Source organism: Procambarus clarkii, chromosome 5 (assembly GCF_040958095.1).
Source record: "Procambarus clarkii isolate CNS0578487 chromosome 5, FALCON_Pclarkii_2.0, whole genome shotgun sequence".
Classification (NCBI taxonomy): Eukaryota; Metazoa; Arthropoda; class Malacostraca; order Decapoda; family Cambaridae; genus Procambarus; species Procambarus clarkii.
The window spans coordinates 33,093,483-33,154,653 of record NC_091154.1 but is presented as its reverse complement, the minus strand read 5'-3'; the positions used below and the strand labels follow the sequence as shown (position 1 = coordinate 33,154,653).

Here is a 61,171-nt window from a genome sequence, read left to right as displayed (position 1 = left end):
CCTCTCAATATTTACCTCCACAACTCTTCCTCTCACTCCCTTTCCCTCCCTCTCACTCCCTCTCACTTCTCTCACCCTCTCACCCTCTCACTCAGCCGGTCGGCCGAGCGGACAGCACGCTGGACTTGTGATCCTGTGGTCCTGGGTTCGATCCCAGGCGCCGGCGAGAAACAATGGGCAGAGTTTCTTTCACCCTATGCCCCTGTTACCTAGTAGTAAATAGGTACCTGGGTGTTAGTCAGCTGTCACGGGCTGCTTCCTGGGGGTGGAGGCCTGGTCGAGGACCGGGCCGCGGGGACACTAAAGCCCCGAAATCATCTCCAGATAACCTCCAGATAACCCTCTTCTCTCACCCACTACTCTCCCCTCTACTTTTCTTATCCTCCCCTTCTCTCCTCTCCTGTTTCTAACTTCTCTCATTTGCCCAAAACCCTCCAACATACTCCTCTGCCCCCCTCTCTCCCTCTCACTACTCTTCCCCCCCCCCACTCTCCCTCTCCCACAGCACTTGCCCCCTCTCTTCCACTCCCCCCCCTCAACTCGTTCAATACTCGTCAACAGGCAATAGCACCGTAATTACGATAATATTTCATATTCTGAGCATTTACTATGTTGCCCCCTCTCACCTTCCCTCCACACACCCCCCCCCCTTTTGGAGGAGGGAACCTTCCCTCCCCATGGAAGGGAGGGGGGGAAGCCTTCCCTCCACACCCCCCCCCCTTTGGAGGAGGGAACCTTCCCTCCCCATGGAAGGGAGGGGGGGAAGCCTTCCCTCCACACCCCCCCCCCTTTGGAGGAGGGAACCTTCCCTCCCCATGGAAGGGAGGGGGGGGGGAAGCCTTCCCCCAGCCCTACACCCCTTAGAAGGGGGGGGAGGGGTGTTGATATTGTAGTTTTTGAGATATATACAAGAGTTGTTACATTCTTGTACAGCCACTAGTACGCGTAGCGTTTCGGGCAGGTCCCTGGAATACGATCCCCGCCGCGAAGAATCGTTGTTACAACCAAGTACACATTTTATTGTTGAGTTAAACAGAGGCTACAGTTAAGGATTTGCGCCCAGTAAATCCTCCCCGGCCAGGATACGAACCCATGACATAGCGCTCGCGGAACGCCAGGCGAGTGTCTTACCACTACACCACGGAGACTGTGCACCACAGAGACTTTTCTAGCTGTGTACTTACCTATCAGAACTTACCTAATAGTATTTACCCATCAATGTCTATCTATCAGTGACATATGATTATTCCCCCCTCCCTTGCCCCATTTCCCCCCCCCCCCCATGCTTTCCCTTTAAATGTAGCGTGGATCAGTGATGGTTGGGGAAGGAGGGAGGGAGGGGAAATGGGGGGGGGGGTGGGGGAGGTAACAGCTGGTGGTATATTAATGCTTCCTCTACCCCCCACCCACCCCTCCCTCACCCCTCCTTTTCCCCTACCCCCTCTCCCCCTTCCCGTCTCCTCGTCCTTTGGTATTTACTCACTTCACACAGTTTGTAGGACTACGGGCTCACCATAGCCCGTGCTACATGGACACTTCGTTCTGAGTAGCTTAGTTTAGTTTGGTTCATTTATTATGGACCCCATACCCATCTTGTGGGTGGTAGTGGAAAGGGTTACAGAGGCGCTAAGCAAGTTACAATCTTGATGAAAGGATGATAAGGAGTCACTTATCATCCTTGTTCTGAGTAGCTAAATCTAAAACGACAGTTTGTAGGACTGGGGGAGTTTAGCTCCTGGACCCCCATCGCTTCCAGCTGTAAGTACACATACCTGTATTTACTCGCCTTTCGATGTACTCGTCGATGTGTACTCTTCAATATGTACTCTACGGTATGTACGCTCTGTTGTTGTTGTTGTTGTTGTTTTAGGTTCAGTTACTGGGAACCAAAAGTTGCAAGTAGCACGGGCTATGGTGAGCCCCATAGTGGACTTACCTGGCACGGGAGCGAGGCTGTGACTGCCCAATGGGTATGTATACTCTACGATACGTACTCTTAGCTATTTTTTTTTTAATTTTGCCCCGAGGGGCGAGTTTATTGGGCAGCGCCACTCATCCTGTGAGTGGACACACCGCCATAGTGACAGTATTGGGCAGCGCCACTCATCCTGTGAGTGGACACACCGCCATAGTGACAGTATTGGGCAGCACCACTCATCCTGTGAGTGGACACACCGCCATAGTGACAGTATTGGGCAGCGCCACTCATCCTGTGAGTGGACACACCGCCATAGTGACAGTATTGGGCAGCGCCACTCATCCTGTGAGTGGACACACCACCATAGTGACAGTATTGGGCAGCGTCACTCATCCTGTGAGTGGACACACGGCCATAGTGACAGTATTGGGCAGCGCCACTCATCCTGTGAGTGGACACACCACCATAGTGACAGTATTGGGCAGCGCCACCCATCCTGTGAGGGGACACACCGCCATAGTGAGAGTATTGGGCAGCGCCACCCATCCTGTGAGGGGACACACCGCCATAGTGAGAGCATTTGGCAGCGCCACTCATCTTGTGAGTGGACACACCGCCATAGTGACAGTATTGGGCAGCGCCACTCATCCTGTGAGTGGTCACACCGCCATAGCAGCATGGACAACACTCCCCAATAGGAAGAAAACCCGCTGGGTTGTTCATCCTGTTCTTAGCTATGTACTCTTCGATATGTACTTACCAGTAGAAGTAGTACACATGGAGACATATAGTGGTATACTCCACCCCCCCACACTTTAGTGCTAGGTGTAGTGTGAGGGGGGCGGGGTGTCGGAAAATCCGACACCATTTTATTTCATACAGACAGATAAGAGCTGTATTACCAACAAGTTACCCATAGAAAACGTAACTTGTAGTGGAATTACCGTCTATAGAAAACGGGATATCATCACCACATACTATTATATTCTCCACCTATTATGGTGGGAATTATTCTTAAATACATTAGTCTTTGGACTTTACCATCATAAAAACATCTTATATAAATTAACTTAATTATCAGTATTAAAGTAGAGTAAATGTGACCCTTCTATCACTTTCTGAAATGTGGACAATGTAAGCCAGGCGTCAGAGTGGGGAAGGAGGGCGGCCATTGTTGTGTCACCTCCGAGACGTGTGGAGCGAGTTCGGCTCCTATCATTCTGGACAATGTCGGCCAGTGACGTCAATAGAATGGAGTGTTAGATGCAGCCATTTATATTGAGACCAGAGGCTCACACGGGAGCAAATTCGGCTCCTGTTAATTTACTTGGACGTAGTGTTATGGAAACCAAAGGTACCATCTCCAACACGATGTCTACAATCAAGTTAAGTGTCTATCCGAAACCCGTTTATCATTCATTTATGGCCATTAATGTCAGGATATAGGGTGACCCGGTTAGATCGCGAAATCGCCTCAAACTAAAGGTAATTAAGCCAGGTCTTTAATGTTCCATGTACTGTTTTCTCTGATATACTTGTCATATATAGGTTTCTGGCTTCACAGCTAGCGCACTTTTGACAGGTCAAGACGAGGAAGGATTTGTGCACCAGTTACTGGGTGATATGGAAGCTACCTCAAAGAGGATAATTTGGTGTCTACACCCTAGTTATACCTGGTGGACTAACCTGCTGTACTATAAGATAAGGAACCTCTTCAATGTTTAATAGTATGTAGTCTATTTCTGTAGTTTGATTGGCTGCATATATATATAATAACCCCCCTAATGTGTAGAGGATCGATTTGTGAGATTATGAGATTATTGCAGAAATACAGTCCACTTATCATTATACAAATTGCTATCGAAGTATATAAATTAACGTAAATATAAATTCATATAAATTAAATAAATATAAATCTCACAGGTCGGTTCCCACATTATTTGGTCATCTTCGAACCGGATGACGGATTATTTGATCCTTTGAACCCACATTTGGTCATCTTAGTACCGGATGAGCCAGTTAACCAGTGGATTCATTAAATATACTAGTGCAGTGTTATTTAAACAAGGCCAGCCAGTCATAGACGGAAGCGTAGCCTCGAGGGAGCTCAGGAGCCTCCCTCAGCCGAGTTCAGCCTTAGTCAGCGGTTTCATGCACACCCACAGATATTTGGTGGCGTGTTATTTCGTGAAATGACAGCGCTAATATTGAAGCCAGCCAATTAGTGACTGTGTCGCGAGATTGTTCACGGATTTCGTGGTGTTACATTTCGCGAGAGATTATCTACGAATTTTGTGGAGTTTATTTCGCGAGGTCACTAATAATATTTAATACTTCTTGATAATATTAGAAGTTTCATAGAGGCTAATTAAGAGGCTATTATCAATAATTGTGTATATTATTTCTCCAAATAGAGAATTATTTAATATATATTGCACTAGTGTTCACAATATAATATTTACTAATTGCCAACCCACAACAGGGTAGGATATGACTAGTTGAACTATTATTGTTCATCCTAGTCCCATTATTACTATAGTCAGTTGTACTATATTGATCAACCTAACACCATTAATGAATGGTCCAGACCCTATTTTGGGTGTAATTTTTATCAACTCGAGTTGAGTTGTGTATATAATAATTTACTTATGATCATTACACCTTTGAGTGATTAATTAGTGTCTCTACCATCCTAGGGTGATATAGAAGAGCTAACCTAAAGGTACTTCCGGTGACACTGGTTTATCACTCAAATCATTAGTGTGTATGATTGTGTATATATAATGTGTATTAATTTTAAGTGCTAACCTCTAGTAGAGGTAGGATTATTGCCTAGTGAGTTCAGAATTTACCCTAGGCTATCATTAGTGTTTGTTCAGTATTATGAGCAGCCCAAGTACAAGTCCCACAAGGCTTCACCAACGAGACAGTATGGATAATGCAGGGAGAATGAAAAGAACCCTTGCAGGTCTTAAAGGCCACTTAACAAGACAGATCAAGAAATGTGAAGATTTGTCACAACAATCAACAGTTGATTATGCTGACCTGGAAAGCTATTATCAAGCAGCTGCAGGTAAATTTGAGCAAATCAAATGTCAAATAGCAACATATGTGGCTGAACTTGCCAACACTAATTTATCAGAAACAGAAATAGACGACATTATGGTTGATCTTGCGAATTATGAAGATCACACTCAGGCCACGTTACAGCCTTATGTCAAATTAATTGCCCAGAACAAGGCAACAGCAACAACAACAACAGTTGCATCTAATACGAGTCAAGCAGAAGCTCGACTCCCTCCAATTAATTTACCCACTTTCTCAGGAAAAGATGAGGAAGATTGGGACGAATTTTGGAACAAATTCGTTGACCTTGTAGACTCAAAACAATCTTTACCAAAGAGTAGTAAATTCTCTTATTTGCAAGGCCAATTATCAGGTGAGGCTAAAACAGTAGTATCCCATCTGAGATTAACTAATGACGGCTATGATCTGGCAGTAAAACTCCTCAAGGATAATTATGCTGACCCAGAAGTAAGAACATCACATTTAGTTCATGAGCTGTTGCATTTACCCCCACCGGAGGCTTCAGCTGATTCACTCCAAGTCTTCAAGCTGGAGGTAGAATCATTGATCAATGCCCTCAGCCTGACAGCAGATACAAACGGGGCTGAGTGGGTCTTGAAAATAATTGTCCAGGAGAAAATACCTAGGGACATATTGAGACAAATGAGTGCTCATTACAATAAAAGCATCTTATCCATGAGTGAAATATCTGAAGGTTTAAAGTCAGTAGTTCATCAATTACGAACACATGACAAATTAAAACCACCAAGTAAACCCTCAGAAACCAATAATAGTAAACCACAGAGTACCAAAGGTACTCCAAATCAATCTAGACAATATAATTCAACACCAAAGTGGAACAGTAGCAGTGTGGGCGTATATGCAGTGGGACCCTCCAAGCCTATAGTTACTGTGTCACCCAAGAACGTGACACCAAAGGGTACTGGAAGCTATGGAACATGTTTGTTCTGCAATGAGAAACATTCAATGTACCACTGCTCTAATTTTCCTGATAGTGACGCCCGTGTTGAGCGACTCAAGGATTTGCAACATTGCACGAGGTGCCTCAGGAAACATAACATCAAGGATTGTGATACCCAATTACACACCTGTAATAGGTGTAACAAAGGTCAGCACCATGCAGCATTGTGCAGAGACACCAAAACAACGTCTCCAAACCCCAAGGTGGAAGATAGCATTCCCACCACAGTACAGTACTGCAAGGTGCAACAAACAAAGAGTGTCCAATCGGCAAAGTCTAAAGGTAATACGACTTTGCCTACTGCCCAAATTACCATCCTGAATAAGAGGGCCAAGGTCCATACCCGTGGGTTGTTTGACCAAGGATCCCAGAGAACATATATCACTAAAAAGCTGGCAGATGAATTACAATTAAGGCCTGTAGCCCAGATGTCATTCAACATCTCAGGGTTTGTAACAGATGCAGGACCTCAAGTCTACCAGGTGGTACAACCATCAGTACGTTTAGGCAGGTACGTCTGTCGAGTACAAGCCATTGTGGTGGACAAAATACCAGTAGACCTACAAGTTCAAGGTCTGAGAGCAACAGCCAAATTCCTGAGAAATAGAGGAATAAAATTGGCAGATAATATTAAGTCTGATCACCTCACTGACTTCGGTCTCCTTGTTGGGACAGACTATTGCCATCGATTCATCGGTAGCCCTACTAAATATCAGGGTATAACCATGTTAAACTCTGCAGGAGGTAAATTACTCTCAGGCCCAGTATCAAGCCTGAGGAGACCTATGCCTGCAGATAAACAATACCAGTAGAAATCTAAATTTGTCAGCTGATTATATTTCTCCAGTAGCATTATACTAAGGAGATGACAGCTGACTATAGTAACAGAGGTTGATGTTAGTATCATCATTTAAAGCTGAAGATGAGTTCATGAGGCCTCAGTGGCAAATCAGTGAACAGTAGCCTAAAACAGCTACAAGTCACTGCGACCAATGTCACTGAACCCACTGCAGTCTCAGAACCATACTTTACTTTAATGATGAGCTATTCAATCTTCTGAATCAATTAACTAAATTAAACCCCAATAAATTTGATGACTGATTTGATACATTTATTATTTAATCAAGATGTATTCCATGGGCCTCAGTGTTTATATATCAGTGACCAGTTACCTGAAGAAACTTCAAGTTATATCTGATGTCACTGATCTCACTGCAGTCCCTGAATCATACTTGACTGTAGTACTTGATCACATCCAGTCTTCTGGGTTAAATAATATGTAATAAGGCTTGAATATTAGCCTTTCAAGAGTTGACAGGGAAATGAAATCGCATTAGACTTCTAACCCCTGCAACTCTAGTACGGGACATCCGTCCTGTACGAACAGACACACAAATGTGTGATTACTAACTACTAACATCAAATTAATCTAATAATTCGAAGGAGGAGTATCGGTGTTCGTCTGTTCTAAAGAGGACTTCGACCCGTGAGCAGCCCCTGGGGAATTATGTCGGAAAATCCGACACCATTTTATTTCATACAGACAGATAAGAGCTGTATTACCAACAAGTTACCCATAGAAAACGTAACTTGTAGTGGAATTACCGTCTATAGAAAACGGGATATCATCACCACATACTATTATATTCTCCACCTATTATGGTGGGAATTATTCTTAAATACATTAGTCTTTGGACTTTACCATCATAAAAACATCTTATATAAATTAACTTAATTATCAGTATTAAAGTAGAGTAAATGTGACCCTTCTATCACTTTCTGAAATGTGGACAATGTAAGCCAGGCGTCAGAGTGGGGAAGGAGGGCGGCCATTGTTGTGTCACCTCCGAGACGTGTGGAGCGAGTTCGGCTCCTATCATTCTGGACAATGTCGGCCAGTGACGTCAATAGAATGGAGTGTTAGATGCAGCCATTTATATTGAGACCAGAGGCTCACACGGGAGCAAATTCGGCTCCTGTTAATTTACTTGGACGTAGTGTTATGGAAACCAAAGGTACCATCTCCAACACGATGTCTACAATCAAGTTAAGTGTCTATCCGAAACCCGTTTATCATTCATTTATGGCCATTAATGTCAGGATATAGGGTGACCCGGTTAGATCGCGAAATCGCCTCAAACTAAAGGTAATTAAGCCAGGTCTTTAATGTTCCATGTACTGTTTTCTCTGATATACTTGTCATATATAGGTTTCTGGCTTCACAGCTAGCGCACTTTTGACAGGTCAAGACGAGGAAGGATTTGTGCACCAGTTACTGGGTGATATGGAAGCTACCTCAAAGAGGATAATTTGGTGTCTACACCCTAGTTATACCTGGTGGACTAACCTGCTGTACTATAAGAGAAGGAACCTCATCAATGTATGTAGCTATTACTGTAATTTGATTGGCTGCATATGTGTAATAAAAACCCCCCCTAATGTGTAGAGGATCGATTTGTGAGATTAAGAGATTATTGCAGAAATACAGTCCACTTAACATTATACAAATTGCTATCGAAGTATATAAATTAACGTAAATATAAATTCATATAAATTAAATAAATATAAATCTCACAGGTCGGTTCCCACACGGGGAGTACTTTAGGGGGGGGGGAATGTTTTTATGATGGCGGAGGTTGCATGAAGGAGGTGGGGGTGATAGGGGGGAGATGGGGGAAGGGGGAGGGGTGTTACATGTGGTGACATTACCCCCTTCCCTTCCCCCACTTACCCAGCCCCCCCCCCCCCCCCCATCCTTTGGTATTGATCCATCAGCCGGGAATTAAACAATACCTGTCAGACCAGCAATACCCATTCGGGTTACCTGCTTCCCATTCCTTCCCTTCCCTTCCCTTCCCTTCCCTTCCTCCTTTCCCTCTCTCTCATTCGTGATACCCCTTCCTATCCTTCCCACCCCATTTACCTTACCTCAAGTCTGTTCCTCTTCCTCCTTCCCTAACGTTTTGCCTCTTCCCTTCCAACCCTCTTCTTGTCCCCTTTCCTTCCCTAAGCCATCGCCTCCCCCCCCCATCCCTTCCATCTCAAGTCTTCTCCCAACCCCCTTAAACTTTTTCCTGCCCCCCCCCCATCCCCATCCCTTCAAATTTCTACTGATATCGTCCTTTCCATCTTGCATCCCCACTCCTCCCCCCCCCTCACTCCCAACCCCCACTTGCGCGGGACCAAAGAGCCGAAGCTCAACCCCAGCAAGCACAACTAGGCCAGTACACTCCCCCCCCTCCATACTCTTTCCTCACTTTCCACCCCACCTCTCCCTTCAAACATACCCCTTCCCCCCCTCCCTTCCCACCTAACTCCCCCCTCACCCCCCTCACCACCTCACCCATCACGCAGGTCGTGAATAACTCATAGGACCGCCCTGACGTCCCCCCCCCCCCTTCACCCTCAAGACGTAGCTAACAAAGGGTTTCGTCTGGAAACTACTGACAAACACCCGCTGATGAAATGTCTCCAGGCCTATGTGGTGTGCCTGTAGGCCTAGATTGGCGCCAAGACTGAGGGTGGAGCTTCTGCTGCTGCTGCTGCTGCTGCTGCTGGTAGTGGTGCTGCTGCTTGTGCTGCTGCTGGTGGTGGTGCTGCTGCTGCTGCTGCTACTGCTGCTGGTAGTGGTGCTGGTGCTGCTGCTGCTGCTGCTGGTAGTGGTGGTGCTGCTACTGCTGCTGGTGGTGGTGGTGGTGCTGCTGCTGGTGGTGGTGGTGCTGCTGCTGCTGGTGGTGGTGGTGCTGCTGGTGGTGGTGGTGCTGCTGCTGCTACTGCTGCTGGTAGTGGTGGTGCTGCTACTGCTGCTGGTAGTGGTGCTGCTACTGCTGGTGGTGGTGCTGCTGCTGCTACTGCTGCTGGTAGTGGTGGTGCTGCTGCTGCTGCTGCTGCTGGTAGTGGTGGTGCTGCTGCTGCTGCTGGTAGTGGTGGTGCTGCTGCTGCTGCTGGTAGTGGTGCTGCTGCTTCTGCTGCTGCTGCTGGTAGTGGTGGTGCTGCTTCTGCTGCTGCTGCTGGTAGTGGTGCTGGTGCTGCTGCTGCTGCTGGTAGTGGTGCTGCTGCTTCTGCTGCTGCTGCTGGTAGTGGTGGTGCTGCTTCTGCTGCTGCTGCTGGTAGTGGTGCTGGTGCTGCTGCTTCTGCTGCTGCTGCTGGTAGTGGTGCTGCTGCTTCTGCTGCTGCTGCTGGTAGTGGTGCTGCTGCTTCTGCTACTGCTGCTGGTAGTGGTGGTGCTGCTGCTGCTACTGCTGCTGGTAGTGGTGGTGCTGCTTCTGCTGCTGCTGCTGGTAGTGGTGCTGGTGCTGCTGCTTCTGCTGCTGCTGCTGGTAGTGGTGCTGGTGCTACTGCTGCTGCTGCTGGTAGTGGTGCTGGTGCTGCTGGTAGTGGTGCTGGTGCTGCTGCTTCTGCTGCTGCTGCTGGTAGTGGTGCTGCTGCTGCTGCTGGTAGTGGTGCTGCTGCTGCTGGTAGTGGTGCTGCTGCTGCTGCTGGTAGTGGTGCTGCTGCTGCTGCTGCTGCTGCTGCTGCTGCTGGTGCTGCTGCTGCTGCTACTGCTGCTGGTAGTGGTGGTGGTGCTGCTGCTGGTGGTGGTGGTGCTGCTGCTGCTGCTGCTGCTGCTGCTGATTGTGTTAATAAGAGCAATAATCAGCAGAGTGTCATGACAATTACTTTGGCTCAGGTCACGCGCTTCTGATTTTTTATTGTCTTAATGGATGGGCGGGGGGGATGGGCGGAGGGATGGGTGGAGGGATGGGTGGAGGGATGGGTGGGAGAGATGGCCGTAATGAAGCAAGGAAGGAGAGACAGAGCGCGTTGTGATAGATCAATAACCTCCACCCCTGTCTATCAGCAAGGAAACCAAAGGCATCATTCTGCAAGACAGCGGCGCTGGTGTGAGAGAGAGAGAGAGAGAGAGAGAGAGAGAGAGAGAGAGAGAGAGAGAGAGAGAGAGAGAGAGAGAGAGAGAGAGAGAGAAAGAGAGAGAGAGAGAGAATGAGAATCCTACCGAGAAAAAATAATCCAGTCACCGTTCTTGGTTATCTTGTCCCCGGGGGAGAAAGTGATAACACAACTAACGAGCATGGGGTTCTCTGGTTTATATATCGCCTATCGTTATCACGTATAGTCCTTATCACAGATGTCGCTGGCATTTTCTGTTATCATGGGGTAATAACATGGGGTATTTTCTGTTATCAGCCCGCCCACCGCGAGCTGCTGTGGGCGGCTGTGGTTGGGAGACATCTAGCGGAGCTGTGCTAACCTGCAGGTCCTTGTCAATCAGTCACTCAGGGGGAATGAGGTGTAGATCATTGTGTTCAGACCAGTCACATTATCGTCATATATCACGGTAATCCCCTGGATTTTCTCTCTGTGCTCCACCTTCCAGACTTGCTCTAACTCTTACCAAACAATTGAACTATCATCATGTTTGAAGTCCTCATCGAATCTGGCCTTAATGTCATGGATGGAGGTGGCTTCCATGACTTCTTATTTCCTTACATTTCTTCGAGTCATTTGGGGGGGTTAAAGTTTCCAATTATTTCCTCTCTCACAATTTTCTAGTAACTTCCTTTTCCCATATGGTGTCGATACCTCCTGTTCTCCTTCCTCGCTTTTACAGCTTCATAATCTTACACTTGCTACGATTGAATTCTAGCAACCATTCGACACCACAGGAACTGTGGCTTGAAACCTGACGGCAACTGTATGTATGTACGTGTATACAGGATATGTGGAAGCGGGTCAGAATTGCATTTCACCTTTGTAAACGCATATTAATGACATTATGTAAAAAATACACATTGAACACTGTTTATGTAGGACAGACGTAAATGCGAGTATTTATGAATTTATGTATGTAATTTTTTTTTTTTTATCTTTATTTAGCTTTTTATAAGCACTGCAATCACCCTCTGTGGTTGATTGTTCAATAAAACACTGAACTATATGATTAACAGATCTCTCACTCTGTCCATAGAGGACAGAAGAAAATGTATATAATCTGGTTAGCATTGTAAATGTCTGGCCACGTCTGTGGCAGAAAATGATAATAATAAAAAAAACTGTCGCCCCCTCCAATGTATCCATGATACAGTAAACATGTCCACGAGTAAACAAAGCCTCCAGGGGAGGACCCGTCCACAAGACGTGCCCCCAGGGTAAGGCTTCCCGGGATTCCTTGCCCCTGGCTAAGGAAACTTGCAATTTATAAACATTTAAACATATGTATTTAACACGTTGCCGACGTGTATCCCCTGCCTGACCTTGGTGAGGCGCTTGTCATTAAACACTCACAGGCACGTATGTGTGTTTGTGTGTTTGTGTGTGTGTGTGTGTGTGTGTGTGTGTGTGTGTGTGTGTGTGTGTGTGTGTGTGTGTGTGTGTGTGTGTGTGTGTCATGTGTTGTCATGTGTTGAGTGTTGCCATGTGTCGTGTGTTGTCATGTGTGGTGTGTGTTGCGTATATTAAGTTATTGTGAACGAGTTCACAATAACTATTTCAGTTAGTCAAGTCTGTGAGTGGTGTTTCATCAACACTATAGGTTTGTTGCTACGCATGCAACACCCCGCCCCCCCCCCCCCCCCCCACATCACCATTAGTGTCCTGCAAGCAGTAGCTTCATTGTTACGTTCAATCCTGCAACGTAGATAGTCACATCCTATGTCACCGGTTGATTGCACAATTGCACGTAATCTCTTTGTTATTTAAGACGAGTATTGCAATGTTATTGCTCATTTGTTTCCCCAAGATAACGTCCATATGTTGCAAATTGTGATATCTTGTTCTTCCTTCCGTAATAGTTGATAATAGATACAATTTGATATCTTGTTCTGGAGAACAGACGGGAGGGAGGGAGGGAATTATCAGGAGAAATCGTCAAGCCATTACGGCTATATAGCACTGGGAAGGGGTCAGGTTAAGGATTAGGAATGGGGGGGGGGGGAAGGAATGGTGCCCAACCACTTGTCGGGGATTGAACACCGACCGGCATGAAGCGAGACCGTCGCGCTACCATCCAGCCCAAGTGGTTGGCGAGCACAGAAGGGAATGTGTGTAGTGAACGAGACAGAGGGAAGCTCAGATAAGAAAACTTGACGGTCCTGCCTGTTGGTACACACACACACACACACACACACACACACACACACACACACACACACACACACACACACACACACACACACACACACATCCTCATACCCCCAAGGAGAACAAAATCACGGCAAGTGAAGCCTAACAATCTTTTCCTTGCTCCTCCTCCTCTCCTTCCTGCCCCCCCCCATCCTTCCCTCCCCCTCCCACCAGTGATTCCCTCCCAACCCTCCACCCAACATTACCCTCCCCCCCCCACCACCCATCCTCCAGATGCTGAAGCCTCACAGTGGTGCTAAAATCTCTCAAATTCAAAAATGTTTATTCAGGTAAAGAACATACATACAGGGTGTGATACATACAGGGTGTGATACATACAGGGTGTGATACATACAGGGTGTGATACATACAGGGTGTGATACATACAGGGTGTGATACATACAGGGTGTGATACATACAGGGTGTGATACATACAGGGTGTGATACATACAGGGTGTGATACATACAGGGTGTGATACATACAGGGTGTGATACATACAGGGTGTGATACATACAGGGTGTGATACATACAGGGTGTGATACATACAGGGTGTGATACATACAGGGTGTGATACATACAGGGTGTGATACATACAGGGTGTGATACATACAGGGTGTGATACATACAGGGTGTGATACATACAGGGTGTGATACATACAGGGTGTGATACATACAGGGTGTGATACATACAGGGTGTGATACATACAGGGTGTGATACATACAGGGTGTGATACATACAGGGTGTGATACATACAGGGTGTGATACATACAGGGTGTGATACATACAGGGTGTGATACATACAGGGTGTGATACATACAGGGTGTGATACATACAGGGTGTGATACATACAGGGTGTGATACATACAGGGTGTGATACATACAGGGTGTGATACATACAGGGTGTGATACATACAGGGTGTGATACATACAGGGTGTGATACATACAGGGTGTGATACATACAGGGTGTGATACATACAGGGTGTGATACATACAGGGTGTGATACATACAGGGTGTGATACATACAGGGTGTGATACATACAGGGTGTGATACATACAGGGTGTGATACATACAGGGTGTGATACATACAGGGTGTGATACATACAGGGTGTGATACATACAGGGTGTGATACAAATAGTGATGAATTTATAGATAGAGCTATAGTACATACAATGCCTAAAGTCACTTGATGACCAGACCACACACTAGAAGTTGAAGGGACGACGACGTTTCGGTCCGTCCTGGACCATTCTCAAGTCGATGGTCCAGGACGGACCGAAACGTCGTCGTCCCTTCACCTTCTAGTGTGTCTTAGCCCGTGCTACTTTGAAGATTTTGTTCCAAGTAGCGATGATTAGGCGGGGGTGCATAGGAGGCTAGAGGGGGCCCCAAGAGGTCTTTGGAAAACATTGTTCAGGGTGTGGACAAGGTGATGTTGATTATCAATTATTTTTTTGTATCTTTATTAAATAATATACAATACATAAATCATATATGCATCAATTTTACAAGGCAATACTACATTACATATACAGTAGTATCCTTCTCAGTAAACAAGTGTTTCATATCATCACAGAGCATGAACTTTAAACCCATAAATGTTATACGTTTTGTTCCTTAAATGATTTACAATTTTAGAGATTATATTTACATTCATTTACAGGGGAAATTATTACTTTAATATATATTTTATATAATTCACAGTAAGCCAATTTTCCATATCATCACCGAGCATGAGTTGTAAACCCCAAATGTTATACTTGATAATGCCTCGCAAGAACTTCAATATTCTGTCTACTGAGTAACCTTCCTGCCTGCCTATCCACACACAGTAACCCTCCTGCCTGCCTATCCACACACAGTAACCTTCCTGCCTGCCTATCCACACACAGTAACCTTCCTGCCTGCCTATCCACACACAGTAACCTTCCTGCCTGCCTATCCACACACAGTAACCTTCCTGCCTGCCTATCCACACACAGTAACCCTCCTGCCTGCCTATCCACACACAGTAACCTTCCTGCCTGCCTATCCACACACAGTAACCCTCCTGCCTACAACTCTACTGTGAAGCACCAGCCGGGTGCAGGCAGCCCCGCTGACTACATCAGTCGACATCCTGCCAACAGTTTCACCATCACCGAGCATCAGCAAGTTGCTGAGGTATATGTGCACTCAGTAACCTGTGATGCAGTTGACCAGACCACACACTAGAAGTTGAAGGGACGACGACGTTTCGGTCCGTACGGTCCATACGGACCGAAACGTCGTCGTCCCTTCAACTTCTAGTGTATGGTCTGGTCACAACCCGTTCTCGCAAATTTAATAAGTCAATATTGACTTATTAAATATGTGCATAGGTGACATACTTAACATAATAGATACCCTTAAAAAGATTCATAGAAAACACCGACCTTACCTAACCTTGTTAGTATCTTAAGATAAGCATCTTATTGCTTCGTAATTACAATTATTACCTAACCTATAATAGGTATAGGTTAAGTAATAATAACCTAACCTATAATAGGTATAGGTTAAGTAATAATTGTAATTACGAAGCAATAAGATGCTTATCTTAAGATACTAACAAAGTTAGGTAAGGTCGGTGTTTTCTATGAATCTTTTTAAGGGTATCTATTATGTTTAGTATATCACCTATGCACATAGTTAATAAGTCAATATTGACTTTACGAATTTGCGAGAACGGGTTGCTGGTCAACATACTTCAGCTATGTTATTGTGACTCATCGCCTGTGATGCAGTCCTTAAGGCTCTCTCGCTCTTGATGAAATCTGTACTGCGATCCTAGAAGACCTAATTATGGTACTTTCTGATTATCAACGAACTGGTAGATCGACTTGAGAATGGTCCAGGACGGACCGAAACGTCGTCGTCCCTTCACTTTCTAGTGTGGGGTCAACGTCGTCGTCCCTTCACTTAGGTAAACCGCAGCAATGACTGCACCTACTTTGTATTCCTTTGTAACATTAGAACATAAGGATCTTATTATGCTTGCACGTGCATTATACACTTCTTCCCACCTTTTGAACCTCTCAGTTACAGCCCCGCTCCTGTGCCAGGTAAGTCCACTACGGGCTCACCATAGCCCGTGCTACTTGCCCCGCTCCTGTGCCAGGTAAGTTACGGGCTCACCATAGCCCGTGCTACTTGCCCCGCTCCTGTGCCAGGTAAGTCCACTACGGGCTCACCATAGCCCGTGCTACTTGCCCCGCTCCTGTGCCAGGTAAGTTACGGGCTCACCATAGCCCGTGCTACTTGGAACTTTTGTTCCCAGTAGCTGAATCTAAAACAACAACAACAACCTTTTGAAGTGTGAGGGTTAATTCATTTGCTCCCCCCTCGCCTCTCATTAGTCTAAAGCTTCGTTTATCTCTGAAATTCTATCCCCAATACTCTGCAACTTCATATCATTATTATCTCAGTACTTTATTAGTATTTCTTGGGTCTTGAGCTAATAGCCTAAGGCTAATAGCTTAGACTAATAGCCTAAGCTATTCTAATCTTGGGATTATTCTCATGGCTTCATTTTGTAGAACCTTCTCCAAGTTGTTTAGTCTGCCTTTACCAACACAAGACAAGACAGTCAAGACAAGACAAGACAAGTCAAGACAAGACACAAGACAAGACAAGCATAATCAATAAGAGATCTCACAGTATGCCGTGTGATTACTTTTGGAATGTGAAATATAGAATATAATTAATAATTGTGTACTGTATGGGTTTGTGAGCCCCTTCAGGGACTACTGGTTTCAATTCTTTTACCATGTCGTAGCTCAGTCGATTAAGGCAGCGTCTGGGATGCTTCTCGGACGTAGGTTCGAATCCTCGTCACGGCCCTTGTGGATTTGTTCCCCTTGAGGGACCTTATATAGACCAGGATAGAGATAGCCTAAGCTATTCTATCCTATTGAGATGTACTTCCTTTACTCAATTAACTTACTTGAACTATAGCCCGTGCTACAGAGACATGTAGTTCTGAGTAGCTAAATCTTATACAACAACAATGAACTTGAACTTGAACCGCAAGAATGCTGTGAACTCGTAATGAAAGCGCAAGATGAGTAGAAAGGCTGTTTGACCTAAGCGGAAACGCTACGTTTGACCTGTGTGTGGAAAGGTTATTTGACCTTTGTGACAGCGATTCGTCAGTGACGTCGTGCTGTGTTTACAAAGGTAGTTACCATGACAACATCTCTTATCTCGCTGGAACCAGATGCTGCGTCGACTGACCGCGTGTAATCTGAGCTCTGTGTTACACGCTTCTAGATAAACACCGGAACGCTTGACTTGTGTTTATTTATTAACACTATTTATAGTTATATTTATTTATTTATTTAGTAACACCTGACACTCCCCAGCCTGAGTTGTTGTTGTTTTAGATTCAGCTACTCGGAACAAGTTGCAAGTAGCACGGGCTATGGTGAGCCCGTAACTTACCTGGCACAGGAGCGGGGCAAGTAGCACGGGCTATGGTGAGCCCGTAGTGGACTTACCTGGCACAGGAGCGGGGCAAGTAGCACGGCCTATGGTGAGCCCGTAGTGGACTTACCTGGCACAGGAGCGGGGCAAGTAGCACGGCCTATGGTGAGCCCGTAGTGGACTTACCTGGCACAGGAGCGGGGCAAGTAGCACGGCCTATGGTGAGCCCGTAGTGGACTTACCTGGCACAGGAGCGGGGCAAGTAGCACGGCCTATGGTGAGCCCGTAACTTACCTGGCACAGGAGCGGGGAAAGTAGCACGGCCTATGGTGAGCCCGTAGTGGACTTACCTGGCACAGGAGCGGGGCAAGTAGCACGGCCTATGGTGAGCCCGTAACTTACCTGGCACAGGAGCGGGGCAAGTAGCACGGCCTATGGTGAGCCCGTAACTTACCTGGCACAGGAGCGGAGTGCCGTCTGTGAGTAGTAGTGACGTAAGAGGGAATATATACTATTCTGAGGTGTTAAGAGAGCCCTCTGCAGCCAGCTCCAGCTGGCCTGGTGATCCACCAGCTTGTTGTTTCACTCTCTGAGTCCATCTTTAGTTGTCTTTAGATGTTTTTACTGTGTGTGTACTCGTTTATTTGTGTATGAAAGATCGAGCTTTAGCTCTTGGATACTGGCATTCCAGCCAACAGTTGACTCCCGACCTATTTTCGTCTATCACATTTATATAGATTTCTCTCTCTCTCTCTCTCTCTCTCTCTCTCTCTCTCTCTCTCTCTCTCTCTCTCTCTCTCTCACATCCCCAGTATACAGTCCGTGATAGCTGTCTAACTCCCAGGTATCTATTTACTGCTAAGTGAATAGAGGCATCAGGTGCCTCGACCGAGAATCGAACCCGTGCCGCTGTTCACTTGGCTGAGAGAACTCTGTATGTACTCACGTAGTTGTGCTTGCGGGGGGGGGGGTTGCGCTTAGGATGGCCTCAAGTTTCTCTTGGCTCCGTGTATTGTCGAGTGCCCACCAGAGTGCCCACCAGAGTGCCCACCAGAGTGCCCAAATGAGCCACAGAGATACTAGAAATAATTTTTTTTAGTGGAATGCATTAGGCAGTGATGTGGTGGAGGCCGACTCCATACACGGTTTCAAGTGTAAATATGATAGAGCCCAGTAGGCTCAGGAACCTGTACACCAGTTGATTGACAGAAACGTGTGTGTGTGTGTGTGTGTGTGTGTGTGTGTGTGTGTGTGTGTGTGTGTGTGTGTGTGCGTGTGTGTGTACTCACCTAGTTGTGTTTGTGGGGGTTGAGCTCTGGCTCTTTGGTCCCGCCTCTCAACCGTCAATCAACTGGTGTACAGATTCCTGAGCCTATTGGGCTCTATCATATGTATACTTGAAACTGTGTGTGGAGTCAGTCTCTACCACATCACTGCCTAATGCATTCCATATGTCAACCACTCTGACACTAAAAAAGTTCTTTCTAATATCTCTGTGGCTCATTTGTGTGTGTGTGTGTGTGTGTGTGTGTGTGTGTGTGTGTGTGTGTGTGTGTGTGTGTGTGTGTGTGTGTGACAAAGTCGACAATACACGGTTAATGAAGGTTAAAAGACGTCAGGCAAGAGAAACTTGAAGCCATCTTCGCCAAGGCCGCCCGGGTGGGGCCGCCCGGCCCAGCACAGGCAAGTGGAGGAGCAGCGATGCCCGGCCCACCACCACACAACACCAGTCATAACAACAAAAGCAACACCAAGAGTAATAACAGCAGCAGCTTAGCATCAACAAAATCAGTAACAAAAGCAGCAGTAAAACCAACAACAGCAGCAGCAGCAGGAATAGAGGGAGTCCCGAGTAAGAGGGACATAACAGTAACTCAGTCCTCATCACTGATAACTTTTGTCGTTGGCTCGTTATCACATCACAAGCTGGGGAGCAGCGCCTCTAGTGGCCTCCGTCTGCACCTCACCAGGAGTGTAGCCCTCTTGTGGCCTCCGTCCGCACCTCACCAGGAGTGTAGCCCTCTTGTGGCCTCCGTCCGCACCTCACTAGGAGTGTAGCCCTCTTGTGGCCTCCGTCCGCACCTCACCAGGAGTGTAGCGCCTCTAGTGGCCTCCGTCCGCACCTCACCAGGAGTGTAGCCCTCTTGTGGCCTCCGTCCGCACCTCACCAGGAGTGTAGCCCTCTTGTGGCCTCCGTCCGCACCTCACCAGGAGTGTAGCCCTCTTGTGGCCTCCGTCCGCACCTCACCAGGAGTGTAGCCCTCTTGTGGCCTCCGTCCGCACCTCACTAGGAGTGTAGCCCTCTTGTGGCCTCCGTCCGCACCTCACTAGGAGTGTAGCCCTCTTGTGGCCTCCGTCCGCACCTCACTAGGAGTGTAGCCCTCTTGTGGCCTCCGTCCGCACCTCACTAGGAGTGTAGCCCTCTTGTGGCCTCCGTCCGCACCTCACTAGGAGTGTAGCCCTCTTGTGGCCTCCGTCCGCACCTCACCAGGAGTGTAGCCCTCTTGTGGCCTCCGTCCGCACCTCACCAGGAGTGTAGCCCTCTTGTGGCCTCCGTCCGCACCTCACTAGGAGTGTAGCCCTCTTGTGGCCTCCGTCCGCACCTCACTAGGAGTGTAGCCCTCTTGTGGCCTCCGTCCGCACCTCACTAGGAGTGTAGCCCTCTTGTGGCCTCCGTCCGCACCTCACTAGGAGTGTAGCCCTCTTGTGGCCTCCGTCCGCACCTCACTAGGAGTGTAGCGCCTCTAGTGGCTTCGTCCGCACCCCACCAAGAGTGTAGCGCCTCTAGTGGCCTCCGTCCGCACCTCACCAGGAGTGTAGCCCTCTTGTGGCCTCCGTCCGCACCTCACTAGGAGTGTAGCCCTCTTGTGGCCTCCGTCCGCACCTCACTAGGAGTGTAGCGCCTCTAGTGGATTCGTCCGCACCTCACTAGGAGTGTAGCCCTCTTGTGGCCTCCGTCCGCACCTCACTAGGAGTGTAACGCCTCTAGTGGCCTCCGTCTCACCTCACTAGGAGTGTAACGCCTCTAGTGGCCTCCGTCCGCACCTCACTAGGAGTGTAGCGCCTCTAGTGGCCTCCGTCCGCACCTCACTAGGAGTGTAGCGCCTCTAGTGGCCTCCGTCCGCACCTCACTAGGAGTGTAACGCCTCTAGTGGCCTCCGTCCGCACCTCACTAGGAGTGTAGCGCCTCTAGTGGCCTCCGTCCGTACCTCACCAGGAGTGTAGCGTCTCTAGTGGCCTCCGTCCGCACCTCACTAGGAGTGTAGAGCCTCTTGTGGCCTCCGTCCGCACCTCACTAGGAGTGTAACGCCTCTAGTGGCCTCCGTCCGCACCTCACTAGGAGTGTAGCGCCTCTAGTGGTCTCCGTCCGCACCTCACCAGGAGTGTAGCGCCTCTAGTGGCCTCCGTCCGCACCTCACCAGGAGTGTAGAGCCTCTACTGGCCTCCGTCCGCACCTCACCCGTATTGGGAAGAGTTCACTCCCTCTTGAGAAAGACATAATAGACTAGTTGAAGCCTCGTACCTTCACTTGACTCGTCAATTTGACGTTCAGAGAAGCTTTAGAAAACTTGACTAGTAACTGCGGGCTAAATATAGCGCGGGAACGCCCTTATGTATCTTACTCAAGTCGAAACCCCTCGTTACCGTGCGTGTATTTGAAGTGTAAGAGCTTTGTTTCAAAAGTGTCGTGCGGCGCCTGCATGTCCCACAGGAGGTTTCTGCTGCCCTCAGCTGATCTGATTGTTATTTCAGCGCGAAGGAGGAGTTTACTGACCAGCATCACTGGCCCTGGGAGTGAACACTCCCTCCCTCCCACTCCCAGTAGAAAGAAGACCCGCTATGCAGTTCAAATATGTAATGGCTTGTTCATCCGGTTACTTTTTTTTCCCCACAGCACCGCATAGCCACAGCTCAGCACCGGCTGCTTAATAACTTTCCTAACACCATTAAATAATATATTTCACTCTTTATTTTATACGTGTCTAAACAGCATAATATTCTGGCCAGTCACATCCAACACGCTTAGCACCACCTAAGTGAAGAAGATAGATGCGCCTCACACTCATCTCCACACAGTCTAAACTGTTGGTACACTTCAGGGGGGGGGGGGGGGGGGAGTGCCTTGTGAGGAACGAACAGCCGCTCAACCTACCAACTACACTTTCGTTGCTCACACTCAAGTAACACTTGATATCACCACACAATCACCCTGTCTAAACGCAACATCTCCGTTAGGATGTAAGACAACCAAGCCCTTCGGTGGCAACAGTCAATCAACCAAGGCTGGTGTCTGTTCACAGCAAGAGTTGTACCACCTGAGTACCGTTGGGTAAGACGGCGACTACCTGAGTACCGTTATCTTGAGGTTATCTTGAGAGGATTTCGGGGCTTAGCGTCCTCGCGGCCTGGTCCTCGACCAGGCCTCATTTTTGTTACACACACCCCGTTAAGCGGCCCGTAGCAGCTGTCTAACTCCCAGATACCTATTTAGTGCTAGGTAACAGGGGCATCAGAGTGAAAGAAACATTTTGCCCATTTGTCTCCGCCTCCACCGGGGATCGAACCCGGAACCTCAGGATGTAATGATCTGGGGCTCAGATCATTGGTTCTCCCTTCTCCCCTCTTTTCCCTCCCCTTCTCCCCTCCTTTCCTTCTCCCTCTCCCCTCCTTCCTTCTCCCCTCCCCTTGGCCGTCATTCGTCTCCTCCTCTTCCCCCCCCCCTGTCGCCCATTTGTCAGGGTCAAGAGGTTGACCTGAGGGTAGGGTGGTCGTGGATACCTTGGCTTCTCCCACTCAATTCCCCACTCAGATATTTCCCTCTCCACCCCCTCTCATCCCTCTCTGTCCCTCTCAGCAGCGGCCTTCCCCATACCAGGCAGAGTCAAATGTCCCTACTCCTATCTTAGAGGAGACAGGCTTGAACATAAATTATCAGTTTTGTAAACATTGCTCGCAGGTGCCTGGGCTCCATAGACGCGCCTTGTCCCTCTTCTCTTTAGCTGGGGAGAGCTGACTCAATCTTCAGAAATTCATGTAGCTTTCCACGACAGATCAGTGAAGGTGATTGGCCTGAGATAAGGGCCAAGTCCTTATTGGCCCTAGAGAGCCAGACCTCAGGCCTACGTGTTAAATGGTTGGCCAGGGCCAAAATAATGGGTGGAGCCCTGGGGCTGTAGTAGATGGTGGGAGGAGTAATCCTTCCCAGCAATAAGTTGGAAAAACTAAATTTCATCAGTGTGTCTTGGGAGTGTATTAGGAACAGGGCCGCACGCCCGTATCCTCGGGACTGAGGGCAGCCATCAACATCTTGGCCGTGGTGCGGGTATTTAAGGTATAGTGCACTTGAGTTTTGTGTCCTCGGTAAATATCCATTGTGCCTCTAGGGAAATAGAATAGGTGATGTGTTCAAATTGTCTTAATTTACATGTTTTCATAAAATAAATTGTATAGCTTGTCCAGTGGTATTCACTTAACTCCCCCTTGATATATTTTGCTACTTTGTCATTTTTAGGTGTTGTATTGGAAGCCCCCATGTTCTCCTGACAATTAATCGATACTAAAGTTGCCCTTGGATTCTAATAAGTAACGTAAATTACACAAACTAATTTTCCAAAATTTATTTCTGAAATTCATATCCCACCGCTGCCACCATTGTAACGACCGCTTCCCTCTGTCGTAATGACCGCGGCCTCTATTGTAATGGGTCAAGAGGTTGACCTGAGGGTAGGGTGGTCGTGGATACCTTGGCTTCTCCCACTCAATTCCCCACTCAGATATTTCCCTCTCCACCCCCTCTCATCCCTCTCTGTCCCTCTCAGCAGCGGCCTTCCCCATACCAGGCAGAGTCAAATGTCCCTACTCCTATCTTAGAGGAGACAGGCTTGAACATAAATTATCAGTTTTGTAAACATTGCTCGCAGGTGCCTGGGCTCCATAGACGCGCCTTGTCCCTCTTCTCTTTAGCTGGGGAGAGCTGACTCAATCTTCAGAAATTCATGTAGCTTTCCACGACAGATCAGTGAAGGTGATTGGCCTGAGATAAGGGCCAAGTCCTTATTGGCCCTAGAGAGCCAGACCTCAGGCCTACGTGTTAAATGGTTGGCCAGGGCCAAAATAATGGGTGGAGCCCTGGGGCTGTAGTAGATGGTGGGAGGAGTAATCCTTCCCAGCAATAAGTTGGAAAAACTAAATTTCATCAGTGTGTCTTGGGAGTGTATTAGGAACAGGGCCGCACGCCCGTATCCTCGGGACTGAGGGCAGCCATCAACATCTTGGCCGTGGTGCGGGTATTTAAGGTATAGTGCACTTGAGTTTTGTGTCCTCGGTAAATATCCATTGTGCCTCTAGGGAAATAGAATAGGTGATGTGTTCAAATTGTCTTAATTTACATGTTTTCATAAAATAAATTGTATAGCTTGTCCAGTGGTATTCACTTAACTCCCCCTTGATATATTTTGCTACTTTGTCATTTTTAGGTGTTGTATTGGAAGCCCCCATGTTCTCCTGACAATTAATCGATACTAAAGTTGCCCTTGGATTCTAATAAGTAACGTAAATTACACAAACTAATTTTCCAAAATTTATTTCTGAAATTCATATCCCACCGCTGCCACCATTGTAACGACCGCTTCCCTCTGTCGTAATGACCGCGGCCTCTATTGTAATGGGTCAAGAGGTTGACCTGAGGGTAGGGTGGTCGTGGATACCTTGGCTTCTCCCACTCAATTCCCCACTCAGATATTTCCCTCTCCACCCCCTCTCATCCCTCTCTGTCCCTCTCAGCAGCGGCCTTCCCATACCAGGCAGAGTCAAATGTCCCTACTCCTATCTTAGAGGAGACAGGCTTGAACATAAATTATCAGTTTTGTAAACATTGCTCGCAGGTGCCTGGGCTCCATAGACGCGCCTTGTCCCTCTTCTCTTTAGCTGGGGAGAGCTGACTCAATCTTCAGAAATTCATGTAGCTTTCCACGACAGATCAGTGAAGGTGATTGGCCTGAGATAAGGGCCAAGTCCTTATTGGCCCTAGAGAGCCAGACCTCAGGCCTACGTGTTAAATGGTTGGCCAGGGCCAAAATAATGGGTGGAGCCCTGGGGCTGTAGTAGATGGTGGGAGGAGTAATCCTTCCCAGCAATAAGTTGGAAAAACTAAATTTCATCAGTGTGTCTTGGGAGTGTATTAGGAACAGGGCCGCACGCCCGTATCCTCGGGACTGAGGGCAGCCATCAACATCTTGGCCGTGGTGCGGGTATTTAAGGTATAGTGCACTTGAGTTTTGTGTCCTCGGTAAATATCCATTGTGCCTCTAGGGAAATAGAATAGGTGATGTGTTCAAATTGTCTTAATTTACATGTTTTCATAAAATAAATTGTATAGCTTGTCCAGTGGTATTCACTTAACTCCCCCTTGATATATTTTGCTACTTTGTCATTTTTAGGTGTTGTATTGGAAGCCCCCATGTTCTCCTGACAATTAATCGATACTAAAGTTGCCCTTGGATTCTAATAAGTAACGTAAATTACACAAACTAATTTTCCAAAATTTATTTCTGAAATTCATATTACCCGGAGTCCCATGGTTACTGATTCCTTGCCTTCCTGGGGGATCGGTGATTGACACATTCAGGTATGGTTGGTCAGGAAGGTGGTGGCAGTGTAAATGTGTTTTGTTATTGGTTTTTTCTAATAACCCTTGTCCTTGGTGTATCTTCCTCATTTAATATTCCTCTTACATACGTGGCAGTCCAGTGAGGGGTCATACTGGACTGTAACAGTGTTAAGCTGGGGTATTGAGTGAAGAGAGACAGAGATTTACAACAGAGAGCGTATATTACGATCACGAGAGATAACAAGATAACAGGATTAATACTGGGGAACATTGGGTTATTACAATAGAGGCCGCGGTCATTACGACAGAGGGAAGCGGTCGTTACAAGGACTACGAAAGCGCTGTCCACCCAGCTGGGTAAGACGGTGACTACCTGAGTACACTTGGGTAAAACAGCAGGTAAGAGGTAAGGGACAGAAAGACAATCGTTGTAGATATAAATCCTCTTACCTCTCTCTCTCTCTCTCTCTGTTTCCCTATTTCCCCCTTCTACCTCTACCTCCCTCCCTCCTCTCTCTCTCTCTCTCTCTCCTTCCTTCTTTCCATTCTACCTATACCTCCCTCCTCTCTCTCTCTCCATTCACCCTTTAATCCCCCATTTTATTCGCCCTCCCATTAGCACTGCAGGTATAAACACAAATTAAAACTTTTTACTATTTAAATAGTAAACAATTTACCAATAATAAATACCATTTACTAGTGTATATTGAGTATAAGAGATTATTATTATTATCTCTGTTACACCAGGTATAGAAGGTTGTGCAAGCACAAATGCACTGTTACCTGTTGCTTGAGTCAATGATCTTTTACAGTTTGTGTTGAAATGTTAAACATCCATGGAGGGAGGGTGAGAGAGAGAGAGAGAGAGAGAGAGAGAGAGAGAGAGAGAGAGAGAGAGAGAGAGAGAGAGAGAGAGAGAGAGAGAGAGAGAGAGAGAAAGGGTGAGTGAAGCCCTACAGTAATAATCCAGTAAGGTAGCCTAGCCTGCTGTGTTGAAGCAGGTTAGGCTACTCTCTCTCTCTCTCTCTCTCTCTCTCTCTCTCTCTCTCTCTCTCTCTCTCTCTCTCTCTTTCTCCTTCCTTTCTTTACACAGGATGGGTACAAGAGTTCCCTGTAACCAATGTTCCCCAAAACGTACAGGAGTTTTTGAATCATGTCAACAAACTGAGATGTTTCTCATCCCATAACTCATGGGGTAAGCTTATATACCCTTCTAGTTTCCCCTGGAAGACGATCCCACGCATGCAGGTAACAATCAGGTACTGCTGGGTAAACAGGAGCAAACAGTTACAGACTGGTCCCCAGTAAACACTCCCTGGGGTCAGGACAGCGAACCCAGACTAAAGCACTCCTCTCTGTATCTCTTGGTACCAGCTGCGTGGACATGTTCCCGGTGCTCTGTGCGGGGTTGTGTAGAGAGCTAACACTCGGGGGAGGAGCCAAAACAATACGAAATATATATGCGAAATATGAAAATATATAATATTTAAATATATAAATATATTATATACGAAAATATAAAATAGATTCAACCTGATATTTGCCACATTAAGGAAGGTGGTACATTCTGAACATCAATTTAATATGTTGACCAAACCACACACTAGAAAGTGAAGGGACGATGACGTTTCGGTCCGTCCTGGACTATTCTCAGGTCAAAAATCGAATTGAGAATGGTCCAGGACGGACCGAAACGTTGTCGTCCCTTCACTTTCTAGTGTGTGGTTTGGTCAACATATTTCAGCCACGTTATTGTGACTCCTCGCCTGGCAGTTCTTCATGCTGACTATGGGTTAGACTGACTCAGAGAAAGCTGAGTAATGCATGATGAATTCTGGTATCGCAATAATATGAGTGAACCAGGCATAAATGCTAGGTAGCAACTCACTCTGATATCAGCCATTGTTTATTTACGTACAACCTACACTATTCCCTCACCACAAGATGTTATCCTTATCGGTTATCAACCAACATCAGTCATACAGGGCCGTGTGATCAGTAGTCTGCACTGGCAGACTCTGGGTGCATTATGAGGATATCCTCAAGAACACGAGAGTTAATAAAGTAATTTGGCAAGCTCCAGGTATCTCACACCTGCAGATCTGAAGGGTCTATTGACTAGATATTCCATAATGTAAATCTCAAAAGAATAAAATATTTAGAATATCTTGTATGGATACAAATTGAACTGGTGTCTTCAGTCTTCTATTTCAGTCTTCAGAAGACTATTGGTCTTCTGTAGTGTATTTTTATCCTATTGTAACACGTTAATAATAATAATAATAATAATAATAATAATAATAATAATAATAATAAATGTATTAACGAGGACGAGGTCAGCATGAGTGTGTAGCCGCCCGTGAAGGTTGTTTGCGGGGCCCCCGCTACCACAGCCTCCCACCACCACCACAGCCTCCCCCACCACCACAGCCTCCCCCACCACCACAGCCTCCCCCACCACCACAGCCTCCCCCACCACCACAGCCTCCACTACCACCACAGCCTCCACTACCACCACAGCCTCCACTACCACCACAGCCTCCACTACCACCACAGCCTCCCCCACCACCACAGCCTCCCCCACCACCACAGCCTCCCCCACCACCACAGCCTCCCCCACCACCACAGCCTCCACTACCACCACAGCCTCCACTACCACCACAGCCTCCACTACCACCACAGCCTCCCCCACCACCACAGCCTCCCCCACCACCACAGCCTCCCCCACCACCACAGCCTCCCCCACCACCACAGCCTCCACTACCACCACAGCCTCCACTACCACCACAGCCTCCCCCACCACCACAGCCTCCCCCGCTACCACAGCCTCCCCCACCACCACAGCCTCCCCCACCACCACAGCCTCCCCCACCACCACAGCCTCCCCCACCACCACAGCCTCCCCCACCACCACAGCCTCCACTACCACCACAGCCTCCACCACCACCACAGCCTCCACTACCACCACAGCCTCCACTACCACCACAGCCTCCACTACCACCACAGCCTCCACTACCACCACAGCCTCCCCCACCACCACAGCCTCCACCACCACCACAGCCTCCACTACCACCACAGCCTCCACCACCACCACAGCCTCCCCCACCACCACAGCCTCCACTACCACCACAGCCTCCACCACCACCACAGCCTCCACTACCACCACAGCCTCCACTACCACCACAGCCTCCACTACCACCACAGCCTCCACCACCACCACAGCCTCCACTACCACCACAGCCTCCACTACCACCACAGCCTCCCCCCACCACCACAGCCTCCACTACCACCACAGCCTCCACCACCACCACAGCCTCCACTACCACCACAGCCTCCACTACCACCACAGCCTCCACTACCACCACAGCCTCCACCACCACCACAGCCTCCACTACCACCACAGCCTCCACTACCACCACAGCCTCCACCACCACCACAGCCTCCACTACCACCACAGCCTCCACCACCACCACAGCCTCCACTACCACCACAGCCTCCACCACCACCACAGCCTCCACTACCACCACAGCCTCCACCACCACCACAGCCTCCACTACCACCACAGCCTCCACTACCACCACAGCATCCCCCACCACCACAGCCTCCCCCACCACCACAGCCTCCCCCACCACAGCCTCCCCCCACCACCACAGCCTCCACTACCACCACAGCCTCCCCCACCACCACAGCCTCCACTACCACCACAGCCTCCCCCCACCACCACAGCCTCCACTACCACCACAGCCTCCCCCACCACCACAGCCTCCACTACCACCACAGCCTCCCCCACCACCACAGCCTCCACTACCACCACAGCCTCCACCACCACCACAGCCTCCACTACCACCACAGCCTCCACTACCACCACAGCATCCCCCACCACCACAGCCTCCCCCACCACCACAGCATCCCCCACCACCACAGCCTCCCCCACCACAGCCTCCCCCCACCACCACAGCCTCCACTACCACCACAGCCTCCCCCACCACCACAGCCTCCACTACCACCACAGCCTCCCCCCACCACCACAGCCTCCACTACCACCACAGCCTCCCCCACCACCACAGCCTCCTCTACCACCACAGCCTCCCCCCACCACCACAGCCTCCACTACCACCACAGCCTCCCCCCACCACCACAGCCTCCACTACCACTACAGCCTCCACTACCACCACAGCCTCCCCTACCACCACAGCCTCCCCCCACCACCACAGCCTCCCCCCACCACCACAGCCTCCAATACCACCACAGCCTCCACTACCACCACAGCCTCCCCCACCACCACAGCCTCCCCCCACCACCACAGTTTCCCCCCACCACCACAGCCTCCACTACCACCACAGCCTCCACTACCACCACAGCCTCCACTACCACCACAGCCTCCACTACCACCACAGCCTCCACTACCACCACAGCCTCCACTACCACCACAGCCTCCCCCCACCACCACAGCCTCCACTACCACCACAGCCTCCCCCCACCACCACAGCCTCCACTACCACCACAGCCTCCACTACCACCACAGCCTCCACTACCACCACAGCCTCCCCCCACCACCACAGCCTCCACTACCACCACAGCCTCCACTACCACCACAGCCTCCACTACCACCACAGCCTCCACCACCACCACAGCCTCCCCCACCACCACTGCCTCCCCACCACCACAGCCTCCACTACCACCACAGCCTCCCCCACCACCACTGCGTCCCCCACCACCACAGCCTCCACTACCACAGCCTCCCCCACCACCACTGCGTCCCCCACCACCACAGCCTCCACTACCACCACAGCCTCCCCCACCACCACTGCGTCCCCCACCACCACAGCCTCCACCACCACCACAGCCTCCACTACCACCACAGCCTCCACTACCACCACAGCCTCCACTACCACCACAGCCTCCACTACCACCACAGCCCCCACTACCACCACAGCCTCCACTACCACCACAGCCTCCACTACCACCACAGCCTCCACTACCACCACAGCCCCCACTACCACCACAGCCTCCACTACCACCACAGCCTCCACTACCACCACAGCCCCCACTACCACCACAGCCTCCACTACCACCACAGCCTCCACTACCACCACAGCCTCCCCCCACCACCACAGCCTCCACTACCACCACAGCCTCCACTACCACCACAGCCTCCACTACCACCACAGCCTCCACTACCACCACAGCCTCCACTACCACCACAGCCTCCACTACCACCACAGCCCCCACTACCACCACAGCCTCCACTACCACCACAGCCTCCCCCCCACCACCACAGCCTCCCCCCACCACCACAGCCTCCACTACCACCACAGCCTCCACTACCACCACAGCCTCCACTACCACCACAGCCTCCACTACCACCACAGCCTCCACTACCACCACAGCCTCCACTACCACCACAGCCTCCCCCCACCACCACAGCCTCCACTACCACCACAGCCTCCACTACCACCACAGCCTCCCCCTTACCACCACAGCCTCCACTACCACCACAGCCTCCCCCCACCACCACAGCCTCCACTACCACCACAGCCTCCACTACCACCACAGCCTCCACTACCACCACAGCCTCCACTACCACCACAGCCTCCCCCCCACCACCACAGCCTCCACTACCACCACAGCCTCCCCCCACCACCACAGCCTCCACTACCACCACAGCCTCCACTACCACCACAGCCTCCACTACCACCACAGCCTCCCCCCCACCACCACAGCCTCCACCACCACCACAGCCTCCCCCACCACCACTACAGCCTCCCCCACCACCACAGCCTCCACCACCACCACAGTCTCCACCACCATCACAGCCTCCCCCACCACCACAGCCTCCCCCACCACCACAGCCTCCCCCACCACCACAGCCTCCACCACCACCACAGTCTCCACCACCATCACAGCCTCCCCCATCACCACAGCCTCCCCCACCACCACAGCCTCCCCCACCACCACAGCCTCCACCAACCTTGCGGTTACCTGGCAATGATTTCGGGGCTCAACATCCCCGCGGCCCGGTCCTCGACCAGGCCTCCTGGTTGCTGGACTGGTCAACCAGGCTGTTGGACGCAGCTACTCGCAGCATGACGTATGACTCACAGCCGGGTTGATCAGGTATCCTTTGGAGGTGCTTATCCAGTTCTCTCTTGAACACTGTGAGGGGTCGGCCAGTTATGCCCCTTATGTGTAGCGGAAGCGTGTTGAACAGTCTCGGGCCTCTGATGTTGATAGTTCTCTCTCAGAGTACCAGTTGCACCTCTGCTCTTCAACGGGGGTATTCTGCACATCCTGCCATGCCTACTGGTCTCATGTGGTGTTATTTCTGTGTGGGGGTTTGGAACCAGTCTTCTAATATCTTCCACGTGTAGATTATTATGTATCTCTCTCGCCTGCGCTCAGGAGAAAACAGATTTACAGAGGATCCTCGGTTGGATCCTATGGATAAAACACAAGGAAGAAGCCATGGGTGATATAACTTTAAATGGGAGTACAAACGATGGAGAGGAACATGTGATGAAAGGGTTTAGAAGTTGGAAATGTAGTAAGTTAAGATAGGAGGCCTGGTCGACGACCGGGCCGCGGGGACACTAAGCCCCGGAAGCACCTCAAGGTAGGAGGCGAGTCTCCCTTGCCTTAACCATTCCTCCTTCACCTTGCTCCATCCCTCCCTCACCTACCCCCATCCTCCACAGCCCAACTCCCTCAACCACTCCCTCAACTTTGCCCAACCTGTAAGGCAGGCTTCTGCCACCTGGGGGCGGAAGTGTCAGTGACAGCAAGAACACATAACCAAGAGACCAGCTGGACATAACCAAGAGACCAGCTGGACATAACCAAGAGACCAGCTGGACATAACCAAGAGACCAGCTGGACATAACCAAGAGACCAGCTGGACATAACCAAGAGACCAGCTGGACATAACCAAGAGACCAGCTGGACATAACCAAGAGACCAGCTGGACATAACCAAGAGACCAGCTGGACATAACCAAGAGACCAGCTGGACATAACCAAGAGACCAGCTGGACATAACCAAGAGACCAGCTGGACATAACCAAGAGACCAGCTGGACATAACCAAGAGACCAGCTGGACATAACCAAGAGACCAGCTGGACATAACCAAGAGACCAGCTGGACATAACCAAGAGACCAGCTGGACATAACCAAGAGACCAGCTGGACATAACCAAGAGACCAGCTGGACATAACCAAGAGACCAGCTGGACATAACCAAGAGACCAGCTGGACACATAACCAAGAGACCAGCTGGACATAACCAAGAGACCAGCTGGACATAACCAAGAGACCAGCTGGACATAACCAAGAGACCAGCTGGACATAACCAAGAGACCAGCTGGACATAACCAAGAGACCAGCTGGACATAACCAAGAGACCAGCTGGACACATAACGAGTAGACAAAAAACAAAGCAAAGTGTAAAGAGGGATTGATAGGCAAGGTAAGGCAAGACGGGTGGAGGGAAGGGCAAGGAGGGGAGGGAAGGGCAAGGAGGGGAGGGCGATCCAGCTCTAGATTGGCCATTGTCGGTGAGGGAGGGAGGGGAGGGGTCTGGACGGGGCGTCCCCCCCCCCCATGACAGCAGAGGGCCGGGGGTGCTACCCATGGCGATGGAATGGTATTGTTGTAGGTAAGAATGGGGGTAGCGGTGTGGATTATTATGGGGGAGGGCAGTGAAGGACGTGTGGGAGGGCACTGCCCACGAGTGTAGTCGGGCACTGCCCACGTGTGTGGTCGGGCACTGCCCACGTGTGTGGGAGGGCAGTGTCCACGTGTGTGGGAGGGCAGTGTCCACGTGTGTGGGAGGGCACTGCCCACGTGTGTGGGAGGGCACTGCCCACGTGTGTGGTCGGGCACTGCCCACGTGTGTGGTCGGGCACTGCCCACGTGTGTGGTCGGGCACTGCCCACGTGTGTGGTCGGGCACTGCCCACGTGTGTGGGTGTATCATCACTCTCAGTGAAGCCAATACAACTGGAACTGTTGAAGCAACAACCACAGCGTTATAGACAATTAGGCTACTGTATTTGTACAACTATACAACCTGACGTATGCTGAAGAGACCTCACTAGTCTCCACGGGTTCTACACTCCCAGCCGGAGAATACATAAAATACATTACAGGACACTGGGAGGAAAAAATAGACGTCTGAATGATACATAAATACACATACTGTATTAAATGATACTGGTATACATAGATGACACTGATGTATGTAGGTATACATCAATACAGGCAACTTAATACGGGGCAAAATGAGCTTTATTTTTGTGTATCATACAGGTGACTCTCATGTTTGGCACTGTCATGGTACACAGTGCCTCCTCCTCCTCCTCCTCCTCTCTCTCTCTCTCTCTCTCTCTCTCTCTCTCTCTCTCTTAAAGCAGAGCTCTGGTTAGGGTCACCAGCAACATGCCGCCTCACAACATGGAGCCTCACAACATGCGGCCGCACAACATGGAGCCTCACAACATGCGGCCTCACAACATGGAGCCTCACAACATGCGGCCTCACAACATGGAGCCTCACAACATGCGGCCTCACAACATGGAGCCTCACAACATGCGGCCTCACAACATGCGGCCTCACAACATGGAGCCTCACATCATGCGGCCTCACAACATGGAGCCTCACAACATGCGGCCTCACAACATGCGGCCTCACAACATGCCGCCTCACAACATGGAGCCTCACAACATGCAGCCTCACAACATGGAGCCTCACAACATGGAGCCTCACAACATGCAGCCTCACAACATGGAGCCTCACAACATGGAGCCTCACAACATGCAGCCTCACAACATGGAGCCTCACAACATGGAGCCTCACAACATGCAGCCTCACAACATGGAGCCTCACAACATGGAGCCTCACAACATGCAGCCTCACAACATGGAGCCTCACAACATGGAGCCTCACAACATGCAGCCTCACAACATGGAGCCTCACAACATGCGGCCTCACAACATGGAGCCTCACAACATGCCGCCTCACAACATGGAGCCTCACAACATGGAGCCTCACAACATGGAGCCTCACAACATGGAGCCTCACAACATGGAGCCTCACAACATGCCGCCTCACAACATGCAGATTATAACACAGAGTAACCATTATTCAAGACAATTATATCACAAAGTAATTATACCAAAATAATCATTACTCAAAAGTGATCAACGCCCGAGAGTAATTAGCGAATTGACGCGCAAAATAATCAGTATTCAAAGTAATAATTTTCTAAGTAAAGATAACACAAAATAATAATTACACTGGAAGGTAAAGAAGCAATTACCTTGACCACCGGCACAGCCTCCCAGCGAGGGGGTAATTACCACTGCCACACGCGAATTGAGGCCCCTAATTACTCCACTTAATTCCCGTGAATTATAATTGCTTGGAAATAGACTTAAAAAATGTATAACGAATGTGAGCGAGAGTCTGCTGAGAGGACAGTTGTCCTGTCTGCGGCGGGGGGGGGGGGTGTTGTCTGCAGGGGGGGCAGGTGTGTTGTCTGCAGGAGGGAGCAGGTGTGTTGTCTGTGTGGGGGAGCAGGTGTCTGTGATACAGACTATATATTTTGTATATGTGTGGGGGATGAGGGAGTTCTGGTCAATATATCATCTTGGAATAATAAACACTGTGGGGTGTGGTATCCCTCCCTGGAGGACGCTGGAGCATCCTGCACACGTTGCAGGAGCAAGGCAAGCAATGACGTTCAACATGGCTCTCAGTACGTTGTGCTGTGGTCTCCTGGCCGGCCACCACCCGCTCACTACTGGAGCCATGCACACACGGGACAGGTTAGACCTGTTTACTGTTAGGCAAAGCTTGCAGATACCACACAACTAGGTAGCAGACTTACAATACCAGAATAGCGACAGAAACTACAGGGAAAACATTTAGGGAGTGACCAGATGCCAGTGCAACCCGTCCTCCTAAGCCTTCCCAACGTCAAGAAACGGTCGTATTAAAATTGCACATATCCTAACCTACCTAGAAGACCCAAAACGGAAAACGGAACAATTTTGCGAGCCTCTAACATTTTCTAGTACGATAATTATTGCCCTTAGGTAGAGTATACGTCAAAATGCGACGTTCTATTAGCAGGACGGGTTGTCAGTGATCTCCAGCAGAATAAGTACTCGATTGAGGCTGTAAATGTCAGCAGAGTATTATGCTTCATTTGGAAATTGTAATCTTCTAAATTATCCTGGTCAGCTCCCACTACCCTTACTTGACCACGTTTGAGGTATAGATTTAATGTCTAACTGATAATTTAGGTGTGATTAGGTCCAGGTGTCTGCCCAAGTTTCAGGGCCATTGAAAAATGCAACAGGCCAGGTAGACAGGTAGTCTATGCCAGGTAGCGGATAATGAGAAGGAAATGAGATGTAATAATAATAATAATTTATTTAGGAAAGTACATACATAGTTGCAGAGTTACAGTACAAACATTCTGTTTGATTTAAAGATAGAGGTAGTACATACAATGCCTAAAGCCACTAGTACGCATGTTTCGGGCAACGCTATGTATTTTAAATAGTACTTTCTCTCTTTCTATGTACTAGAGAAGAACTTAACATTATGCCTGCAGCTGAACAAATATACGTAGGTGAAGAGGACAAATTTACTAGTTTATTTATTATTAGGAAGGAAGTAATTTAACAAATATAAAAATAGCAGCCCAACAAAGTCACAGAAACAGACGAAGCATTTGCCAGGGTTACTAAAGTATGTAAAGAAGAGCTCAGTGAACCTTTGTTTTGCTGTCAGTGAAAAAGATAAGGAGTGTAAATTATGTAGTAAGCCTCAGGAACACTCGTGGGTTCAGTAGAACCCTAAGTTACAATCCTTTTGACCATGTCGTGGCCTAGTTATCTGGGACGTGCTTGGGAATACCCAACGCATAGGTTCGAATCCTTATCACGGCTGCTACGGATTTTCTCATTGACACATCACGTTAGTGTGATTTCTCTCTGTGTATATAGTATGCCGCACGCCCACACCTTAGATCACTATGTATTAGAGTGTAAATTGCTTGATAACTATAGAAATACAAAAATCAGTAGAGTACCACATCAAATTGTTTGGACGTGAGTTAACGATATAATAGACATAATTCTTAAGAGAAACAAACACTTTACCCCAAGAGTTAATACTAAAATAGTTTGAAATAAGTTCTATGAGATGCCTATTGGAATGTGAAATGTACAATATGATCTGTGTACTGTATGAATGTGAGCTCCTCAAATCCTTTTGAGGAGAAAAGCAAGTTCCTCAATCCTTTTGATATGTATCTTATCGTCTCAATAAACTTACTTGAACTTGGTACAACCAGAAATTTATTTAATGCTTCAAATTATTCCATTCCAGACCGCAGATACAGACGAGGATGGCAGCCACGAGAGGCGACTAGTATATGAGGCTCAGTGATATCTGAGCAGCTCGGCGAGGTCTGTGGCAGATATGCGGCCCGCCGCCAGGACCAGCCTAACCTGACGACATGATGGCAACGATTTTCCAGATGAGCCTCTGTAACTGAGATTGCAGAGACTGCGGATGAGGTGTGCGGAAGTGTAAATAATAACGCTGCTTCTTATTCTTCAGTTTACGTGGACACTTCGTTCTGAGTAGCTAAATCTAAAACAACAACTTATTATTCAGATAGCACGAACTATGTAAAGAGGAAAAGGTCAGAGGAATTGTTGTAGTTCAGTTTAATTTTGTTTAATTATTATATGCACCTCATGCCCATCCTGTGAGCGGTAGTGGACCCCTATACCCATCCTGTGGGCGGTAGTGGACCCCCATACCCATCCTGTGGGTGGTAGTGGACCCCATACCCATCCTGTGGGCGGTAGTGGACCCCATACCCATCCTGTGGGCGGTAGTGGACCCCATACCCATCCCGTGGGCGGTAGTGGACCCCATACCCATCCTGTGGGCGGTAGTGGACCCCATACCCATCCTGTGGGCGGTAGTGGACCCCCATACCCATCCCGTGGGCGGTAGTGGACCCCCATACCCATCCTGTGGGCGGTAGTGGACCCCCATACCCATCCTGTGGGCGGTAGTGAACCCCCATACCCATCCTGTGGGCGGCAGTGGACACCCATACCCATCCTTTGGGCGGTAGTGGACCCCCATACCCATCCTGTGGGCGGTAGTGGACCCCCATACTCATCCTGTGGGCGGTAGTGGACCCCCATACCCATCCTGTGGGCGGTAGTGGACACCCATACCCATCCTGTGGGCGGTAGTGGACCCCCATACCCATCCTGTGGGCGGTAGTGGACCCCACAGCCATCCTGTGGGCGGTAGTGGACCCCACAGCCATCCTGTGGGCGGTAGTGGACACCCATACCCATCCTGTGGGCGGTAGTGGACCCCATACCCATCCTGTGGGCGGTAGTGGACCCCCATACTTATCCTGTGGGCGGTAGTGGACCCCCATACCCATCCTGTGGGCGGTAGTGGACCCCCATACCCATCCTGTGGGCGGTAGTGAACCCCATACTTATCCTGTGGGCGGTAGTGAACCCCCATACCCATCCTGTGGGCGGCAGTGGACACCCATACCCATCCTTTGGGCGGTAGTGGACCCCCATACCCATCCTGTGGGCGGTAGTGGACCCCCATACTCATCCTGTGGGCGGTAGTGGACACCCATACCCATCCTGTGGGCGGTAGTGGACCCCCATACTTATCCTGTGGGCGGTAGTGGACACCCATACCCATCCTGTGGGCGGTAGTGGACCCCATACCCATCCTGTGGGCGGTAGTGGACCCCCATACTTATCCTGTGGGCGGTAGTGGACCCCCATACCCATCCTGTGGGCGGTAGTGGACCCCCATACCCATCCTGTGGGCGGTAGTGAACCCCCATACCCATCCTGTGGGCGGCAGTGGACACCCATACCCATCCTTTGGGCGGTAGTGGACCCCCATACCCATCCTGTGGGCGGTAGTGGACCCCCATACTCATCCTGTGGGCGGTAGTGGACCCCCATACCCATCCTGTGGGCGGTAGTGGACACCCATACCCATCCTGTGGGCGGTAGTGGACCCCCATACCCATCCTGTGGGCGGTAGTGGACCCCACAGCCATCCTGTGGGCGGTAGTGGACCCCACAGCCATCCTGTGGGCGGTAGTGGACACCCATACCCATCCTGTGGGCGGTAGTGGACCCCATACCCATCCTGTGGGCGGTAGTGGACCCCCATACTTATCCTGTGGGCGGTATAGACTTTTAAGGTCACAGAGGCACATAATGGGCACAGGAACTGAACCCCAACAGTCTTGATAAGATATTTACACAACTTAATGGATATATCAATAATGGGTTTGAGAATGCCCACAATTACAGTATCTAAACAAACAACTGATATTTGCGGTGAACTAGTTTCACAAGTTGATTTACTTATCATGCACACCCCCTCTACCTCCCCCCCTCCCCCCCTTCTCCCGTGGGAGGCGGTGAAAAGGTTACAATTTCTGGAAGAAAAGAATTTTTACACATTTCTTTAACATTTGCCACGGAGCTGTCGCTAAATTCATTATCTTTTCGCACCCCATCACGTAATGACGTAAGTTGTGCGAATATTTTTGCTAACACATTTGGACAGTTCGCAGTTAATGCAGATTCCCAGAAACACCTATAACCGAGTCTAAGCGGAGCAGTAGTAACAACTAGGAGTCTGCTGATTTAATTGGATGATCCATAAATATGTGACTCTTCTTACATGATAGTGTGATGACAAATGGAAATGCAAGTGTGGAGATTTCTCGTTGGCTCAGATATACAAGGCTTTAGCTAGCTCGGTTCACACGAAAGTTTGTACGTCTGGAAACTAAAACTGATAACATTTAAATTTAAGTTTCTTCCCTGTTGCACGACTGAAAGTTCAACAAAGCTTTTGGTCTAAATTATCGGTTAAAATCTCTTTATTTACACAAAGGAGTTTATTTAGAAAATACCTGGAACCATTGTGTAACCGATACTACTTATTCAATAGAAATGGGTTCTACTTTATGAAGTTGGTGCAGCTCGTTCCCGCAGGGTATCGAATGAGTCTGCAATGGTGTTTCGAACAAAAAACCTCACTGCCTCTTGAACCGGCTACACAGGCCTTGTAAACTCATCTCCAGATTTGTTAGGTAATCACGTCCAACAATCTCCTGTAAAAATTCAAATCCGTAAATGAATTCATAAATGCATATGTAAAAGGTTTCTACGTCAATGCCCGCTGAATACGAAGCAAAATTTCAGACCACGAGGCTTTAGTCCCTGCAAAACATTTTGATATCACATGTTCAACACATACGAGGTTAATGCAAAGAAATAAAAAACTATCAGCCCGAGTATATAATACCAGGTTATATTATTTTTCACTGAGGAAAAAATAGTGGCAGTGGAGTCATGCTATTAAATCATTTGTTATTGCACAAGTGATCACAGTGCTCAAAGACAACCAACATAGAGTACAATACAATACGCATATTCTATTATGTACAGGTCACCTGCTAACCATTAATCACTGATAAACTGAAAATGGCAGAAATGTGCCAAAAATGTAAAGTGATTACAATTAACAATTTTAACTATTTTTATATTATACATTTAAAATCATCACAGCGGGATGCTCCAAGCAACAGCCTACTGGACCAAGTTGTCACAAGTCGAGCCTGGCCTCAGGCCGGGCTCGGGCAGTAGAACAACTCCTGAAACTCTCTCCAGGTATGGCTCCTGGTATCATAAATCCCATTCAAATTTAATAATAAATCGAACAGCCGTGACGAAAAAATTCCAGATTTTTAAAATGACAAGTTGCAAAAAATGCCTCGACAGGGAGCAACGGTTTGAGGCTCAACAAGCCGCAATGCAGGACTGAAACCAGATGCTTTTGTCACCCACAGGGTTATAAACCCCTGGAACAGCCTAGGCACTGAAGCCGTAAATGCTAAAACACTGCTGCAATTTAAATTCCAGCTTCATAAAATCATCGGGGCAGATGGAGGGGGGACCTTTGACAAGCCGCCGGCTTCCTGTCCTCGTTCAGCCCACTAGAGATGCTGGCCCTCGGGTAAATTCAGGTAAATACTTAAATGGGAAATATTTCACTAGTTTAAACGTTTAGGAGCAAGCATGAATTATCAGACAGACGTTTGAGGCTGCAAAACACGCGGTCAAAAATATCCATCAAACCAAAATAGGAGAAAAATAAATAAAAATTGCCTAAAATAATCTTGCTTATCGAAAATGACAGGAAAAACAATAATAAAGACAATATTATATATTATAGTACAACTCACTGCAAAGAAACTCATTCATAATTATATTTTCCGAGACGAATTATATAATGCAGAAAATGTGAATAAATGTATAACTATAATAATGGGGTACCCAGTCGTGCCTTGGTATCTCTCTCTCTCTCTCTCCCCTTTCCCTACCTCTTCCCTTCCATCATTATCCCTCAATATCCCCCCTCTCACTCGTCTCCTTTACTCTACCCCCTCTCCTTCCCTCTCTCCAGTTTTCTCCCCCCCTACTCTCCTCCCCTTTAACCCCTCCCCTCACTCACCTCTTCTCTTTCCTCCTCTCTAACTGTTTCTTCCCTCTCTTCAAACCTAACCTAACCTAACCACTTGGGCTGGACGGTAGAGCGACGGTCTCGCTTCGTGCAGGTCGGCGTTCAATCCCCCGACCGTCCAGGCAGTTGGGCACCATTCCTTTCCCTCGTCCCCATCCCAAATCCTTATCCTGACCCCTTCCAAGTGGTATATAGTCGTAATGGCTTGGTGCTTTCCCCTGCTAATTCCCTCACCCACCTCCTAAATCTCTCTCTCTCTCTCTCTCTCTCTCTCTCTCTCTCTCTCTCTCTCTCTCTCTCTCATGTTCTGAATTTACGTTCATCGTAACCTCCAAAGTTACCTGATCAACCAGGCTGTGACTCGTACGTCAGGCTGCGAGCAGCCGCGTCCAACAGCCTGGTTGATCAGTCCGGCAACCAGGAGGCCTGGTCGACGACCGGGCCGCGGGGACGCTAAGCCCCGGAAGCACCTCAAGGTAACCTCAAGGTAAGGTATCGTGAAGAAATCAATTAGACATCTTTCGACCAATTTTGCAAAAGTTTGAGGGGGGGAGTTCACTATTGTTTTGCCCCCCCCCCTTCTTAATGGGACCAATAGGACCGCTCCGGACCAGATTATGTCCGTTCGTACCCCTGACAAATCGCCTTACAAAGTTGGGTGAGGTTAGCCCCCAAGTGACTGGCCTCCAACCTCATCCAGGCACACAGACTTTCTCTTATATACTCGGGGGGGGGGGGGGGAGGGGAGGGGACCCGCCGTTGCCCGGGTTTGTCTGTCTCCCATCTATCTATCCATCCATATATTTATCTATCTATCCATCCATTTATTTAAACATCTATCCATCCATCAATGTATCAATCTATTTTTCGATACATCCATCTAGTGTCTATCTGTCTTTTATAAAACATACAATTGTCTAATGGGTGGTCACCAGTGAGACGAGCTTATTGGGTGAAATACTAAAAAAAAATAGAATAGTTACCCCTTTACTCCGAGAAAGGCGCATGGTTCAGCAATCAATTACAGCCCCGCTCCTGTGCCAGGTAAGTCTACTACGGGCTCACCACAGCCCGTGCTACTTGCAACTTTTAGTTCAGAGTAGCTGAATCTAAAGCAACAACAACGGTGCATGGCTTGAGAAACCTTTGAAACTGTTGGAGGATAATCTATTTTATGCAATTATGGACAAATTATGAACAGCAGGAAATTTATGTTAATTTTCCAGAGATCAGTGAACAAGGGTGCGTCTGGCTTCCACTTTGGACAAGGAAGAGATAAACGAACATTCTCTCTTATAGTATAAATAGATAAGAAATAAAAAAAGTTATCTTTTATTATTCTACTAACAGCATAAAATGTGTTTCTCTTCTATTTAAAATGCAGTATTCAATACGTACATACAAGAGAGCAAGGAAATATTCTCACATTCAGCCGACAAAATCCTAGCACAACTAGCCTCATAATAACCACAGAAAATGATGACTTAGTTTATGAAGTGCAGATGGCAAGGGTGTTGAATGAGTTCTTTGCTTCTGTATTTATGCTGGAAAATTTCAATACCATTCCTATACAATGAACAAGAATTCCTTCGATTTATTACAATTTATGATGTAGCGCCAAATACGACAAATAAAGCAGCTGGTTGTGACCAATTTTATCCAAGAATATTAAAAAAAAAAGTGATAAATTAAATCACGACACATTTGACCATACTCTTCCATGTGTGGCGAGACAGGCACAGCTCCACAGGTGTGGAAACCTGCAAATGTCACATCAATACATACAACGGGAACTTAGGAGTCCTGTAATTATCGGCCAATTAGCTAGACGTCGGTAAACTCAAGGAAAGGATAATTAGAGACCGCATAGTGCAACATTTAGAGTCCCGATCTAATTAGTGATGCCCAGCATGGTTTTCGTTGAAGCCGTTTGTGCTTCATCTATCTAGTTTATTGAGAATTATATAAAAAATATATAAATGTAATAATTTCCCCTGTAAATTAATGTAAATAGAATCTCTAAAACTAAATCATTTTCTTTTTATATTGTATTTTCTTAAATAAAGATAAAAAGAAACTTTATACCACGTCGCATTTTGACGTATTTTGTACCTAAGGCCTAAAAAAACAAAAACAAAAAACTAAATCATTTAAAGAAAAATAAGTATAACATTTAGGGGTTTAAAGTTCATGTTCTGTGATAATATGAAACATTGTTTACTGAGAATTATACTACTGTATATGTAATGTAGTATTGCCTTGTAAAATTTATGTATATATGATTTATATTGTATTTTATTAAATGATCAAAAAGTGTCCTTTATTGAATTTGTTGTTTATTTGACGAAAGCAAGACAGAATATATTTTATATCTAGATATTTAGGGAGTACTTGATCAAACGCCTCATCGTAAACTACTTTAAAATTAAAAGGCCTTAACGCCGATGGTCGTGTATTAATTTAGTTGTAATTTTACTTATCATAACGCAAACAACGTGAAGTTCTATATGGAAATGCTCCAGCTGGTTAGTCAAACGTTACAGTGCCTCAGGGGTCAGTTCGGTTCTTGATTTTTATAAATCACATGGATAATGGGTGATTCTGTACAATATCTAAATTTGCCAGTGATGCTAAACAAGGAAGCAGAGTTACAACACCAATAGAGAGGCAGAGATTGCAAGGATTTTTTTTTATTAATACATGAGGTATATCTGCATTAGTGCAGCTACCCTAGACTATATGAAGTGGAGTACAGTGTGACAAAAAGCTAGCTACGTGATGCTATAAAATCCCCATCACACAGGATGGTTAGTCATACAGAGGCATGTGATAGACAGTCTGCACTGGCAGACTCCGGATGCATTTTGAGGATATAAGGAGTAAAGGATAGATGAAATTGTTTATCTAATAATCTAAGATGAGGTCTGATAAAGACCTTTTGTGCCCTCTGTAATGCTTTTTGCGCTACCGCTCACAGGATGAGTATGGGGTGCACAATAAACTAGCCGCCTCTGGCGGCAACAATCAAAATCAATCTCTGCCAAAAGGCAGGAGGATGGCATGCAGGACACCGCGAGGGTAACGACATTATTAAGAGAAGCTTTACTACAGCCGGTTGTCCAGCAGAGAGAGAGCCCCGTTACCTAATGCCCAGCAACTCTGATGAGCCTGTCGGTCGCGCAGACGAGATCACGTTGAACCACTGGGAGAATGGTAGACAGTTGGTGTGGGACTACACTTGCGTTTCAACTTTAGCCAACACCTATGTTGACTTCAGTGCTGTACAGGCAGGAGGTGCTGTAAATCACCGGGAAGCAGCCAAGTCGCGTAAATACAGAGCGCTTGATCACCACTACAATTTTGTCCCCCATTGCCTCAGAGACACTTGGTGCCTGGAGTAAAAGTGCTGCTAGTTTTCTGAAGGAGTTGGGGTCCAAGTTAACTGAAACAACAAGAGACCCTAGAGCCGCCAGTTTTCTCTTTCAGCGCCTTAGTGTGGCGAGCCAGAGAGGAAATGCGCACTGCATCCATGGTTTCTGCCCGCCATGTGAGGAGCTGGAGGAGCTCTACAACTTGTGACAAGCAGCCTTGTACCCTGCATGTAACCAATGTTGTAACCCTTTATGTGTACTGAAATTTCAAATAAAGTTAGATATATATATAAATACACATACCAAAAGAATAAGGGTGGTTAGGTATACATATATATATATATATATATATATATATATATATATATATATATATATATATATATATATATATATATATATATATATATATATATATATATATTCAAGTTATGTAAAGAAAATATTCAGAAGGCTAACCAACGTATTGTAAGTTCTGTAACTATGTTCATTTAGAAGTGAAGGTATATGAGCTTGTTTGTGTGTGCGTGCGCTTCTAAAAAATAGTCTTGACCCATATTCAGTAATCCCAAGGTTAGTCTGATGAGCTCATGTCAAGTCTTCACCCGTAAGACTTAAAACTGGGCAAGTCTTAAATTATTCATTTTTCGTCTGGATTAGTTTTCATGTTCATTTTCATCGACATGGTTTCCATTTTCTATTTTGGCATATATATGTGTGTGTTTGTGTGTGCGCATTGGGCAGGATGTGTGTGTGTGTTTACTATTTGTGCCTTCAAGCTGTAGCTGTTAGCTCTTGGACCCCGTCTTTGTAATTGTCGGTTGTTTAATGTACAAACTCACGACCGGTTTTTCCTGCCATATCTACCACACATTTCTCTCTCACACACACACACACACACACACACACACACACACACACACACACATCCCCAGGAAGCAGCCCGTAGCAGCTGTGTAACTCCCAGGTACCTATTTACTGCTAGGTGACCAGGTGCATCAGGGTGAAAGAAACTGCACAGTTGTTTCCGCCTCGGTCGGGAGTCGAACCCGGGCCCATAGGACTACGACCCCCAAGTGCTGTTCACTCAGCTGTGAGGCTGTACGTGTGTGTGTGTGTAGTCACCTAGTTACCTAGTTGTATTTGTAGGGAATGAGCCACGGCTCTTGGGTCTTGCCTCTCAACACCTAATCAAATGGTATATAGGTTCCAGAGTTTATTGGGCTCTGTCATATCTATATTTAATACTGTGTATGGAGTCGGCACTCCATACACAGTATGAATACTGTGTATAGAGTATGGAGTCCATTTGTACTCTGACACTGACAAATATTTCTCACGTCTCTGTGGCTCATTTGGGTACTTAGTTCCCATCTATGCCCCCTTATTTGTGTATACCCCTTGCTAAGGAGTCGGTCCTCGTCTATTCCCTGAGTATTTTGTATTCCCCTGTTGAGCATGTGAGGTGTGAAGGGTGAGGGGGAACTGACCTAGGAGGGGGGGGGGTGGAGGGTGAGGGGGGTGGGAGCTGACCAAGGAGGGGGGGGGGAGGGGGTCCAGTTGACCCAACACAAGGTAAACTGGTCCTCATGTTTTGCCAGCTTATATTTCCTGTGTCCGTTTTCCTCTCCGCCGCCGACCTGACAGATCTCGCCTGAGTGCCTGACCTCTCTCCCTGGTGCACCGTGACTCCTGACTCGTGCCGTTCTTGTTACTTCAGATTCAGCTACTGGGGACAAAAAGTTTCAAGTAGCACGGGCTATGGTGAGCCCGTAGTGGACTTACCTGGCACAGGAGCGGGGCTCTAACTTGAACTCGTCCCCCCCTTAATATATAGTACTAGGGCTCTCTCCCACCCTGGCACACCGTAACTGAAAGCAAATATAATTCACGAAAAAGGTTTAACATAGATATAAATCATTCCACAATAATTTCACAGTTCCAGGAATCCACAAATCTCAACCCAAGACAGGTAAACATTTGTTTAAGAGGATGGAGAGGCTCAAGTTTAGAAACTGGAATCTTAGTGCGAGATAAGATAGGAGGCGGGCTGTCCGCCTTGCTGACACGATGTGTGGGTGTCGGTAGCTGGCTCCCTCTTGGAGGGAGGAGCTGTGAGTGTGTGAGAGGTTCTTCACGTATATTTCAGCATAAACAGATGTCTATAGATGAATAACAGAATACAGTATTAACAGGTAATCCAAGTAATACTGTGTAACATTCACATATACACACGCCGATGCTTTCACACATGTTTAAGGCTCGTTATGTGATTATTTATTTACTTGTTTATTTTATTTATTTAGTTATTTAAAGAGGGGGGGGGGGAATTTCGGATTAGTATTTCATCTAGGAATTGTGGAGGCTGAATTTTCATCTGGCTAAGGACAAAATATCGACGTAATTAAAATTGGAAATTTATTTTACAAATTATATTTTGGATTTTTTTTCCCAAAGCAGCAAGTTAAGGGTCCTCTGGTAGGTTAGGAGGGCAGGAAGTTCTCCTAAGGTTTCAAAACGTCATGAAACTCGTTAATTGAAAGTTTCCTCTCCTAACCTAACAGCCGAAGCCAGAGAGGATCCAAAACAGAAAATGGGACAGTACGTCACTTTCGTGAGCCGAGTTAATTACGTCTATTTTTAGCCTGAGTGCGCATACGGGCGAAAAACGACGTAATTTGTAAGGGGACGGGTTGATCCATTAGCCATTTAAACTTCAGTCGGTAGCTGGAATTCATGTCAGGCATTTATACTTATTTAATACTTACGTACGGTGTGATTAATTCCCAGTGAGAACATATTTTTGTAGTTACTATATTAATAAATATGTAGCTCTTTAGAGGGATGCTGGTTACCTCAGTGAGTAATTAAGTCTGTCTCAAGTCAAGTTTGTGCTATACTAAGGCTAGTGGTGCCTATAGCTAGACTTCACTGTTGTTTTTGGCAAACTGTTGAAAAAAGTAGCTTTTAATCATCCTTAACCCCCTAGTATACAGGTCATTTTTCAGAGTAAATCTCTTTGTCAGCATCGATCCGAGGTGGAGAGTATTGAGCCATCAAATCTTTGGGGTGATTGGACACACCGGCATACAACGGGCAGCCTCGTAACAAACACCTACTAACATATGGCTCTGCGCCAGCGACTGTGTAAGACAGTCACTGTGAGTGGAGCCACACCTAGAGCGACTCACTGTACTGAGCAAGTCATATACCATACTGTACATTCTCCAGCTCTGTAACTTAGCCTAGCCTAAGGCGACACCCCCCCCCCCCAATACTGCACACCCCCTCCTCCTCGGCTGTATTATCATCCACTTCGGAGTCTCCTACTCTGCACGCTTTTCACATGTAACTTACAATTTTCTCCATTCACACTTTTTTTTGTGAAGTCTGCGACGTGCTTGTCCAAATTATGTACCTTTATTATCACACTGTCTTTCTCTTTCGCGTTTTTTGTTTCTGATTCAAATGGGGCGCTCTAAATTAGTGCTTTATGTTTACAATGATGAGACGAATTAATAAACTAAGAGACCGGTAGCCTATCAGCCAAGGCGAGTCTGGTAGCCTATCAGTCAGAGCGAGCCTGGTAGCCTGCCAGTCAGAGCGAGCCTGGTAGCCTAGCTACCAGTCAGAGCGAGCCTGGTGGCCTACCAGTCAGAGGGAGCCTGGTAGCCTAGCTACCAGTCAGTGCGAGCCTGGTGGCCTACCAGTCAGAGCGAGCCTGGTAGCCTAGCTACCAGTCAGAGCGAGCCTGGTAGCCTATCGGCCAGAGCTAGGCTGATCCTAAAGCCTTCTCAAAACTGCAACCACTGCCGTATACATTAATTAAACTAACCCAAATCTCGTTCATTTTGTTTCAGTTAAAATGTAAAATATTTTCCTCAAAATTGCCCCAACATTTGGGGTCTACACAGATGATATTTCTCTAGCATCATCAACTTTTGTTAACAGATCACTGATTATCCTTGCAAATTTCAAAGCAAATAATCTCACGATATGTGTAGGATTGTACACTGAGAACCCACACATGTTTTTTGAGATATATACAAGAGTTGTTACATTCTTGTACAGCCACTAGTACGCGTAGCGTTTCGGGCAGGTCCCTGGAATACGATCCCCGCCGCGAAGAATCGTGTTTACAACCAAGTACACATTTTACTGTTAAGTTGAACAGAGGCTACAGTTAAGGATTTGCGCCCAGTAAATCCTCCCCGGCCAGGATACGAACCCTTGACAAAGCGCTCGCGGAACGCCAGGCGAGTGTCTTACCACTACACCACGGAGACTGTAAATTTCTGTTGATGAATTATGAACAGTTAGTAACTTGTATCGGTATATGGATGGGAGCATTAGAGTTGATGACTCAACTGTGGGATTGCTGCTCAACATCAACTGGGTGTGACCAGCTCTGGCACCCTACCTAGTCCTACACAGCCGCCTACGGGGTGACCGCAGCCCTCATTCCTCACCCCCATGCGCCTCCCACTATTCAGATTAAAATAATTTAATTGAGACAATAAGATACATATCAACAGGATATGAGTAGCTTAAGCTATTTCTACCCTCCCTGCCTCCCACGGGGTGTGAGGCAGTACCCCGTTTCCTATGGGGTGCGTAACTGTACCCCGCCATCCACGGACGGCCTTTGTGACTAGCTCTCGTCCCTTCCCCTGAATTCCACGGGGTGTTTGAATGTAGCCCTTACCCTCCTCTCCTTCCCGCCACTACCAGGGTGTGTGTGTGTGTGTGTGTGTGTGTGTGTGTGTGTGTGTGTGTGTGTGTGTGTGTGTGTGTGTGTGTGTGTGTGTGTGTGTGTGTGTGTAGAGTGCATGACAGGCAAATGCAAATCAAATAACCAATTCAACACCTCTGAAACTTATTTACTAAAATTATATTATGGTCCAGTTCCTGTACCGAAAAAGTGCCACTGTAACATTTCCGTTACCGCCCACAATGGCTCCCTCCACATTACTGTATACTGATTAAGCTAGGACAGCAAAAAAATATCATGTGCTGGATTGGATTGCTCTGGACAGCGTGACGGTCGTAATAAACCGAGAATGGCAACACAATTTAGTCACCCCTGAGGCAATTATTCCATCAATCATACTATGATGCAGTATACATATCTATAGATCAGCCAATAGCAGACTTCTAGACGTTACCACTGTTAGGCTTAGGGTTGGATACAAATATCTCTGAGAGTTTGCACCGTCTGCAAATATAAATTTTGGTAGATCTGACCATATGTAAACCTTGTCAGCAGAACTGTTCTCATACCTTACGTCACTATGTACTTAAATATAAACAAATCTTAGAAATCTGCGATAACTCAATTACAAATGTTAAAAAAATGTGTATTTCATTCAAAATTATGTACTACCTCTTGGTCAAATATCTAAAGTTTACATAATGTATGTAATGTACCCATTCGCCGCCCACTGGATGGGTGTAGGGTGCATGATTACAAGAGTTTACATTCTTGTAAAGCCACTAACACGCGTAGCGTTTCGGGCAAGTCCTTAATTCTAATTTCTCCGGAATACGACCCCGCCGAATCGTTAAACAACCCAGGTACCCATTCACTGCTGGGTGAACAGAGGCTACAGTTAAGGATTGGCGCCCGCCCGGTCAATCCTCCCCGGTAAATGTGTGGCCACGTCTGTGGTAGAAAAAAAAAAAAAAAAAAAAAAAAAAAAAAAAAATCCTCCCCGGTCAGGATATTAGTAAATCAGGATTAGTAAATATGTAACTGGTTCACAACAGATGGAAACTGCTCGGCTTAGAGACTTGTGGGCAACGGGATAGGACACTAGACTACAGACCAGTATCACTGACAAGCAGCCCCTGCAAGGTACTCTTATGAATAATAAGAATAATACTAGTTAAACACGTAGAGAGGATCAAGTATATTAACAAGCATCAGTATGATTTATGGGAGCCCAAACACCCAAAGACGGGAATTTTATGACAATGTACCAAAATAAGACAAGACAAAGAGGGATGGGCAGATTGTGTATTTCTGGACTGCTGAAAAGCCTTTGACACAGTTCCACACAGGAGACAATTACTCAAACCTGAGAGGCAGATAGAAGTGAAAGAGCTCTGATATGTTTAAGAGTACCTAACACACATAAATCAGAAAATCAAATTGAGGGAGATGAGATGGGTCGGGTATTGAACGCGGACCTGCATGAAGCGAGACCGTAACTCTGCCGTCCAGCCCAAGTGAATGGGCTTCAAATTGAGGGAGAAGTCGGACTGGTGTGGAGTAACAAGCGAGAAACTCAGTGATCGGTGCTGGGACTCATACTATTTCATATTTATGTTAATGACATAAAAGTAAGAGTGGCATCCTATATGTCGACGTTTGCGGATGATGGAAAGTTAATGAGAAAAGTCGAGACAGATGAAGAGTGCAAGATTCTCCAAGATGACTTAGACAAGTTGCAGAGTTGGTCTGAGAAATAGTTATTAGAACTCAACACAAGCAAGTGTAAGATGATGGAAATGAGAACAGGTGCCAGGAGACCAAAAAGACGGTGCACAATGAAGGTAAACTACCTCACGGTAACTAGAGAAAAAGACCTGGTAATACATATAACACTAAACTTAACTCTGGAGGCACATATTAACAGAATAACATCAGAAGCATACCCTACAATGACAACCAGAACATCGTTCAGGAACCTAAGGAGATCACTGTACACATTATTAGAGTATACCGCCATTTCGCATTGCTCATCTTAATAATACATAAGAAAACGACAGAAGGTTCAGAGATTTGCAACGAGGAATTTCGAGGGATGGGATATGAAATAAACTAAATTATTTTTATAAATATATAAAATAATATATAAATAAATAAAAAATAATACACGAAAGAAAAGGATAGAGGAGACATGATAGAGACTTATAAAATAATAAGGGGCAATAATATTTATAATAATATTTAATTCATAATATTTCTTTCTCCACTTTAAAGTGGAGAAAGAAATGTTTAAAATTTAAACAGCAGAACGAGGGCATGATGGAAGCCCGGGAATCAGACGAGTCATAAAAACGTTAGAAAGCATACGAGTAATGGGGAAAATGGAATGAACTAAATTAATAAGTTAAAGAAGCGAAATCCATTTATAATTTCAAACGTAGATATAACATATATAAGGCACGAGTCGTTGCAATACACGACCAGCGGCTAGGAGGGACCCAAGAGCTATAAGCTCGAGCCTGCCAGGACAAAGTAAGTAATTATCAATAGAAGGCACCAAACCGGGAAGGCTATGTAGCACCTGCCTGGACAAAAAGGTGAACACAAACACACACATCTATCTATATATATATATATATATATATATATATATATATATATATATATATATATATATATATATATATATATATATATATATATATATATTAGTATATTTTGGTAGCAGTCTTTCCTGTAGACATATATTATTAAATATGACCGAAAAAGTAAGATTAATAATTCTAACACGAATTTTCTCAATCTTTCGTACATTATGCTTCACTGTTGGAGGTAAATCAAAAATCACTTCTCCAAAATTCATTTTTATTTCTAGTCTGACGCGACACGGGCGCGTTTCGTAAAACTTATTACATTTTCAAAGACTTCACAAATACACAACTGATTAGAACTTGCGTTTCCCTGATTTTATATCTACATTTGAGTGAGGTGGGAAGGGTGATGTGGCATTACATTTGAGTGAGGTGGGAAGGATGATGTGGCATTAACACAAGACAGAACACTAGAGGATATTAATAGGGTATTAAAAGTATCAACACAAGACAGAACAGAAACAATGGGTATTGAATAGAAGTGTTTGTAGAAAGCCTATTGGTCCATATTTCTTGATGCTTCTATATTGGAGCGGAGTCTTGAGGTGGGTAGAATATAGTTGTGCAATAATTGGCTGTTGATTGCTGGTGTTGACTTCTTGATGTGTAGTGCCTCGCAAACGTCAAGCCGCCTGCTATCGCTGTATCTATCGATGATTTCTGTGTTGTTTACTAGGATTTCTCTGGCGATGGTTTGGTTATGGGAAGAGATTATATGTTCCTTAATGGAGCCCTGTTGTTTATGCATCGTTAAACGCCTAGAAAGAGATGTTGTTGTCTTGCCTATATACTGGGTTTTTTGGAGCTTACAGTCCCCAAGTGGGCATTTGAAGGCATAGACGACGTTAGTCTCTTTTAAAGCGTTCTGTTTCGTGTCTGGAGAGTTTCTCATGAGTAGGCTGGCCGTTTTTCTGGTTTTATAGTAAATCGTCAGTTGTATCCTCTGATTTTTGTCTGTAGGGATAACGTTTCTATTAACAATATCTTTCAGGACCCTTTCCTCTGTTTTATGAGCTGTGGAAAAGAAGTTCCTGTAAAATAGTCTAATAGGGGGTATAGGTGTTGTGTTAGTTGTCTCTTCGGAGGTTGCATGGCTTTTCACTTTCCTTCTTATGATGTCTTCGATGAAACTATTGGAGAAGCCGTTATTGACTAGAACCTGCCTTACCCTACAGAGTTCTTCGTCGACTTGCTTCCATTCTGAGCTGTGGCTGAGAGCACGGTCGACGTATGCGTTAACAACACTCCTCTTGTACCTGTCAGGGCAGTCGCTGTTGGCATTTAGGCACATTCCTATGTTTGTTTCCTTTGTGTAGACTGCAGTGTGGAAACCTCCGCCCTTTTCCATGACTGTTACATCTAGAAAAGGCAGCTTCCCATCCTTTTCCGTCTCGTAAGTGAAACGCAGTACGGAACTCTGCTCAAATGCCTCCTTCAGCTCCTGCAGATGTCTGACATCAGGTACCTGTGTAAAAATGTCGTCAACATACCTGCAGTATATGGCCGGTTTCAAGTTCATGTCGACTAAGACTTTTTGCTCGAACGAGGTATATATATATATATATATATATATATATATATATATATATATATATATATATATACATTGTATGTGTGTGTGTTTGTCGTGCCTAATAGCCAGAACCGCTTTATTTTTCCTAGTATGCAAGATCCGATTTGCCTAACAGGCCGAATGATTTTCATTATTTTCAAATATTTCCAGATTATTATTGTTAGAAAAGAACCAATCTATTATATTAGGAACATGAATTACTGACTTAGTTATGTTAGGTTAGCTAGGATAGGATTGGATGGGTTAGGTTAGGTTTGATCAAATGTATGTTAGTTTTCACTCACCATAAAATTGCAATCATATATTATACAATAAAAACGTTATCATTTCTCACCATAAGTGAGAAGACTTTTTTTTTGGCTCCGGTTGACCTTCAATCCAGTACATTCAGAGGAAGAAAATTATAAGGCGTATGGATACCTGATTGATGAGGTTCTGCGAGTTCTTCTACTCCCCAAGCCCGGCCCGAGGCCAAGCTTGACTTGTGAGTTTGGTCCACCAGGCTGTTGCTTACTGCGGCCTGCAGGCCCACATATCCACCACAGCCCAGTTGGTCCGGCACTCTTTGAAGAAAATGATCTAGAAGAAGTCCACGGTTGTTCCGAGCATTTCTTATGCTCGCTGGGGGCGAATCACCTGCATACATCACAAAAAGTCAACCCCTTCCGCTCAAAAACGCACACAGTTCCCGTATCTTAACTGCTGGAAATCAAAGAAGAGTCGAAGTCAAGGTGAAAAATGTGTATACAAAGCCAGGTGTGAAGCAGCACTAGCGTGTCGTCATAGGAGCGAGGCGAGATATTGCGAAACAACGAGTGTTTCAGCTCAGCGCCCAGAGGCATGCAGGTTTTCCACAAAGGAAGTCATTTTAAGCGTGGGTTTTAAGACCTGATACGTGTATGTACCCCTCTATGTTATCGTTACCTTATATACAAACCAGACCTAACCTTGATACACTTAACCTAGCCTACCCTAATCCAACCTAACCTAACTTAACCTAGAGATAATATGAGGTAAAATATTTTTATATATAGATGTGCTCGAGGTGTGTGACGTCACTATGACGCTACACCATTCATACCGATACAGGTTTTATTTCCTACTGTATTTTTGTCCGGATGAGTGAGTCGTTTGGCTCCGACTCGTTACACAAGAACTCTCACTCATTTTACCAGATATTACCAACATTAAACTTGTGTACATAAATGGACTGACCTGAATAGCTAAAATATTTATCAAAAGAAAGGAGCCAAACCCGGAAGGCATTGCACTTAGATTCGGTTTTCTAGAATTACCGTTATTATATTTTATAATCAAACTGCTGTCTCCTTTGATGACTTGAAAGTGAACAAACATCCGTCCATACGTCACAAACACTACCATTCGAATAACCCAAAATATGCTAAAAACAAACAGTTGTAAGGAGTCTTTCAAATGAATTATAGATATAAAATCGAAGATAATATTAAAATGTTACATGTCAACTACTCACCAACATCAGGTGATCCATTCCCCTAACCCCGTTGTCCATTACCTCCAGGACCTCGCTGGAGGTCTCGCCTCGCTGACCACTTGACCAATGTGTCAACAACCACCATTGGCTTCCCTAGGTTGAGTTAGTATCGATCTTTTCAAGGCTTGCCAGTGGGGCTGTACGAGCCACAAAGGTTGCCTCCTAGTCAATTTGTATGGCGATGGTGTCGTGTAATAATGGTGGTGATATGTAATAATGGTGATGCATAATGTTGGTTATGTGTAATGGTGGTGATATGTAATAATGGTGATGCATAATGTTGGTTATGTGTAATGGTGGTGAATACTAGTGCTTACTTAACAGTCTTTGTCTAAAAATATCTAAGGGAAAGTGAGGTCTAAGAGTGCTTTATGCCTCGCCTCCTAGACTTGCTGTACCTGTTCCGTTTTGTATGAACGTTCCTCCTTCTATTTCTTTGTCGTACTCGGTCTTAAATTTGTAGATAGAGGAGGCTTTCACGACTTCTTTCAGTGCATTCCACATTTTGCCCCCCCCCCCCATACTGGGTACTAATATTTCCTTACATTTATTAAGCTTATTTACATTTCCAGCTTTTACTTATATCCCACTTGCCCTACTTTCTCCTAATTTAAAACAGCTATCCTTGTCCACCTTGTCTATAATCCTCAGTACCGTCAACGTATCCATCACATACCTTGCTCCTTCTCTCTTCTAGAGTGGTGACATTTCAGTTTCCTTTAATCTGTCCTAGTAGCTTAACCCCTCTTATTTCTGACACTAATATTATTGCACACTTCTGCACTTGTACAATGTTTCAGGTTTGTGTTTCACAACGAGCGGATTCCATGCTGGTGCGGCGTATTCTAGTGTTGGTGTCGCAGAGTCCGTATAAGAAAATCTTTGCAGCAAGATGATGGAATCAAACCCGCGTACCTAGGTCACTATATTATAGGTGTTGGGTGATGCCAGAACACCTGGTGTTGGCAAGGGTAGTGTCAGAGCACCAGGTGTTGACAACAATGTCAGTGAGGTTGGGCAGGTACGCTTTAATACCCTGGGAGCCTAGCAACATCATCCCCCCCCCAACCCATCCACCTCCGACTCAGTGTCTGTACTACACACAGCATTTTGCCCTCTAGAGAGGAGTTCCTTTGAAAAATCAATAGTTTAATTGCCGTAGCATATAACGTCAATGAATGTTTAAAAATATCATTCAGCTAACTTTGCATTGCAATATATAAATTTCCCCATTCAACTCTGCATGATTATTTAGTTAAATATCAAATAATTAGATTATTAATTCGTCTAATATATTCCTACCATAATTACTTTTTTAATTAACTTTTACTTATTATTGCATATTATTATTTAGATATCTCCTTCATAATACAGTATTGCCTGATTAAATCTAGCTCAGAATTCCAAGTTTGTTTTACCAGAAGAGCAACTTCTATTTCTCTAATCACAATTTGATACACCATAGCTCTGTTCGTTATCTAAACTATTTTGTTAATATATTATCGTTTGTATACCAGATTTTTACATTCCACATGGTTGCCAGCTGTCTAGAGATGTGGGCCGGTGATGGGGTGGTGAGGGTCTAAGAAAAGCTTCATATATTTCAGCATATGTAGGTGAACATGTTTTGCTAGTCCTCTTCACAGAGTACATTTTATTTGGGGAATTATGTCTTGAGGGACTGAGTACATCTAAGCTCTTTGGGCTTCAGATTGTGATTATCTTATCTTCTTCAGTCTTATCTTAGGATAATATTTCTAATAATGGGACATTTAATATTTCACCCCGGTCAGGTGAAGTTTGTGGTTGAGTGACGGTTCTGCTGGATAAGGACTTTGATAGAAGGTTGGAGGTATGGTTGCCTAGTTAGAACGGTCATGTTAAGGAATTCCAAATCTGATGTTTTGGATATAAATCAAATTACAAGCAAAAATGTTATTAAACTAATGTCTAAAATTGTGTTTGATCTACACTGTTCTACAACTGTTCATCCAACATAATTGTAACAATATTTATGAGTTTAAATTATATCAAATATAAAACTAGTATAAAAAGAAGACAAACGTCATATATGTTCCTTCTGGGTCTCGTGGTACAATTTTTTATTTTATTTTCCGGCAGTCGGGAGCAGGAAGCCTGTGCTTTGGCTTATCGAGGTCCGCCATAGGGTCCGGCGATTGACCTTCCCCAGAATGCAATCCACAAAAATTGCCTTAATTCCCTGATATGTATTTATTGCTAGGTGAACAGAGGGATCAGCTGAGATGAAAAGTGCCCAATCGTTTCTATCCGGGGGTGTAGATCGAACTCGGGTTCTTCTATTATGTGACGTAGCTCCACAGTACTACAGGACCCGTAGGGTTTTCGAAGAACATAACCAACGTTCTTCAGTAGAGCTATGTACAGGATACTGTAGCTAAGACCGAATCTGGCCTTACTACAGCTGGCTGTCAGTGAGATATGTGCTCTTCTGGTCCCCTTATGTTAAACAAAAAAGTTTTTTTTTTTATGTTAATAAAAATGTATATGAAGTACTGTATACAGTATATATAAAGAAAATCGTATAACCACGAAGGGAAAATTAAACAAGAAATTACTTACGCTCTACAGTCTTAACATATCTTCAGAAGTATTGTACACTACAGTAGTGGAGATAAATGTACAGATAGGCAAAGGAAGGTTACATGATCCCTTCTTACAAACAATGTCTGATCCCTTCTTACAAACAATGTCTGATCCCTTCTTACAAACAGTGTCTTTGTAAGAAGAAGGGTTCATGAAACATAAGAAAATAGGAAACTGCAGAAGGCCCATTGACCAATACATGTCAGCTCCTAAAAGTAATGTCCATCCAGGAATAGTTATCTATTAATCCTCTTACTAAGATTGCTTTTAATTGATCCATTAAAATGCATCCAAAGTGTATAAACCATTACTAACATTCACGTTATATGGCTTTGGAATTTATGATAAAGAAGATTCAATAATATTTATTTAAAATGTTTTTACAATTTGCGATTGAAGAAGACCTCTCCCAATCAATTTAGTCAGAATGTTCTGACAACTGAATAAATATTTATGTAGATAAACTAGAAAATTGTATTATTTGCATGTTTGACCTATATAAAATGTATTACAATCTTCACAGTGTATTTCGTAAATGACACTACGAAAGTTAGAAAGTAAGGGCTATTTCTAACTACAGTAATAATTTTCCAATGGTATTTTCATAATTAAAGACCACATGTAAATCAAATAGTTTAATTAAAGGCCTTGACAATATTTTCAAACCCCTCAAAAAATATGGTAAGTATAACATATTTTTAGAACGAATTTTCTCAGTGTTGATTTTGTTATAACACGCATGTTGGGCTTTGCTACGGCAAGCCTCCAAAAAGCTTACTGGTTGCTACCCGGTAAGCTTTTGGGGAGCTTAATGTAGCAAAACAATATGCATACAAATGGAAAGCCTGGGATAAAGAGGTGGTGCTCGACCCTGTAAAAACATATTTAATAATCATCAAAAGAAAGCGTTCAGTCAATGCAGTTATATAACAGTCTACAGTCTATGCAGTTATATAACAGTCTATAGGTAATGGTAAGTGGGGGAGGAATTAAGAAGACCCCATTTAACATTACGCAATAACCGGGTTACACCGCAAGTCTATTTTCGTAAATAGTCTACGTAAGTCATAAGTATCAACATGGATCTTCAGAATACTGAACACAGCATATATGTAAAGGTAGATGATTTCAGCCAAGGGAGGGCTAATCCCTTTAACATATAGCTGTGATACTGTATATGGTTGACTGTCAAACTGAAAATTAATATTTTTGTGGTTTATTATTACTACAGTATTTAATTAAATATTATTGTTTTTCGAAAATGTTTGAACAAATCTTTATACTGTATCAATACCTAGAGGTGATTATGTCTGATGTCTCGCTATCCGAACGCTTGGGGTTAGACTCACCCAACTTTACAGGGGAAATGGTTTTTGGTATGGGACGAACATAGGCTCGTCGGGGGGTCGGCCTAAGTTAAATGTTTTAAGAAATAATACCCTTTATAGACCCCCCATAGCGATTTTCAGAGTCAAGTGCAAAATATCTGGTGTCTTTCCCTTTCTCCCCGTCCCATCCCAAATCCTTATCCTGTCCCGCTTAATCAAAAAGATTTCTGAGAGAGGGGGGAGAAGGAGTAGAGGAAAGAGGACGAAGGGGGAGGGGAGACCAAAGGGAGAGGTGCGAGGGGGCAAAAGGGGAGATAGGATGCTAGACTTAGGCTCGGCTACAAGTACCTCTGGGAATTTGTAACATCTCTCAGGGGAGACATCTCCCGTCACGCAGGGTGCAGTCGCATCTCCACAGATCTCCAGTATCAAATGTATATGTAATTTATATTGTATTTTCTTAGATAAAAAAAGTATCAACTGATGTAGATTTGACTAAATGTAAACTCTGTCAGCAGAACTATTCGCATACTTTGCGTCATTATATAATGGAATGTGAAAAAATCGCGGAATTTAGAGATAACATCATCAATAGTGTCCAAGAAATGTGTAAGTACTTCATTCATAATGATGTGCTGCCCGAAATCTTAGCTAAGTATCCAAAATTTGCTTACTGTAAGTAATGCATGCACATGACTGTAAAGCTGCCGCCCAGTTGGGTGAGTGTGCAGCAAGACTAGTAACTGTGTGACTCATCATAGATGTAAAGTGCCTTGTATGGTGACTGTTGTGAGCCTTTTGTTGATCACTTGTGACACAAAAGATTATTGATGTGTGTATTTGTGTGGGTGATTAGGTATGTATGTGTATATATACACATGCATACCTATTTGTATTATCACCTGACCCAGTGCGGGTATAAAATCAACTAGTATTGTAAGATCTGTTCACTTGAGAATGAACCATGGAGGTTCGAAACGTTGTGCAAATTATATAAATAAGTGTAATACACTCTATAGTAAATTACTTCTTTTCTTCACCTCAAAAGTACGAAAATGAGTTTTGGAGAACTCCTATTTCAATTAAGCCCTGATGCTAAGAAAATAGTTAGAGGGATAGAAGCCCTAAACCAGAAAATAATAAACACAGAATATGCGGTCATATTCAATGAAACATGTTTGAAAGAAAACCTGCTGCCAGTATACACCAGTATATATATATGTACATGTATGTATGAGAATGTGTACATGTATATATAACATTAATAATTTTGTAACTAGCGTCAAAAAAATTGTTATTTGCTTATCTAACCGAACTAGAGGGTTCAGTTCCTGAACCGATTACGTGCCTCTGTAATCCTTTACACCACCACCACCCACGGGATGGGTATGGGGTGCATAAGAAAGAAAGAAATTGAATTGGGTGAAAAGTGGGGGAAAAGGATGCGAGTGAAAAAAAAAAGACAAAAATCAGGAATCAAGAACTTTTAATTATTTCCGATGGTCCCAGAGTCAATTAACTTACACACATTTACTTTTTGTACATAGTATTATATAAATATTTTTACCATGAAATCAGTATGAACATTTGCAAGTCTTAACTAACAAATGAAAACGAAAATAGTTGCATTTAGAATATTTACGCCTTAATAATTTTTCTTTGCGTTTTGGTCTCTAAAAAGAGGCTTGAAAATCCTAACTATTTGCTATCACAATAATATCAGCGCTGATAGGCGTGAATTAGAAAGCAAGACCAACCGAATTAAACCTCATCCCTAGAATATAATAATCAGAGGTACATGAACTGGCTACCATTCACATACAAAACTTTCACCAAACTGCAACCTGTGCACTAGCCGACTGAAGGTTGAGAGGCGGGATGAGAGTTAAAACACTGTAGCGATAAACACATGCTATGTTGCCACTCAAAAAATAGGACAAATCCAACCCCGTAGTTAATGTTCAATGCCCATGGTTATGCCCACTCAACACATGTTCAACCCTTGGTCAGTAATAAACGTCTTCTACCACTCCATCTCGCATAGGCATATTGGCTACAGTGTTCTGGGAAAATTCGGTGAGAGAAGCTTGCGTTAAGATTAGTAGACCAGAAACTCATTAATTATAAATTAGATTAATGACTTTGAGGATTGATGACGATAAGTGTTAGTATTTTAATATAAATTTGTTTACTGATCTCAAAAAATATAAATTGTATATCAATGTGTTGAATGCTGAAATCATTTTACAGTAACATTTTAATTTTTAATATAGCCAGCGCAGGGAATCCATTGTTAGGCTACATCGTACCTCTGATAAAACAGGGTGCAGTCGCACCTCGACAGATCTCCAGTATCATCTATTGATACTGGTAATGGCTCAAAAGGGCCACACTTACGGGTTATTCATGCCCGTGCCACCTTTTGAGTGGCTTAATCTTCATCAATCAATCTGATAAAACTCGGACTGGTTATCAAAAGCAGGAAAACCCATGAAGCCATTCTCAAGATTAAAAGCATAAAGAGGAAAACCTAATTAAAGAATTACTATAACATTAATATTTAAGGTAACACTCAAGGTCATGCAAGGAATTACACACTATCATTTGTAGTTCACTGAAAACATAAATTAAGCTTCATTTTGATTAGCA

At 45.9% G+C, this 61,171-nt stretch overlaps 1 long non-coding RNA gene across 1 annotated transcript; it reads left to right on the top strand.

The window, feature by feature from the left end:
- The first annotated feature begins 6,440 nt into the window (after nt 1-6,440).
- Nucleotides 6,441-38,172, top strand: LOC138350259 (uncharacterized). Its single transcript, XR_011222035.1, has 2 exons — nt 6,441-8,346; nt 36,533-38,172. It is a non-coding gene; the product is annotated as an uncharacterized lncRNA (long non-coding RNA).
- The last annotated feature ends 22,999 nt before the right edge of the window (nt 38,173-61,171 follow it).